Below are 72089 nucleotides of genomic sequence, written 5' to 3'. Positions count from 1 at the left end.
GACTACAACTTCCAGCATCCTATAGGTTGTGCTGGAATAGGACTGGACAGGCACCATGTTGATATCCTCTGAGTTATACGGTCCTTGTGCATCTTCTACTAGCCCACAGCATCTTGGTGTATGAGGGAGAATCGGGGGGGGGGGTGTCAGTCACAACTATATAATATTTCAAAAAGTATGGAGACTGCCATTTGTGCCATCTGAAGGTTTAATGGAATTATTCCAGTTTGTGTCCAGTTAGAAGCACAGATCAATAAATTCACCCTTTTGCAAAGTCTATCATCCACTTTCAGCATAAGTGTCATTTTACTGTATTCACAAGAGCTACTCCCAGGCTAACTGTTAAGCAGGTTTGCAGTTTTAAGACACAGGGCCTAATTGGGAGAGTGCATGAACTTGCTCACCATATGCGCCATTTAGGTATGGATACAGCTGGCCAACGATGCTCTATTAGTTTGTAAGCATCCATGGATCATTAGTGAAAGGGCTTTTCATTCTGTTTCCGTTTGAGTCCTGGGTCTGGCATCTGCAAAGGACAAAAGGCAGTACCGTTGCACTTAAACCAGGGGGGGCTAAGACGATTTAAATGCAAGGTTTATGTGGTATTCAGGTTGTGCTAAGCTAGTTTATTCTGGGTGCAATCCTGCACTTCTAGGAATCAGTGGCAAAATCTGTGGATATTAATGGAGCAGGATTGCAGTCACTGGCTTTTGCATCGAAAGTCATGCATATTCCCTTAATGCAGCTTTTGGGACTCCTTTCTCCTTGCTCCATTATCCTTATTGTTCCAGTACATTTTTTTCCAAGCTTAAAATATGTAAAAAGTACAGTGCAAAGGAAGTCTGATGTACATTAAAATGCAAAGGAATAAATCCACTGGAAAATCTGGAAATAGGCCCACTCTAGTTATCAAGAATAAAAGCAAATGAAAGTAATTCTTATTTAACCAAAGCGGTAGAATCTAGCATTACAGCATTCCCATAGTCCCTTGCTAAAACACATGGAGGGGCCATAGCTAGTGGAAGAGCATCTGTTCTGTGTGCAGAAGGTCCTATTTTCGATCCCTGGCATCTCCAGGTAGGCCAGGGGGAAAAACTCCATCTGAAATTTTGGAGAGGCACTGCCAGTCAGTGCAAACAGTACTGAGGTAGATGGACCAGTGGTCTCACTCTGTATAAGTCAGCTTCCTACGCTTCAGTGTTACAAGAGTCTTGGGCTGCAATCCAATGCAGGCAGAAGGCATTATAACTATTTTGTGGTGTGCCATTAAATATACGGTTTCCAATAAGTGCTAAACATAGACCTCTTGGACAAGGGGAAATGCTTCTGAAAAACTCCTTCAAAGTTGGTCGCAGAAATTCATTCTCTTCTTCTTACGTCGTGCAATGAGACATCACTTTGCTGCAGATTTCAGCTACACACATTTCCTTGTTTGTTACATTCCTGCCTTTCTCTGAGGACTCCAGAGTGGCATACATGGAGCTCCCAGGTGATCTCACGTCCTCCAAATATTGTCCAGATGTGAATCAGGCTACATCCTAGAGAAGGTGTGAAACTTTGAATGTAGTGAGGGGGGGGCAGCGACAGCTTCTCCCATTGGATTCTCCCTCTGATCCCATCATCTGCCTGCTGTACTGCCTAGGGATGGGGGTGGGATTTAGCTAAAAACACGAATCTACCTAATTCAGGCTTCCTGAAATACACAAACCAGAACACAGCTATCCTTTGAAATCCTCACTTTTCTGAATTTTATGATGCCATTCTCCAAGCAAATAAAGTGTTTAAAAAAAGCATACGTATGGGGAAAGTGTACATAAAAATGCATAGATTAGTCAGAACAACATGCAAAAATGCATTATATTATGTTAATGGTGTTGGGAATACTGCCAGGGAGATATAGTCCATCATGACCCCAAGCCGGCTGCCGGACGTCCATCGATCTCCCGTAGTCACGCAGATCCAGCAATTAGCAACACGAAACCTCAGAAATAGACTGCCACATTCCAGGCTCGTGCACACTCTTTATCAGCAGAAAACACAGCCAGAAAGCTCGCACCGCAGAAGAGCATATTTACAGACTTTATTTAGCGTTGAACAGAACAAAGAAAAACATGACCGTTCTGAGTCAGTGTCTCCGACCGACTGCAAAATCGAAAGGAACAGCAAACATAAACATCCTGTGAACAGGACATGCGCAGACTCTGTGACTCACAAAGCCTGCTCCCTTTTAAGGTGGAACGGAAATATCCTAACAAATGGTATAACAAGAAAATTGTGACTGTATAAAGTATGGATGTATTTCAATATGGAAGGGTTAAATAGCATGACTGTGTTCTATTACTGTTATTTATTCATTTATTAAATTTACATTCTGCCTCTGTTCCAAGGAGCTCTAGCTGGTGGACATTGTTCTCCCTCTCCCCATTTTATCCTCACAACAACCCTGTGAGGTAGATTCACCTACCTAAGGTACATAAGGTAACCTAGTGAGCTTCTTGCTTGAGCGGGGATCAGAACACTGATCTCCCAGGTTGTAGTAGATCACTCTGCACCACACTGCTGCACATATGCATATAAACACACACACACACACACACACACACACGTATAAAGACTTCTCTGTGGATTTGGGCAAAGACTACAATCTTGCTCACAGCACCATAGAATTTGGTCAGGTGGTATCCAAATAAATAGTTCCTCTAGCTTTTGATTGTGCAATTGAACTTCACTTCTGCTACTCACCCCGTGCTCACCCCAAAATTTGTTCTGGGGTTTCCTCCAGCCCTCCTGAACAAGGAGGGCACAGGGGCACATGGGGAGAGGAGAGGAAGGGGAAGTTCCCTTGTGCAGGCAGAAATCCCTAGAAGAGGTACTTCATTGGGTACTGTCCGTAAGATTTATCTCTATTTAATTAGAGTGAAAGACCCTGGAAAAGACCCTGATGTTGGGAAAGATGGAGGGCACAAGGAGAAGGAGACGACAGAGGACGAGATGGTTGAATAGTGTTCTCGAAGCTACCAACATGAGTTTGACCAAACTGCGGGAGGCAGTGGAAGACAGGAGGCCTGGCGTGCTCTGGTCCATGGGGTCACGAAGAGTCGGACACGACTAAACGACTAAACAACAACAAATTAGAGTGAGGGCTGCACTCACAAACAATATTTCCATAAGGTATGAACAAATATGTAAGAGCTATTCAGTTGTTGTTTTTTTACTTTAAACATAATGCTGAGTATGTTAAGTATCTTAGCATCCAGGGCTCCAATATAAGCAGCCTGATCTGAGTCTATTACATCTTTCATCTTTCTTTGTCTGCATCCAGATGGCTTACAATGACCTATTAGCATTGTGCCAGTTCTGTTCAGGTCTTTTAAATATCCCCATGGCTTGGAAAATCATCAAATGCCTGCTATGAAATAATAATAATAATAATAATAATAATAAGACGCAAAACATCCGAATGCTCACTGCTGAACATGCTAAATGAGCTAAATAATGGGAAACATATTTACAATGCACTTTAGTAGTAAACCTATCCAATTTGTGATTTAAGAGGTCAAACTATTGGGGTTTTATTTTATTTTCCTTTTTTGCATTCTTCGTAATTTTAGAAGAAGCAGGCTAGGAAATCTGCACTCGCAGGCCTTATAAAACTGCCTCCCTTATTTTGAATAATAGGCATCGATTGTAAAAACAGTGTGTATGGACGCCCTTCCTTCCCCTCCATCCTTCCTTTCATTCACACATTCTGGCTGGAGAGTCTGCCACCCCTGAGGCTTACAGTACAGATGAAACTTTTTCTCTTTTGTTTCTCCCTTTTCTTGGCATCGATCATGGAGAATCCAGCCACCTACTTGCTCCATGAATCAGGGCCAGAAGAGCTGCTAACAACAGATGCAAACATTCCCAAAGATGGGTGCCAGCCTTCATGATCTGAGTTTAACTCAAGAATGTGAAACCAATTATTTCCAATCACCAGGCTGCCCAGTGTTGGGAGTGCAACAGCAGAGATCATTCAGCCTATAACCGATGGATTAATTCTGTTAGGCTCAGTATACCTGAAGGAGCATCTCCAGCCCCATAGCTCAGCCCGGACACTGAGATCCAGCTCCGAGGCCCTTCTGGCATTTCCCTCACTGCGAGATGTGAAGCTACAGGGAACCAGACAGAGGGCCTTCTTGGTAGTGGCACCTGCCCCATGGAACACCCTCCCATCAGATGTCAAGGAAATAAACAACTATATGACTTTCAGAAGACATCTGGAGGCAGCCCTGTTTAGGGAAGCTTTTAATGTTTGATGTTTAATTGTATTTTTTATATTTTGTTGGAAGCTGCCCAGAGTGGCTGGGGAATAAATAAATAAATAAATAAATAAATAAATAAATAAATAAATAAGCCAAGACAGGGGATGGTGAAGGTGGCAACCTGCTATGTTCAAGGCGTGACCTAAGAAAGAACTAGCCTCTTTCTTTCTCCTCAAATTATACACATTTTTCTTTCGGTTGGCTCAGTAAATTTTTGTTTTGTTCTATTGTTTGGTAGATTTACAAAAAGAAAAACATGCAACAATAAATAAATTATACAAGAGGGCAAGAGTAGATGTGGATGCAGGGAAAAAAATCAAATCTTCTTGGGCTCCATTCCTCCTTTCTTCCTGCCCAGGGTGGCCCTGCCCTCTGCCAGCTGGGCCTTAGTGGCAGCAGTCTCTCTTGCTCCTCACTTGCACTCCAGCAGCTGCTACAAGCTGTTCAAGGGAGGAAGCTGACAGTTGTGGCCATGGAGAGGCAAAGGGGTGCTCCCTTGCCACTGCCCAGTGTCGCTGCCACTGCTCATCCTCCTTGGTGGCGGCACAGGGGGTACGCTTGGTACGCTTGGAGGGTATGCTGAAGCATACCACAAAACAGTGCCCTCCTTCCCCAGCAGGGAAGAAGGGGGTGAGTGAAGACTTACCGTATTTTTCGTTCTATAGGACGCACATTTTCCCCTCCAAAAATTAAGGGGAAATGTGTGTGCGTCCTATAGAGCGAATGCAGGCTGCGCCGCTAAGCCCAAAGCCAGAACAGGAAGACGGAGCACTGCGGAGCGCTCCGTCTCGCTGCTCTAGCTTGGGGACGGCTGCCCGCACAGCCTCTGCAGGGCAGTGGGGTGCCTTCACCCCGCTGTCCTGCAGAAGCTAGCAAAGCTGTTCCCAAGCCAGAACAGCGAGGCGGAGGGCTCTGTCTCGCTGCTCTAGCTTGGGGATGGTTGCGTGCAAACCTCTGTAGGGCAGTGGGGTGCCTTCACCCCGCTGTCCTGCAGAAGCTAGCAAGGCTGTTCCCAAGCCAGAACAGCGAGACGGAGGGCTCCGTCTCGCTGCTCTAGCTTGGGAACGGCTGCGCGCAAACCTCTGCAGGGCAGCGGGGCGCTGCGCTCCAAAGGCTTCAGGGATCTTTGAGGCTGGCGGTGGGGGAAAGCAGCGCTTCGCCCCACCGCCAGCCCCACAAGCTCTGGTGAATGTACCTTGGACGCACCTTGTTTTAGAGGGGGAGAACAAGAAAAAAAAATTTCCCTGTTCTCCCCCTCCTATGGTCCTGTGCGTCCTATGGTCCGGTGCGTCCAATGGAGTGAAAAATACGGTACATCATAGCGAGAAGCTGAGCATAAAGATCTACAATGGGATCTGCTGCCTCTGTGGATCCTGCCACCTGAAATGGTTGCCTCATAGTCACTTTATTTGTGTACTGTTTCTCTGTATCCTTAAACCTAAGAGTGTTGCCATGCCTGCAGCTGACTGGCATTTGGTCTCAGAATATTGCTCCAAAGGGAATAATGCACCCCTCAGACTGCAACGTGTTCCCCAGTGACATAAAGTGACATAGCAAGCTTGTGGCTGCTGTGAGATCTGAACCAGGGACCTCTAGGCTCCAACCAAACACACTTAGCCACTGCACACCATTTCTAAATGGCAATTTCTTTGGGGCCCTTAGTCAAATGACTGCAGCGTTTAGAAGGGGTGAATGAAGATAATAAAGTGGAGCTCTGTGGATGTTGCCACCTACTGGCAAGCAAGGAGAGCTTCCTGCCACCCAGGGCCGTCTTAAGCATATCAGGTGCTGTGGTGCAAAGATCCCTCCGCGCCCCCCCCCCCCATTTCCCAGAATTGTCAACCTTTACCCAAGCCTCTGTGGGGATCGCTCTCCTCCTGCCCACGTGTCATATTCCTAATGGGGGGGGAGCCTCTCCCACAACAAAGCGACGGGGGCCCTTTCCTTTCATTTAAATCACACCCGACTCGTTTGAAGCACACGCCTTCAAAGAATCCTGAGAAGTGGTGGTTTGTTAGAGGTCGCTGGGAATTGTAGTTTCCAGAAATCTTGGGTGCGGGGTGTGGAGCCATGTGCTTTCAATGAGGGGGGGGAGGTCCTGATCAGCTGCCGCATGTGTAGATCTGGATTAGAGCCACAAACCCCCCTGGGGAGAAGGGAGCCCAGGCCTTCAAGCTGGGTCATGATCCAGCACCCAGCGCTGCGTCCTCCTCCTGCCGTGTGACTCACCCAGTGCCACAGGCGAAGTCGAGCACCGCACTGCATTGCTGGGCATGCAGCAGTGACACCAGCCAGTTCTTGTACTCGGCAGTGCGGCTTCGCGTGTCGCCGATGTAGAGTTGCCAGACCTGTGCTGCACGGCCATTGGCATACTGGTCCGGCAGCCCCTCGGCTGCCATGCCCAGTGAGCGGGTCCGGTAGATGCTGTCCACCATGGTGAGCGCACAGAGGCTCCTGCAGGCACCAACGGATGGACAGGAGAGCGCGCGCATCCACGAGCGAGCGCCTAGCTGCTGCTCCTGCTCCTGCTGCTGCCAGCCATATAGTTGGCAGGGCACAGCTTCCATCCTAAGCCTCTGCAGGGAACACTCTCCTCCCACAGAGGCTTTGGAGGCAAGCTGCATGCCCGCCAGTCATATGGTTGACGGGGCACAGCTGGTGGGCGTGCAGGGAAAGGGGAGGCCGCCAGCAAAGCCACGCAGCTCCCCCACTTGCTGGGGCGCCCCTAAGAGGCCAGCGCCCTGGCGCAATGTGCCACTAAGCCCAATAGGAAAGACGGCTCTGCTGCCACCACAGTGTTAGGATTAAGTGCAAAATCGGTATGTCGAAACTGAGAAGCTCTGGTTTGCAGTTTTCAATGCACACCTTAATCAGCTTTATACATTTCTGCAGTCTAATTCACATACAGAAGACCCCATTCTGCCTGACGTTTTCTTAGCCCAGTGATGAAATCTTCATGCCAAGCCCTGGCTCTCTCGCACACCCATCTCCTCCCATTCCTACCTCTGAAGCTGCCAAATTTTCATTGCTCTGAAGCCAAAACTAAACAATATTACTGTCTTGCACCTTGAATAGCAGCTGTGACTCTCCCTCCCCCCCCCCCCACTGCATGGTGATTTAGGAATAGTAAAGTTAAGCAACTAGAATATTTTTTTTTTTTAAATCCCACATGAACACACAGGTGTTTTAGCTCTGTAAAATTGAAAAATACCTAACTTTGAAAAAAGTTGTGACATGATTACTTATGCATAGAAAACCCATGCTAGGTGGTTTTGGAGCGATTAGTACATTTGCTTTCTCTCTTATTATATTTAGTGCTTTCAGAGGTCGAAAGCCTCATTGAATTGGTGCCACATGTAAAGAAAGGGCTGTGGTCAGCGGCAGAGCAACTGCTTTCCTTGCAAAGGGTCCTCGGTTCAGTCCCTGGAATGTCCAGGTAAAGCTGCAAATGTCCCTTGTCTGAAACCCTGGACAGCTGCTGCCTGTCAGTGTAGGTGTCATGTGTGGAGAGTCCTGTCCTCCCCCGGTAACTTCATAGGTGAGAATCGCAAGCAGTTTGTATTTTATAGTCGTTTTTATTCAGTCATCTGGTTGCAAAGCAAGAATCCATATCTTTCCGCAAAGAGAGGTCTTGGCTACTCTGAGCCCTTCCCCTTCTGCCCCCAGCAACATCCTGGGCACCAACAGGAAGTTCTGCCTCTCTGCGCTCTCTGTTCCCTAATATGGAGAGACCTACGAGCCTGAGGGGAAGAGGGGGTCTCCCAGGCTCTCTAGGGATGTCTCTGCTGGCTGTTCTCTCCCTCTCCTCTCTCCCTCCACTATCTCATAGCTCGGTAACTCCTGTGGAGGCTATGCAGTATTCTCCTCTCTCTCTCCTACTGAAACTACTGGGGAGAAGGGGGGTGAGTCTCTCCCCCCCCCCCCGCCTTCGGAGAGAAGCTGATCTGATTGTGGATACCCTTCCCAATCCTCCTGTTTGGACCATTCCCTGACAGTAGACAATACTGAACTCTATGGACCAAGGCTGGCCCTACCATTGGGCAGAGTGAGGTGGCTGCCTTGCGTGGCAGATTCTGCTAAGGGTGGTAGCACTAAGGCAATGGACGGCAAAGCTCTGCTCGCTATGCGGCCTGCACTGTGCAGCCTAAATTAGCTTGCTTACCTGAGGTGTGCTGGAGGGTCTTTTCCCATCATCATTGTTGTGGGTTCCTTTAAAGAAACTTATTGCTGATCAGATAATTGTTGACATTCCATGCTGTAGCAGCTCCATAGCAGCTCTTTGGTTCAGAACTTGAACATGAAGGCTTTCGCTTCTCATTGTTTTACATTTAATTCTAATTTAGGAATTCAGGGTTTTAATAGAAGGATATCTGGAGTCTGATGGGTTAGAGGAAGTAGATATTTAAATACAGTGGTACCTCGGGTTAAGTACTTAATTCGTTCCGGAGGTCTGTTCTTAACCTGAAACTGTTCTTAACCTGAAGCACCACTTTAGCTAATGGGGCCTCCTGCTGCTGCTGCGCCGCTGGAGCCCAATTTCTGTTCTTATCCTGAAGCAAAGTTCTTAACCTGAAGCACTATTTCTGGGTTAGTGGAGTGTGTAACCTGAAGCATATGTACCCTGAAGCGTATGTAACCCGAGGTACCACTGTACCACTTTCTCTCTTCATAACAAATGCCTTTCAACCCCCTGATGATGAAATTCCAGATAATTACCTGAAGGGCTTTAATGTTTGTGCTGGTCAACAGGCAAAGAGGTGATATGCCTAGCAACTGGGACTCCCAAGCTGCAGAAGTCTTCACCATATCCATCTGACAAATTAACATTTTGACAATTAACTCATCCAACAGAAATAATTTAGCGGTTTCAATGTGCAGCGTATTTGTTTTCTGATAACAACCATTTAAACATATGTGAGACCACAAAGAGTCAATGCAGAAGGAGTCTCAGCCTTAAATTTCAGTGCCAAAAGGATTGTTAATGGTGTAGAACTAGTTTTGGAATGGCGAGTATTGATGGCTAAAGGCAGGCAAGATCACTCCTCACTAATCCTTGCTTTTGGTTCTTTTTCTCATGGGCTCTCCTATCTAAGAAGGACTCTGTACTGCCAAGACAATGTCATCCACCTTGCAAATCATAGTTGTGTGAGTAAAGAGTTTAGAACTAAGCCAACATGTGCAGTGGGATAAGGGGAAGTGTCATATAATTCAATATAATATCACATAACAGAAAATGTAGCAAGTTTTAATTTCAGTTTTCACTGCACATAAAACACTTTCTAAGTTGAGGTTTCTCATCTTTTTATTAAAATACATGCATGCATACAAACACATTCTCCTACAATTTACTGTTAGTACAGCCATTTTTGGATTGCTCCTTTGATTTGCATTTTTTAAAAATAATAACATTTCGTTTGGGGTATATTTAATTTTTGTTTGTTTCCCTGACAAGCCAAATCAAGCTTTTATGAAGTGACCTCCAGTCTAGGGATGTGTACCAATCACAATATTTGGTTTGGACTGCATTGGTGCTTGGGAAACAGCTCAACTTCATCTGAAGACGTTCAGAGGCTTCTTGGTTAGACTCAGGATCTGGGTCCAAGTCAATTTCAGGAAGAAAGAGGGTTCATTTCCCCTCCTCCCACTCCCTCTTTTCTTTTGACAGGAGTGAATGAAATGTGTGGCATTTACAGAGTGTATGAAACCTGCCAAATTATAGGCAGATCAGTGTGGGGGTTTTCCTGCTAGATAACTTTACATTTTGATATAAAATTTTAAAGAAACTTTTTCATTTTGAGGGCAGGTTTGGATTAAATCTGAAGGTGAGTTCTGACAAATTCCAGGAGGAGGGATGCAGTGATTTCCCCAGAATTTCAATCTTTCGAGTACTGGAGAGGAGACAAAAGTGAATCACTTAATCTCCCCTAGTGTTTTGTAAACAATTGGTCTGAAAATAACAGGCATGAGACAGATGCCACTGGGTAAGAAACCTGCCAAATTTCAGACAAATAGGTTCAGGATTTTTGTGTGTGCTAGAAACCTTTAAAATTGATTTGGGGGAGGATTAAAAGCTGCTATTTTGGTTCTGGAGACCAATTCAATCGCATTAGGCAGGTATCCCTAGATGGTACGCTAGCAATATCTTTTGATTCAGGAAGTAGACTGGAAATTCATCACTGGAAATTTTCATCTCTTGGAGCCAAACGTCCTTCATTCCAAATTCTCCATAGCCATTTTCCTAATTTGAATCTGCTTCAGCTTTTAAGTGGTGGTGGGGCAGAGTTTGAGAGTGTGCAGAGACTTCTTAGCCTTGCTCTGCCTTGCACACCTCTCATCATTTCTGCTTGACTTCCCTGGCTCTTTTCTTCCCCAAGCAAAAGTACTGGTGCCGCCAGCGCAGACATAGGCTGCTGGTGTAGCACTCTGAAAGCTTTCCCCTTATCAACTTCTTCCAGGAATACAGGCAAGGATCCACTCTCAGCTCAAATGGATCCTAGGCTATGCTCAGCCGTTTAGTCCCAATTCTGGTGCAGGATCCAACCTGCTGCTGCTGCATATAATCACTGCCTGCAACAGTAAATGTGTTTTTTGAGCTTGGGGCGAGGTGAACTCAGAAAGCCAGTGCTGCTGCCACATCTGTATTTTCTGCACACACTTGGGCACTCTGGTCTTGGGAGCCCCATGTGTTGTTGTTTTTTGCCAGCAGTGCATATGTGGCTCACAATCAGACAACAATAATGACTCGATAAGGCAGACCATGACCAGCCAACAGAATAAATAAAAATCACCTGGGACAGACTAAGGCAGGGTTTTCCAAACTTGGGTCTCCAGCTGTTTTGGGGCTACAACTCCCACCATCCTTAACTAGCAGGACCAGTCAGGAATGATGGGAAATGTGGTCCAAAAACAGCTGAAGACCCAAGTTTGGGAAACACTGGACTAAGGCATCCATGTGAAAAAGTCAAACACACACACAAAGTGCATGGTGATGATGATATTAACAGCAACACAATAAGACAGCCTATGGTTTGGCAATAAAGTAAATAAAATTACCTGGGACAGACTAAGGTGTCTGCATGACAAAGCCACAAACAGAAAGGAAGAGGAATTTAACTACTGTTACTACTACTACTAAATAAGGCTTGGCAGTAAAATTCATAAAAATCACTTGAGACAGACTAAGGTATGTATTAAAAAGCTATACTCAAAGACTGAGAATTTAATAATATTGTCCCATCCTTTCTTCCTTATCTTTTTATTGTTATTACATTTTATTGTCTTGGCTGGTGGGTTGGCATGTCCATGGTTACAGATGTTCCTTTTATTATTTTTACTTTAATGCATATTATCACCTTCTACAACAAAATGGCACTTTCCTGCAAGTAGACACATTCACTGTCAGGTCTAACCAAGCCCCATCTTATTCCTGCAGCTGTAATGGTGCTACGATTTTATTCAAATTTAAAATACAAAACAACAGCTGCTCTGAGTGTTACTTTTTAAATAAAAAAGACTCAGGATGGACAAGCTGAACTATGTCTCTCTCACACACACATATACACACACACACTAGGAATATGCAGTTGCGATGCAGGGGATGGTGGTTGGGCATCCATTATGTGTGGGTCACCATTATAGTATGTTCACCAGGATGGCTAGGTGAGGGTTAATATGTTTCTAATGCATATGGTTCCTGTCTCCGTTGTGAGATCAGTTATAGGTCTCTGGCCAAAGATAACAGCTAAAATGTAACAGATGCTGGATCCTCCACAGCTGAGGTGAAGTATTTCCTTTCATCCTAACTAGTCATTGATAATGTCCCCACAGTTGGAAACGTCAAGGGCACGAGCAGGTTATTACAAAATTAAATAAATGAACTGCCTAAAGTGAGTTAAGATCAACAGATGAATGCTGTTCATCACTCCTTTTTGAAAGGCATCAAAATTAAAAGTAAAGTAACGGCCCTGCATTTCTACAGGAAGGTATCAGGCTTATTAAAACCAAAGCTAAACATGCCTTGGTTGAGTAGCCCTACTGTGTGGCTGAGGCCAGCCCTACCAATCGGCAGAGTGAGACAACTGCTCAGGCAGCACATGCCAGGGTGCAACAGCACTCGTTCGCTCATTCCTCCCGAATCTCAGCTCTGTATCTCCTGCACTAGACTGCATTTCCTCAGGTGGAGAATGTTGTCCCATCAACAGGACTGAAAGACGTTTTGACTGTCAATCCAATCCTATTCTCTGTGTTGTATCCAGAGTAAAACCCTCTGAACTATGGGCCTAGGTTAGGCCCCACCTGTGTTATACATTTAAGGCGGTACCATTCGACTTTAAATGATCCTGGCTCCCCCCCGAAGAATGCTAGAAACTGAACTTGGATGCTGAGAGTTATTAGGAAACCTGTTATATACTAACCTTGGACCCTAGAACAATAGGCAAGTAGGATCCTAGAATGCAGCAACTGATTGGCTTGCAGGAGAAGACCAATCAGGCTCCAGAAAGAAGTTAATCAGCCTATTAGGCTGGTAGGATTGTAGAATGCAACAACTGAACTGATTGGCCTGCAGGAAAAGACCAATCAGGCTCCAGGAGGGAAGCAGAGTCAGCCAATCAGACAGGACTCATTGTGTAAATAATGTATATAAAAGCCTGAGGTTTTTATTGGGGGGGGCAATTCAATCACAGTTTTACAAGCTGCAATAAAGAGCATGAAATCACTACAGGACTCTAAGTATATTTCAAAACCCCTATTTCCCTCACAGAGCAGCAATTCCCAGACTTCCATGGAAAAAGAGGTCGGCTGTTAAACCATATTGGGAATTATAGTTTGTTAAGGGTTATGAGAGTTGTTAGGAGACCCCCATTCCCCTCATAGACCTGCAGTTCTGAAACTGGCTTAACAGTCAATCCCTCTTCCCAATGAATTCTGGGAATTGCAGCTTTGTGAGGGGACCTAAGGTATCCCAACAATTAACAGACTACAGACCTATTCTCTGAGGGGAGCCGTTGCTGTTTAAAGTGGTGTGATACTGATTATGAACGCATAGAACTGTAGAGTTCAAAAGGACCTTGAGGGTCATCTAGTTCAACCCCTTGCGATGTAGGAATATCAGCTAAAGCAGGCTTCCTCAAACTCGGCTCTCCAGATGTTTTTGGCCTACAACTCCCATGATCCCTAGCTAGCAGGACCACTGGTCAGGGATGATAGGAATTGTAGTCTCAAAACATCTGGAGGGCCGAGTTTGAGGAAGCCTGAACTAAAGCATCCATGACAGATGGCCATCCGATCTCTGCTCGAAGGAAGGAGAGTCCACAACCTCCTGAGGGAGACCGTTCCACCGTCGAACAGAGCAAAGTTCTTTCTGATGTTTCATTGAAATCTCCTTTCTTGTAACTTGAATCCATTGGTAGCGGTCCTACCCGCTAGAGCAGAAGAAAACAAGCTTGCTCCATCTTCCATGCCTTTTAGATATTTGAAGATGGCTGTCATATATCCTCTCCGTCTTCGCTTTCCCAGGCTAAACATGCCCAGCCAACCAAGGCTTGGTTTCCAGACCCTTGATCATCTTGGTCACTTGTTTCTGCACCCATTCTAGCTTATCAATATCCTTCTGCTTAATATGTCCCTTCAAGTATCTGTTAGGTTACAACCAGGGCTCACGTCAGATAGATGAGGATGGGGGTGGATTGTGTACCTCCCTCAAATACACCACCTGCAGGCTCACATGCTTCAACTCACTAGCCAGCAGATTGGCATCTTCTTACCCACTTGCTGCTGCCATACAGGGGGCCTCTGTAAAAGATCCCAATTATTGGGTAGGATTCTGCTGTATTGTATTATCTGAAAAATATTACAAAAGTAAATCTAAATCTAAACATAAATTGCTTTCTGTTCCCCCCATGAACATTATTTTAGCATTCAGGTTACATTAAAACACAATATATTCTACAAGTAGGACCAATAATCTTCTATTTAACATAGTATTTGATCTACTGTGATATATAATTCATTTTTTCATTTACAGTGTTCATTGTTTTTGATAACCTATAATCAAAACAAATGACTCCCTTAATTAGAGCCACATTTCAAGTTTCCTCATTCATCTAACCCTCCTCTAGTTGATCCAATTTTCCCTTTAAAAAGGCCAAACGACTTTTAATGTAGTTGGAACCGATCTACCAGATTCCTGCCTCTTTATAAAATCAATAGATGAATGCCAGCCTGCCAAAAGCTTGTCCAATTTTGTTTGAACTTGAAGTCTGTGAAATAGTCATTCCACAAGAGCTATTCGCTTTATTTAATCCACCAATTTTCCAGATTCATGAATTCCCCCCCCCACCGTTTACTTAGCTATTGTCATTCTTGCTACAAAAAGATGAGTAATCAGTTTCCTTTGCCTTAAGATACTATTTATCATCCTCAGATAAGTTCAGCAAGGCCCCAATTTTTTTCTTGCTTTACTGATCTATTTTATTTTTAAAGCATTTTTACTTCACTTTTCAGCCAAAAAGGCTTCTACGGCAGCTTATAGATATATATGTTTTATTTTAATTTTTAAAAGGCAGATAAAGTGATCCTTCAGGTAAGTCATTGTAGGTCAAAAGCTGCACTTTGAATTGTGCTCAAAAATAAATAGGTAGCCAATGCACACTATGCAAAAGCCTTTGACTGTATCGACCACAGCAAACTATGGAAAGGTCTTAAAGAAATGGGAGTGCCTGATCACCTCATCTGTCTCCTGAGAAATCTCTATGTGGGACAAGAAGTTAGAGTTAGAACTGGATATGGAACAACTGATTGGTTCAAAATTGGGAAAGGCGTACAACAAGGCTGTCTATTGTCTCCCTGCTTATTTAACTTATATGCAGAATTCACCATGCAAAAGACTGGACTGGATGAATTCCAAACTGGAATTAAGATTGCCGGAAGAAATATCAACAACCTCAGATATGCAGATGACACAACCTTGATGGCAGAAAGTGAGGAGGAATTAAATAACTTTTAAATGAGGGTGAAGAGGAAAGTGCAAAATATGGTCTGAAGCTCAACATCAAAAAAACTAAGTTCATGGCCACTGGTCCCATCACCTCCTGGCAAATAGAAAGGGAAGAAATGGAGGCAGTGAGAGATTTTACTTTCTTGGCTACCATGATCACTGCAGATGGTGACAGCAATCACAAAATTAAAAGACGCCTGCTTCTTGGGAGAAAAGCAATGACAAACCTAGAAAGCATCGTAAAAGCAGAGACATCACCTTGCTGACAAAGGTCCATATAGTTAAAGCTATAGATTTCCCAGCAGTGATGTATGGAAGTGAGAGCTGGACCATAAAGAAGGCTGATTGCTGAAGAATTGATGCTTTTGAATGATGGTGCTGGAGGAGACTCTTGAGAGTCCCTTGGACTGCAAGAAGATCAAACCTATCCATTCTGAAGGAAATTAGTCCTGAGTGCTCACTGGAATGACAGATCCTGAAGCTGAGGCTCCGATACTTTGGCCACCTCATGAGAAGAGAAAAGACCCTGGAAAAGACCCTGATGTTGGGAAAGATTGAGGGCACAAGGAGAAGGGGACGATAGATGATGAGATGGCTGGACAGTGTTCTCGAAGCTACCAACATGAGCTTGACCAAACTGCGGGAGGCAGTGGAAGACGAGAGTGCCTGGTGTGCTCTGGTCCATGGGGTCCCAGAGAGTTGGACATGACTAAACAACTAAACAACTAAACAACAACAACAATGCACAGTTGGTACAAAAGTGGGGGCAACCTGAACCCTCCATCTCACCCCTGTGAAAAGCCATTTTCTTAATGGAAACCTACAACATTTATATGGGTAGTGGCTTAGGTTAAAATCTACATGGAAGAATAGATTTCTCTCTCTCTCAACTAACATATGTTAAAGGTATTATTTCATAAAATATATGTTTATTGTGCAGTTATCTCAGCCTGCAGGCTTATAGTTCTCTAGTATGTATAAAACAGTACATAACTATAACCCACAGAGACTGCAGGTTTATTCAAATCCCTTGACTGTAAGGGAAATACCAAAATAGCAGAATGTAAATAGGAGGCTGCGTTATATGTAATGACCTTAAAATATTTCTGTAGCAAACAACAGCACTTTTGTCTAATTTTCAGTTTCATGGGTTATTATCTCTGTTGAGATTCTTGTCGAGTTATTTACATGGAATTCTTCAGCTTTCTACAGCTTCAGCCATACTTTCTGAATAAATCATGCAACTATATAAAGATGTTTAAATCGCCAGATGTATTTTGGTTTCTCAGTAGTGCAGATGATGTACTAAGGCACATCTGTTAAGGAACCTGTCCAGAGAAGAGCAATTTTCCCCCTGTAGTGCACATGCAAGCAGAAGATTCTGCACAGTCTCAAAAGTCCAGCCTCGTTTCCCAAAGCCCAACCCTCACCTGTGGTTGATGACCCTATTTGTCTGGAAATCATATCATCATATTTCCTGCTCCCATAAGCAAGTGTGTCTACAATTCCAGTAACCAACGTATTCTTCAGAATGTGTTCGCCCTCCCCTTTTTAATCTTTTGTTAGTCTGCTAAATCAACACTCCATCGAGGAACCAAAACAGATGTCAAGCTTCTGAATCTCAGGAGGTGTCAGAGAACTTTGTAAAATAGCTAAATAAAATTTCACACCTGACAACTATACACAGTAACTTTCTTTTCCTCCATTGTCCAAGGTGCTGCAGATAGAACTCTAGGAGTCCCAGCTATCTATCACACCAGTTTGACATTTTCTGCACAAATCATTAACATTTTTGTCTGTACTTGGTAGCAGGGAAGTTGCATTACAAATGATGGATCTTGGACCACTGTCTTCAAATCACTTTTTCTGGAGAAATCCCATTGGAATCAATGGAGCTATTCAGGGCTGCATCTGCCATTATATTTCCCTGACTGCGTTTTACAAATACTTGTGGGGAAGTAGCTCAGGATGCATATGCCATAAAAGTCAATGACAAATTTGAGATATATGGATTCAAAAAGAAAGTCTTAGAAGCTTTCTGAAACACGAGTTTTAGGCATAACTCTAAAACCCAATTGACACAGGAGCCCTAAATAGTTACATCCTCCATGTGGCTAGAAGCCTCTGAGTGACTGTAATAGCTCTTAGTTCTGATAAGTGGCTATAGTCACACACAAGCGGCACCCTTCTGGCTCTTTTTCAGTACTGTCTGCTTGTTGGCCCATAAGCTCTGCGCTCTTTAGAAATGTCTGGCTTCAAGAAGTAGCAGCCCAGAACAGGGAAGCAGACTGGAATGGGCTTTTCCCCCCCAGGAAGTGCATGCCATATTAGTTCATACAGTCACTAGAAGCTTTTCACTACATGAATGCTTCATGTGGACTCCTAATGAGCAAGCTTTATACTGAACCAGCATTACAAAGATGCACATCCTCAGGTTTTTGTTTGGGTTTTTTTGCCTGCCTACCTTTTGAAAAACAGATGCAAGAATATTCACTTGAGAAGGCGTTCTACAATAGTGCTTTGTTTGAAAATTGTAGAAAGGCAAGTCGTAAGGCCATCTGAGATAGTTTTCTAAAAATGGCTCTACAAATTAAAGAAGTTCATTACATGCTAAGAAACTTGGTCCAGGACCTTAGCTGGTCTATATCAGGTTTGTTCTGTTGACATCAGTATTAAGGATGCAAATTTCCAACAGCTGAGATGCTGGTCTTCTGCTTTTCTTTTTTCCAGGAGGACTCATCACAATAACTCCCAAGAGCACTTAAAATTGCTAAGGCAGCTGTGTGTTTACCTTAGGAAACAAAAAGGAAATCATTGACATTCGTGTAATAACATTCTCGTAGAAATGTAACAGGATAGTGTGAAAGTGTTTACACGGAGGGAGAAAGGCTTAGCTTCTCTTGACATGTTGTGTTGTGTTTTTCCTGTTACAGCAGCAGAACATAATAATGAGTTGGATGCATATAATGGACATGCAGTCTGGGGCCTTTAAACAGAACGTTTGCCTAAACCTAGTCAAAGTGTGAGGTCATTTTCTTTTCTCTTTTTCTAAACGCATTTAAAGGAATGCCAAGGGTGTGGGGCTTTTTCCCTATGAGGATAGGTGTTTCTTTTGGGGAGTGGGGGTACTTTTGCTGCTGCATTGTCCTCAGACTAAACTGAACAAATATTTGTCCAAAATATCTGTATCATAGAGTTGGTTGGGTCACTAAAATGGTATAACAAAGGCTTTAAAAGTGTTTATAAAGTATCTCAAGATAGTTCCAGCTTGATTGCTGGTCCAAGGGCTATGACCTGAAAACACACAATGCATGAGCTTTGCTGAAGAAAAGCATTTCTGGGTCTTTAGCATGTGCAGCATCAGAAGTGGCTCGCTGAGTGGGGCTAGCTTCCCAGCAGGTGGGTCACTGTTGCTTATCAGGAGGGAGAAGATAGAGGTGGCAGAGAGGTTGTGCAGTGCAAATGCACTGGTGAAGTCAATCTGGAGCTCCTGCTAGAGTGTTTGCATTGCATCAACCTCCCTGTCCCCTCTCCCTCTCCACTTGTCAAATGATAGCACTCAACCACTTCCAAAGATTCTGGTACACGTGGCAGAATAGCGTAGGTCTGCAAACATAATTCTGGATCAAGGACTGGGCTATAAGGCTGATTCACATCTGTTGACATACATCATTTGATATATTATCCCTCAGTGACTCTCAGCTGGTTGTTTCTGTGGTGTTTGCTGAAAAGTATTGGGCTTGAGGTGATACAAGTTGAGGAAGAAGTGCAACATCTAGCCTCAGTGTGGCGACACTAAAGGAGTGCCTGACCTTCGAGTTGCCTCTTCAGAATGTGATGAGGGCGAGGGCACAGCCCCATGTGGTTGTAGATGGGCTTGCTCCTAGGTGAGAGTTTGGAGCAGCCAGAGGTGAGGGAGTTTTGAGTTAATATGGCCTCCAAGAGGCAGGTGAAATGCTGGGGAGATGTGGGTGGGTGGTAATTGCATGAATACAGCTCACAAATATTATTTGTGGATATCTGATGATTGCATTGTTTTATATTGTTTTGATTTTTTTATTGTACTTATATTGTTTCTTTTCTGTTAATATGCTGTTCATGGCTTTGGGAGCCTGTGAGTTCTATGGTGTGGAGTGGAGGTATAAATGCAATAAATAAATTAAAATAGGTTATTCATCTTGTTTTTAATTCTAGACGTCTTTTTATGTAGAAACTCAAAATCAGAATGGCTAACCAGTGGTCCTCCAGATGACTCCAGGTTCCATTAGCTCCAACCAGCATTGTCAATGGTCAGGAATGATATGAGGAAACACTCATAGGGCTGTACTGCTAATGGTGTGTGTGTATATATATATATATATAATATGCATGCAAAGTCATATTGTTTCTGTCAACGCAACTCCACTAAAAATGAAGTTATGGTCAATTAAATTCTACTCAGACACGCTGACATTAACGAACATAAGTTACTGTGTATAATAATTTCAGTATCTCTTTTTTGAGTAGGACGTTGAAAACCTTAAATACTAAGAATATAATAAACCAAAAAGGATAAAAAGTAAGAAGCCAATACAGTCATACCTTGGTTTTTGAACAGAATGCGTTCCGGAAGTCCTGTCAACTTCCGAAACATTCAGAAACCAAGGCGCGGCTTCCGATTGCGCAGGCGTGCTGGAAACAATAGTGGAAACCTCATCGGATGTTCGGCTTAAAAAAAAAAATGTTCTAAAAACTGGGACACTCAATTCCGGGTTTTGATCGTTTGGGAGCCGAAACGTACAAGTACCAAGGCATTCGACAACCAAGGTACAAGTGTATAATAAAAACTAGGTAAGATGAGGGTGTTCAGTTTTGGTTTTTATCGGTTTCTCATTTTTCCAATCTTAATTCCCATTCGGCACGTTACCACATCAGGAATTAGGAACACTGAGGTTGCTGTTTGTTTTAAAGCTCTCATGGGAGTTCATCAACATCTTAATGGATGTTTTAATGGATGCTTTTTAATGCCTGCCTTGCCCCACCCTCCAGCCCTGGGAGTCCTCATAAGGGAGCTGTGCACGGAGGAAGAGCTGTGAGGGGAGAGACTTCATCAGGCAAGGCCTCCTTCCACCTGCCTTCCCCCACCCTCCAGTCTCTGCTGCTCAATTTGTATTGCATTATTTTGTGCACTGCGACTTCCCGTTGTTTTTATTGATTATAGTTTAGAAATTATTTATTATAATTGTTAAGAGCGGATTTCTGTTTAATTTTTATAAGCTGGTATTTAATATTATTCTATACTATTCTAATGGATTGTTTCTTCAGCTTGTAAACCGCCTTGGGTATTGTAAAATAGGAAGAAGGTATACAAATCAAAAGTGAAATGAAATAAAATGTTTTCTCCTCGTACACATTTTGTGTTGGATTTTGCCTAATGTGCACAATTCTGCAAGCAATTTCTCCAAATGTAAAGCAATTCTGATGTTATTTTCACTAATATCATACGCATTTTTGTGTTCCTTTTCTCATAACACATGCATTTTGTATACATTATATGGTTGGTGAACTGCATCACAAAATTCAGAGAAGGGCGGATTTCAAAAGAAACAGTGTTTTCATTAACATATCATTTTGGGAGGTGTGAAATAGGCAGATTCACATAAAAATGTGGACCAAACAAAATTTCACCCTCATCCATAGGTGAACCTAGGAAAAATGTATTCATTGTAACATTCACAAAGGGGTATCCAGGATACCATATATTAATAGCACCTCAAGCATCTACTAATTAAATAGTATAGATGAATAAACCAGACAGGTCCCTGCCCGCAGGCTCATAGTCAAATAAAGCATGGAAAAAAGGTTTAGGGAGCATGTTGCTACACATCATAGTACGTTGGATTTGCAAGGGGCAAGCATTCAAGGATGAAATTTGAATGGAGGCTTGTTCTGCACCACAAACAGCTGTGATGAATCCACACAATGACAATAGGCTTCCAGCTGTAATAAGAGGCCCTCCAACATGGCTGCAAATCCACAGACATAACTTAATTCCCTGTTCTTTTCTGGGCGGCAGAAAAGTGGTGGTTCTAGGCCGGATGAGGTGATGAGTTTTTAAGGAACAATAAAGGCAAATGACTCAGAAAATATAATTACCCTGGTTTTGGAAATTGCATTGGAGGAAACAGGGGTCATTTTTTTTGCCTTTGTTTCTGTGGTTTGCTCTACTGGAAAATATTAAATAGCCATATGACAGTGCAATACGGTGAACGCCTGCTCAGAAGTAAATCCCACTGTGTTCAAAGGGTCTTACTTATTCCCACTGTGATGGGAAGGTAAACGGTGTTTCCGTGTGCTCTGGCTTCCGTCATGGTGTTCCGTTGTGCCAGAAGCGGTTTAGTCATGCTGGCCACATGACCTGGAAAGCTGTCTGTGGACAAACGCCAGCTCCCTTGGCCTGAAAGCGAGATGAGCGCCACAACCCCATAGTCGCCTTTGATTGAACTTAACCGTCCAGGGGTCCTTTACCCTACCTTACTCCCAGATAAGTGTATTTAGGGTTGCAGCCATAGTTTCCTAAGCCACACCTTTTAATTGGGTTTTGTTTTGTTTTGCCATGAAGCCACACATCTCTGCATTGTTCCTCAAACTGAAGAGTCCAGGCATATCTTCCTTCATCTCTTTGGGTGGTAAATTCTTGCAACCCTAAGAAAACACAAAGGACTCCACAGAGGGCCTTGATTTCAACAGGCCGCATAGAGGGAGTCTAACTCTGCTCCATGCCCACAGACGTGAACAAGGTATAATAACCACTGTGGTTGTCAAGGATTACCTTTGGTATTGTGGTTAGCACATATCAGCACTCAGCTTGGCGAGCACTCTGGTAGGTGACTTGATCTACAGTGTGAGACCCCATGGCTTTCTGAGGTTCTTAATTGAACCCAGCCTTGTGGCTGGGCACTTTTCATCAAATGTGTCGGCCACCTGTGCATGCAGCAGGAGAAATCCAAGACACACTAAGATTCATCTCACCCAAACCAGAATTGTTTGTCAGACACCATGCCTGTCTGGGGAGAAAATGAAATTGATGGCACACAGCTAGATCCCACAGTATTCTTTCAACAGAACATCACAGGGAAACAATACCACAAGCATCCATAATGTATAAAACATGAAAAGGAGCAGAAGGAATAAACATGTCTCAAAATGCACTTAATCAAGCCATCCTCTTACTAAAACCAGTAATTATTCTGGATTATGAGAGAGAGAGAAAGCTTGCAGTATTTGGAGTGTACAAAATTGTTAAATTCACAAGAGTTTAAAGAGAAGTTGAGGGACAAGGACATCTTCTCCTTTATTTATCCCATTGTTAACCTACCCTTTCTTGAAGGAGCTCAGGGTGGCTTATGTGGAGCTTATTTTGTTTTCAGCAACCTTGTGGGATAGCGTAGGCTATTTTCCCCATGGTCACCCAGTGGGCTTCATGGCTCAGTGTGGATATGAACCCAAGTCTCCCTGGCAAAAATCTAACACTCCACCCATTACACCACACCGGTTCACTTTGGAATAGCTAATTCAAGGAGATGTGCCCACCTTCATAGTTCTCTGGCCAAACTCTATCAGTAATTCTTCCTAGGCAATTACTCACACAGTAAAGCCTATGATATCTGAAATTATACAGCAAAATAAGCAAAATTATACCGGTTATACTTAATCCCTATGGGCAAGATTCATTTAAGAACTGATAATAGGGATTGTGTGCATTCACCATATGGAACCTTAAAATAATAACTAAAAAGGCTTGAGTTTTCCACATTTTTTAGGGCCAACAGGATTTTCTAGGTCTCTACTTGACATCTCGCTTCTGCCCAATGTTCAGTTTCTTTCCAGAGACTATTTTAGACTGTAGACATTTCGCAGAATCATAGAATCAGTGAGTTGGATGGGATCTTTTTGCCCAACATGGGGCTCAAACCCACAATCTTAAGATGAAGAGTCTTGTGTGCTACCAACTGAGCTATTCGAAAAAGTAAAATGTATATGCACATTCACAGTGAGTTGCTGGGGGTCCCCTCATGACCATACACAAACACTTCCATATATGCTGCCCAGTATGGGGGCCAGCACATGTTCCTAGAACTCAAGAGAAGTACGGTCGTCAACCCAGGAAGAATTTAGCTCAACCATTTCTGTGGAATTTGTGGGTTGGAGGAACTTTATGGAAATACCTCAGGTGCTTAAGCTATCTAGGTGCTGCAAATGTATATTTTAAAGTATTGTATCCCCCCCCCCTGATTTTCTTGCTTTTACCTTTTTGTAAACCACCCTGGGGTTTTTAAAATTATTTTTTTTACAATCACATGGTATATAAATTTAATGAAATAATTAAACAAAATAAATGCATGGATGTATGAACCACACACACAAAAGCAGCCTATATCATTCTACAGATAAAGCTGGAAACATCCCAAAGCTGCTAGCTAATGCAACCTTGTAAAATTCCTTCCTGGATTATAGCTATGTAAATCAACTTAGTCCTGAGTATACAAGCAAGACTGACTCTAGCCACCACCAGGGCATGATGTGTGTGTTTTTTGGTCTGTTGTGAACTAGGGCTGGGCAGCACCTGGTTTTCAACACTGTGATACATAACCAGGTAAACATTGTTACATGCTGGTATAGCACGGTATCTGAAATAAGGATGGAGCTGTGTAGAAGCATTGGCTGGTTTCACCGTTTCCCCCACATCTTGATTTTTTTGCATAGCACACAAAAAACACATCATGATTCATGATATATTGCCGAGTCAAAAATGATGAAACTGCTATCACGAAACGGTTTTGGACGATATATCAATATATCTCCCAGCCCTACTGTGAACCATCCTGGGATGCAGGGCAGTATGTATACAAATTTAATTAATTAATAATACTGAAGTCCGCAGGGCCTGGATCTCCAGTATCAAGGTGAAACATACTTACTGGTTTCTGGAAATGCCCCGGGTCTTTTCTGGAGAAGGTCACCATGAAGAGAACCACAAACATTTTGTTGCATTCGTCTTCATTTTGGACTCTGGTGGTATCTCAGTTCTTAGGCTGAAGTTCTGTTGTCCATTATTCAGTCCACTGAAATAACAATGTGTAATTAGACACAGGGCTGTGGCCTTGGTAAGTATTTAGAAAACTTTCTAGCTATGCATGAAACATCCACTCCTTATGGTTCAGGAATATTATCGAAACTATTTGCCTAAACATTAATGCAAGAAGTATTTCCTATTCATTAGTCTTCTGTTTAAAATATGCCAATCACCCTCCAAAGGACCAGGAACAATAGTGTTGGACAAAACACAAGTAACAAGGAGCAAATGGTTTGAAGTAAACATTTCGCACACGCAAAAAACATTCCGAAACTCAGCTTCACTGGCTATTTGGCTAATAAACATGAATGATGAACACATTCAAAGAAACAGATGATGGTTTCCATAAATATATGAAGTGGAAAATTCATAATGAAGCTTAAGAATGATTGATTGCTTGGCTAATTATATTTTCTGCTATGCTATTTATTTTATCCCTCTGTGTAAATTCACAGAAAGAGCACAAACATATAAATAATACAACATATGCCGGTGTGTGTGTGTGTGTGTGTGTGTCCAGCACTGTGGTCTGCAGACCACCCGTGGTCCATAAGCGGTGTGTTTGTGAAGAACACTTTCAATCTGAATTTTATGGAATTCAAATCGCAATACAATAAAATATAACAGAAGCAATAACAGAAGCAATAAAAACTTCGACTGAAAATCATATAGCATCTAGCACAGGGCATTACAATTGCTACAAGAGGCAGATTTTTTTAAAAAATAAAACTTTAAATGGTCCACTAATACCCAGAACAACTTTCAAGTCATTTTTTGGGGGGGGGGAGGCGAAGTTTGGGAACCAGAGGCATATGCAATTTTATTCCTACGTATAAATTCACAGAAGCAACGGAAACATCTATTGATTAACAGTGCTGGGTGTCTAACGTAGCCAACAGTTTATTCCAAACAAATGGTTGCAAATAGACTAATTTAAATGGTTATCATTTAACCATTTATCATTTATTGTCCATTCTGGGTCTCCCAACCACTGTTAACAATGTCCTTTTTCTTGGCAGATCAAGATGAACAAGTGACAGCAAAAGTTGCAAGGTTTTTAACCGGGGCATATAGAATTAGATCCATTATTTGACTATTGATCCAAACCCCCAAAATGTATTTTATATAATTAACTTTTTACCTTTATCCTCCTGTATACTGCATTTTGTTTTATTGCTATGGCTGGTGGCTGACGCAATTAAAGATTCATTCATTCATTCATGGCTAGGAAGGGGAGAATGGATTTTTAGTTAAAAGTGATCATTTTAATTAACTGGGGATGGTTAGACTCCATAGATAATTCATTAGGCTGAATGATCTGAAGCTTCATAACAGATGGTTTGGTTTCATGTTCCGAGTGATACTGAAAGATTTTTCCAATGTCCCAAAGCTATAGCCCATGTGAAACATAATTTTTTATGTAAATAATTCTCCAGCAACAAAGAGGGAGAATCACTGCAAGGACTGTGTGTAACGAGCTTGATCTCTTACTGACAGCAAGGGCATTTCATGTCTGAAATGCTGCAGAAAGCGAACAGAGCAAGGCTGAGCAGACTCACCCTCCACGTCAGAGACAGAGTACCTGGATAGATTCATGGGGTCTGTTGCGGTGGAAACGCAGAGTATCACTGACCACATAACTGCGGCATGCAGTCCTACGACCGCACGCAGCCAACTGTAAATGAAACCAAAGGAAACATATTGCACTCCTTTCAACCATTTAAACATCCCTTTTCCTTGCCAAGCTGTGAGTAAGATGGGCATTGTCCTTGCTCAGGGGACGGGGTCTGCTGTCGCTCTCTGCAGCTCGCTCATGTCAGCAATCAAGAAATACAATAAGGGATCCCTGTACATTAGCACTTAATTTAAGGTTAACAACTCCAATTTCTGTGAGGTCATCCCAGCCTCTCTCTTTTTGTTTTGCTTAGCCTGACAAAGACAGACTGAGTCCAAAGAAAATGATCAGTAACCAGTGTGGGCTCTGGTCCCACCTGCACTATACATTAAAGCAGTATCGTACTACTACATTGTGCAGTCATGGCTTCCACTAAAGGATCTTGGGAACTGTAGTTTGTGAAGGGTGCTGAAAGTTGTTAGGAGACCCCTGTCCCCATTAGGTAAAGGTAAAGGGACCCCTGACCATTAGGTCCAGTCGCAGACAACTCTGGGGTTCCAGCGCTCATCTCGCTTTATTGGCCGAGGGAGCCGGCGTACAGCTTCCTGGTCATGTGACCAGCATGACTAAACCGCTTCTGGTGAACCAGAGCAGCGCATAGAAACACCATTTACCTTCTCGCCGGAGCAGTACCTATTTATCTACTTGCAGTTTGATGTGCTTTCGAACTGCTAGGTTGGCAGGAGCAGGGACCGAGCAACGGGAGCTCACCCCGTTGTGGGGATTCAAACCACTGACCTTCTGATCAGCAAGCCCTATGCTCTGTGGTTTAGACCACAGCACCACCCACATTTGTGAAGGGTGCTAAGAATTGTTAGGAGACCCCTGTCCCCATTACAGAGCTACAATTCCCAGAGTTCTCTGGGAAGAGGGACTGGTTGTTAAATAATTCTGAGGATTTTAGCTCTGAGAAAGCAATAAGGTTCTCATAACAACTCTCAGCACACTTAACAAACTGCAGTCCCTTTCTTAGCCCTGAGAGACACATTTCCTTCGGGGGGCCACCAGGTGGCGCATTGGAAGATGGCCGACAATAACATCGAGGTAATTAAGGGGCTGCTATGACAATAACATCGAGGTAATTAAGGGGCTGCTATGGGAAGTATGCAGCCTTCCTACTCCCCCTGGATATGGGGGAGCACTGCCCTGCCAGCGGTGTTCACAATGCAGCCCCTGATCCGAGAGATGGGGGTGCCGATCACTTGGCACAAGCCCTCGATGAAGTCAGATCTTCCTGGCGCCGATTCCAATTAGCACGTGCTGGTTGCTTCAGCTCGGAATTATAATTGGAAATATATGATTGGAAACAAAGCTGAAGCACATACATCAAGTAAGGCTCGACAGATAAGACCGCTGATTAATGGATCTCTGCAACCAGGAGTGATGGATGTATAAGTAAATCTTCTGATGAATCACCACAAGGAGACTGTATGTTTGGAATGAAGGGGGGGTGGAGGAAAAAACTCTTTTTTTCTTTGCACGATGTGATATTAATAACCCTTCACCCCAGATAGAAACAAGATCGTCACATTTTTATTAATCATAAGCAGGATTCTAAGACTGTGTGGGATGGATTACAACAGGAGAGAAGACTGGTGAACGGTGAGAAAGAGGAAATTTTTTATGACACAGTTAAAAAATGGCTTCTCGCCAAGACAGGCTTGCCGGAGAAAGGACAGGGGGAGGAGAATCAGGATTGTTAGAATGAGAAGGAATGTTGGAATGCAAGTTTGACCTGACAGAGCCCCCTGATTCATTTGATTTATTTGGTAAGCCTGAGAAAAATAAAGGACAGACCGGAGATTAATTTTGTTTATGGAAGCATTGAACAGAGGCTGTCCCTGATCGATATGATTTTTGGAAGAGTACAAAACCCACACAGAGATACCAGTTTTCAGTCTGCTTGTGAAAATCATCAGAGATAGCAAAGAAAGGAATACACGATAACAACAAGAAGAGAAAGGAAGTAACAAAGGACTATCTGGATCAAACTGGATAGAACTGACTAATTAAAGCAGGAAGATAAGTGATGCCTGTTTTGGACTCGAGCTGAGCTTGATGTATGGGTACCCCCAACAAAATTTAAAATTTGGCTGTATAATTTGGAATTAATGTGATATGGATGATGTGATTGGCTGTTAATAAAAATTATTTTTTTAATAAAAAAAAGAGAAACACATTTCCTTCTGTGTAACCTTTTTGGGGGACACATGCTAGAGGTGGGCAAGGCCAGAGGCAAACAACATATATGATTTTTTACCTTTGCACAGTAGGCTGGTCACTACAGATTTGCACGCTCTTCTTTATCCTTTATTCAAGCAAACAAGATGCTTTATGACAGTTCAAGGGCTTCTAGCAACCCGGAGATCTCCGGACAAAACAAAGTTTTTAACTGAAGCTCTTTTTAACTGCAGCAGTAATTTTTAACTATTTTAGAAAAAGTGGATTTGTTTGGTTCCGTGGGCTCCTTCAAGAGGAACAATGGGGTATAAATTTACTTAATAACAGATAAATGAAATAGTTTCAGACAGGGAGTTGTATGTTTTGAAGTATTTCTCAAGAAGATGAATGAGTACATAGGAGCCGTCCAATTTCTAACAGCAGCAAATGAGAAAACATCTTCTGTGTTTCTGTATTCTTATTTGAATGAAGAAAAGTTCCACTTTCTGTGAGTTATGTGAAATCAGAAAAGGCTTAAATAGAGTAAGTTAAGTTCAGTCCTGAAATATATACCAATAGTGAAGCTGGGAATATTTGCATAAGCACACAGATCTGCTACGTTTCAGTGTTGGTCACCTGGGGGTGGCAGGCTGCCAAGAAATGTCTTTGAAATCCCCTGTGTGGATAGAGGTGAACTTTCTCCAGTGCTGCCGAACCTTTCAACCCCTGAGGTTAAGCATATGATTGCAGCTGCAGCCAAGGAAGGTCTGCTGAAGGGGATTGCATATGTGCCACAGGAGATTTTCATTTCATTTCAAAGTGCTTTGTCAAACTCTTAATATCTGTGTCCATCAAAAGGTGTGGGATGGGGGGAAAGGACCATTTAAATCATAGCATTCTGGGTCTGAAAAAGGACCTGAGGATAATCTGACCTAAACTCCTGTACCGAAGAAGAGTGAACCCACATTAACTTGATTTATAGTATGCCACAAATAGGGAGGACAGAGGGAAGTACACTAAGCCAGATGTGCACATTCAATGCTCAGGTCCCAAGCATGCAAACAAGACACAATCATTATTCCCTTTCCACCCACCCACCCGAAGAAGGAGCGGTTCACTGGGAAGCTCTGTAGCAATATGGTAGTGCACATAGGTAAAGGGACCCCTGACCATTAGGTCCAGTTGTGACCGACTCTGGGGTTGCGGCGCTCATCTCGCTTTATTGGCCGAGGGAGCCGGCGTTTGTCTGCAGGCCATGTGGCCAGCATGACTAAGCCATTTCTGGCGAACCAGAGCAGTGCATGGAAATGTCATTTACCTTCCCGCCGGAGCAGTACATATTTATCTACTTGCACTTTGACGTGCTTTTGAACTGCTAGGTTGGCAGGAGCTGGGACCGAGCAACAAGAGCTCACCCCGTCTCGGGGATTCAAACCACCAACCTTCTGATCAGCAAGTCCTAGGCTCTGTGGTTCAACCCACAGCTCCACACGCATCCCTGGTAGTGCACATACTTAACATGAAAAGGATCCAAGACAGGTCCGATCCCAGCATCTCCAGATATGACAGGGAAAGACTCTCTGCTTAAACCTCTGGGAAGCCACTGTCTGTAAGCATGGAGAAGATTAAGCTAAGAGTACCAAAGGTATAAGGCAGACCTCAAGGGCCACCTCTCTCCATATGAACCTACCTGGACCCTGAGATCAGCTTCTGAGGCCCTTCTTCATGTGCCTCCTCCACGAGAGGTCCAGAGGGTGGCAACATGAGAACAGGCCTTCTCTGCAGTGACTCCGTCTGGAATGTTCTCCCCAGGGAGGTTCACCTGGCACCTTCATGATATACCTATAGGCACCAGGCAAATGCGTTCCTCTTCAATCAGATTGACATCCAATGCCCTTTTAAAATGTGTTGGGGAGGGAGGAATTATTGGGTTGTTCTTGGTGTGCTTTATTGAAACAAGATCAAAATAGTTCTCAATATCTGCAGGAATGCACATTCTTTCAACTCAGGTTGGTTTTTACAGGGCTAAGATTTCAATCAGTGCTTTCAACATACTTGGATATGACCAAGTATGACCAAGTGTCATCAAATTCCAGTGGCTTGCCTGTATTGTATCAGTGGCATTGTCCAACTTAATGGTGTTGCATGCTATGTGTTTGAGTGTGCACTGAATAATGGACAGAGATGGCAATTTTTCTCACATCCTTCTACATTGCATATGCACAGGCCTTTAACTGATATTTCTTGCTTGTTATCAGAGGAACATGCATAGTCTAGCTTTATTTATTTTTTTTAAATGGCCAAAGTTTTTATTTAGGTAGTTGCTAGTTGTTTAGATAGTTCACTGGTCTAACATATGCTTAGTCAACAAACAAACTGCCAGTGTTAGGCAGAGTCACTGCTTTGTATCGGTCTATAGAATGTGACTTGACTGGAGTGGATTAAGCCTTTGGTCCTTTAGTCATATGGGTCATATGACCCATACCTGTTTTCTTGAAAGAAAACATAACATCCTGTTTCATGAGAGAAACTTCTCAAGCAACTTATAATGAAGTCAAGCCTATCCTTTTCTCATTTGTTGGAAAGTTCTCAGTGGCAAGAGTTCTCTATTTGGCTGAGCAAGGAATTGGACAACTTCCAGAAAGTATTGAAACGTCAACTACAGTTATCAAAGGCTGTAATTATACTTTCATCAAATGCTCTGGCTTGTCCAAAGGTAGTCAGAATACATTAAAGGAGGCAAATTTAATTGACTCTAATAAGTCCTGGCATGAGGCTTAATAATATTGTATAGAACCCATTGTCTTTGATTTACTTCATTGAGTTGTAGGCCTAATCAGTCACCACATTTTTGCGGAAAACTAAATAGAGGAATATTGAAGAATTATGTATCTTGGGTCTTATGGAATTTCAGAATCATGTTCTTCTAACCAGGTTCTTAGAATCTAACTACATGTCTCAGAGAAACTTGTATAACCAACCCTTGAAAGCTGGATTCATCCTCCACTTCCTCTTCCTTGAAAAGCCTCTTCAAGAAGGGCCTATCAATCACAAATCCATTTTCCCCTTCTTTCTTCCCTCCCAAAAATGATAAACATGGCAGATATTTGGTAGATGTGCAAAATCCGAACTACATTCTCATCTGTTCACAAGGGAGGTGCAGATAAGGTAATTTAGTATTGGAATCAGAAAAGAACAAGTTCTCTGAGCATCCTAGATAGGAATATTGTAAAACACTGTAATATTTTGTGGCACTGGGGAGGCACTTTTGTTGATTTCCCCCACACATTTCTTTTTTTTATAAATAATTTTTATTAACTGGCCAATCACATCAAATTAAATCATATCACATAAATTCCGAATTACAAAGCCGAATTTTAAATTTTGTTGGGGGGACCCATATTTCAAGATCCGAAGGGGGATTCTGATCATCTTCTTGCTGCTGTGTTAATGTCCCAATCAGTCCAAATCAGTCCAAACAAAGTTCTATCCCATCTTATCTTGCTGTTTCCACATCACATCTTGTTCATATATTTTCTCTTTTTTCTTTATGATCTCTTTTGATAGTCTCCTTAAGCCGATAAACACCAATAGTAATAATAGTCCTGTGTGAATTTTCCGTTCTTCCAATCCTCAAATCGAGATGGTTTCCATATATCTTCTCCTTCATAGATAACATCACTCTTTCCATCATAGTCTCGTAAAACTGTCGCTCTTAAGTCCCACTGAGGAGTTTAACCCACAATATATAAACAGCTCTATTTCTCTCTTTCTCCTCCCAGACTCAAGACCTCCGACAGAACTTCCCAATATGGCGACGGCATTTTTAACTGCGTCATTCCAGAGCTCTTACACATTCCACGCTCTTCTTAAAACATGCTTTGGTTCGAAAGTTTATCTCCACATAGCCTTAAATCCACAGCTTAAGTCCTTAAAACGACATTTCTGACTCGTGAGGGGAGGGTATTCTTGTTTAATCACATAGGGAAAGAAGGGAGAGTTTTTCCCCCCTCCCCCATCAGTCATTTGCCGTACCTTGTCTTGGCGTATCTTCTCATGTTTTATTCTTATCTTGTTTTGTCAGAGATCTCTTCTGTTAGCAGTCTTTACTCCCCCTTCTTTCTTGAAATATGGGCATTTCTTTCATCCAAATTGTTTCCTTTGAAGTTCTGCATCTAGTGGCACAAATCAGGGACGGCATTCAGGAGTGCCGAAATCCCACAGGAGGGCTTTGTGCCTAGTGCCCCCACCCCCACAAATTCGGGGGTGGTATAGGGCACAGCAGGCAAGGGCCGCCCCCCCCCCAATCCTGGGGGGGGGGTTAAGGAGGCTAATTACCCCCATCATAGCCTCCAAATTACCTCGTGTGGGTCGGAGAGATGTTATTGTCAGCCATCTTCCAATGCGCACCCTAGTGGCCCCACTGATTTCCCCCACACATTTCACTTGTCTAATTTCCACTTAGTCACACAACTAACTTTAGCTGGTCTCAGCAGTCTAGGATGAAATTCCCCCAAAACCTCACAGATGATTTTTCCCCATTAATAATCCTGTGCATAAGCCATCAATTTAGATTGTATCCTGCAGCCCATGAGCCAAATCTGGAATTAACACATCAGACATTTTACATCAAATCTATTCAATAACTGAAGCTGCACATCCACTGCATGGCATCCTGATCACAGGGTTCAAATTTTTCATATGTTGATGCAAACAGGGTCTAAAAAGAATCATTTCATGAAAAATGATCTATACTTCCTAACAAAATGTAAATGTTGAACCTTTGGCCCAGGTGCGATCCTATCGTGGCCACTGGGTATTTGGGCTTAGTCATTAGTAAAAGCAGGACCCCTTTGTAATCCAAAATGGGATGTAGATGGAGTCCTTGATGAATATTGCAGAAAGAGTGATTTTATCCAGAGCGGAAGCAATGCTCTGCGAGCCACTTCCAGTTCTTTAATCTGATGTCATGTTGGGTACTGCACGGCTGCCAAAGAAAGGCAAAGAAAGGCAAGATACCATATTATCCAGCTTCAATAAAGACATTAAGTGGCAATTTAAATCCTCCCAGCAGAGATGATTTGTGATTTTGCAGAAATGTATACGGAAAGGAAATGGAATAGCTTAACAGCAGCTGTTTGAACTGCTCTGTCTTCTTCATTTGGAAAAACAAAAGCAGCAAAAAATGAAACCCTTGCTGCTTCCGATATATATTTTTCTTACTGGATTTTTAGGCCTGCTGCAATCTTAATTCTTCATAATGCTGCACTACAATCCCACTTGGCAAATAATTCCATGCAGCTATGAATTAGAGCTGGAACAAATGTGATGGACTATATGCAGAAAAGACTGTTGGACATTGCCCCGTGAAACATCCTATATCCTGCAATGTCTGGGATGTGACAGTCTGGAACATGGCACAGAGTTTTCACAGCAGAGGCCTTCCTCTGAGGGACATAGGCTGCTGCCTTATAGTGAGTCAGACCGTTGGTACATCTTCTGCAGCTTTATGGTGCTGGGTGATCCATGAGCTATCACATATGCATCGGACAGGCACAGAGACTAGTAGGGGATACAGGCAGCAGACAACTCACTGTCTCCCAATATCACATTATCCAATGCTAGGCAAAAGAGTTTGCCAGTGCTGTTTTCCTTCCAAGGCAATTGAGTGAGGACTTTTTAACAGTGCAGGGATATGCATGTTTGCTTGAATGTATCTCTAGTAAATGTATGTTTAGAATTGTGGCTGGAAACTCATAACCCAGCAAGTGAATTCTAGGTATGAGGCCCATTTTAGATTTAATTTTACTTGCTAAAGCTCTAGACACCAGGTTCTCCTTACAAAGTGTTTGGATTTTCAGAAAATTCACTTAGGTTAAGATATTTCAGCTTAATGTAATATGCAGCAAAGTCTTTAGAATGCTGGCTATTTAGTGTGAATGTGCTGGATCATGTCATTCCTATTTCTGTAACCTTATTAGTGCACATTACCCGTCACTCATTAACTCACCCCTCTGCTTATTATGACCCTTTCTTTCAGGCGCCTTCTTCTCTAGGGCTTCTGCCATTTAGATCCTCTATTGCTGGCATCACCTCTTAGCCAGTTTTCCAGTCCTTAGCCTTTCCCACACAGCTCGTGTGTCCATAGGGTCCATGTGAAGGAGACAAACAGAAAGTCTCCCTTTCTACCGGAAGCTGAATTGTCGACATTTCATTGTTGACTGCTTTGTTCTTTGAGCACTTGTACTGCTTGTGAACATTCTGTGGCCTCACGGCAGCTCAGCCAATTGATGCCAGAGGCTTCACTGCTATGAGTCTACAGGGGTTTCACACCAAATGCATTGTAATGGCATGGAAAATCAAGCATACCATTTAAAATGTCAGAAGGAAACAGGTTTCGACATCAAGCTTGCGGAGGCTGATTAGACACAGCAAGAGAGCTTTGGAATGGGAAAGATTTTAAAACATTGTGAAAACTACCTTGATGGTTCTCTTTTAAGTTTGATGAAGTCCTGCAGCATAACATGGAAATATTTATGTACTGAGGAATTAGGCAATGCCCTCTTTTTCCTTTCTCCCCTTGTCCTTTTGAATTCCTAATTGTTTTTGAACTCCTGACACAGTTAATTAGACACTAAAAAACACAAAAAGAATTCTTACTGGCATTTGGCAATCTGTAAATTGTGTGTACATGGGTCATGTTTTGTTAACAATCTACAAAGCCCCCTGTTCTCAATTTTCTCCATTCTTTCATGCAATAATAGGTTTGGTTAAGCCTCCAGATACATGGTAAATTGGATAAAGTTTGAAGCTTTGACTCCTAATGGCTTTTCTTGTAAAGAAAAGAAAAGAAAAAAAAAAGAAAAGAAAAGAAAAGAAGGAAGGAAGGAAGAAAAAAAGAAAGGCCAGCTTATATATAATTAGTTCTTTTGTTCCTTTAGATGGTGCAGATTCAAGATGAACTGAATGAGGTAGAATGTTTGGGGTGACAATGAGGTTGTCTGGACCATCCTTATATGTCGTCACAACTGCACCAGATGCACCATGCACTTTACTGTCATGGCTTCCCCCAATGCATCCTGGGAACTGTGCTTCCTTAAGAGTTGTTAGCAGATCCCTCTTCCCCTCACAGAACCACAATTCCCAAGAGTTCCTTAGAAAGTTGGGTTGATTGTTAAGCCAATGAGAACATTTTTATTTTAAAAAAAACAACCCATTAAAAACAGCAATAATAGTTAAAAACAGCCACATACCCTCACAACTAAAATAAATTCAGGGTTGCTGGGAACAATATATTTCAGACATCAAATCCCTGGGTGAACAGAAATGTTTTAAAAGCCTTCCTCTTGAGTCCCATAGAGGAAGAGTAGGATGGCTATCATGGAACTTTGGAGTGTCAGGCATAGCCCTATTGGCTTTAGCCCAAACGTAGCAGAGTTTTCCTGCACAGCAAAGAAGCTAGTTGCGGCGGTAATGACTAGTCAGCTAGACTCAGAATAACTATTTACAGGATTTATTAAAAAAGGAAAAATAAAACCAGCAGAGTTTCTGCATACAAATAAAAGCAAAATAAATCCTCTCTTTCTCTCTCTCAAAACCATACACAGCACTTCTAACTCCTAACACACCTCACCCCAAACTGTGCTAGCAATCCTAGATAACAGAGTTGAGTGCTGCTCGTTAACCAATCAGAGTGAGTAGTTTCTAGGTCAAGCAGACCTGGGCTTTCTGCCAAGAGTAAATTGACACCAGCTTGAGTTAATTGGTGAAGCTAGAATCTGCAAGTTTCCCACGAGAACCAATTAACAGAAACTGAACACCCCCTCACAGATTCTGCTGAACAATTAACTCCAAATACACCTATGTAGGAGATTATTTTTCCAGCAAACCTAAACCCTTGCACATTCGCTTGTTCTTTATCTTTGCCAATGGTTTAGTTAACACATCTGCTACATTTTCTTCACTTGACACATAAGTACAGGTGATTATATTGTCTTGTACACAGCAACGTACATTTTGGTATTTTACAGAGATATGTTTTGAACGCGATTTGAAACCCTCTGTTTTACTTAAGGTTATACAAGCTTGATTATCAATGTAAACTTGTACTGGTTCTCCACAATTTACATTTAAATCTGCTAACAAATGCTTGAAATAAATCACCTCGTTGCACAATTCACTCAATGCGGCATACTCTGATTCCGTTGATGACACACTTACTACGTCTTGCTTGCGTGACCGCCAGCTGATTAAAGCTCCACCGACCATTATGACTAGTCCTGTGACAGATTTTCTATCTGGCAAATTTCCCCAGTCACTATCACAGTAGCAACTCAACATTTCGTCTTCGGAAGAATTTAATTGTAACATATAGCCAATTGTCTGTTTGAGATACCTCAGAACTTGTTTTACCCCTTTCCAGGCATTTAGTGTGGGTTTTGAGACCAATCTACTTAATATGCCTACTGCATAGCTAATATCAGGTCTGGACCACTGTGCTATATACAATAAACTTCCAATTACAGAGTGATATACATCAGGATGTTCAAATTCAGGACTCTCATCTATATGAAGTGTTTTTATGAAACCTGGATCCATAGGCACCGCTGCCCCTTTGCAATCCTGCATCCTGTATGTAGTCAGTAGTTGTTTAACTTTGTTCTGCTGACTAATTAGGCAGCTGCCATCTTGGGCCCAGCACACTTCCAACCCTAGATATGTCCTAACCGGGCCTAAGTCCTTCACTTTGAACTTACTGGACAATTGCTTGGCAAACCTTTTAGTTTGTTTATCTGTTTTGCAAGCATACAAAACATCATCTACATAAATCAGACAAAACTCTTGATCACTGCCTGTACCACGTACATAAACACAATTGTCAGCTGTACTCTGCTTGAAACCAAATGACACTAAGGCCTCATGGAAACATTTGTTCCAAGATCTTGCAGCCTGTTTGAGACCATATAGAGCTTTGTTTAATTTTAACACTCTATTGGAACCTGTCTCATAACCAGGCGGTTCGGCTAGATACAGGTCTTCTGATATTGATGCATGTAAATATGCAGTCTGGATATCAAAATGGTTTAACAGGAGTTTTCTCTTTGCTCCAAGCGTTAGAATCAGCCTTACACTGTCCCCCTTAGCAGTAGGGGAAAAAGTCTCGTCATAATCTTTTCCAGGCCTCTGAGAGTATCCTTGAGCCACTAAACGAGCTTTGTATTTGTACTCTCCTGTCACCAGAGGTTTAAGTTTGTACACCCACCTGCAGCCTACAATCTTTGCCCCCTCAGGCGCTGCCACTGGTGTAAAAACCTTGTGCTCATTCAGAGAGGACATCTCTTCCTCCATTGCCTGTTTCCAGAGCTCTGCCTCCTCTTTTGGTAACTTTAACACCTCCTGAAAACTCTTGGGCTCTGCAATTACACTAAACACATTTGCAGTATCTGGGGAAAAACGCACCGGAGGCACTCCTTTGTTTTGTCTTTTAGATCTTCTGGGAGAAAATTTTTCTTCTGACCCACTTTCCTCCTCAGAACTACGACCTCTCTTTTGTTGCTTAGCAACTGGTCTCTGGCTAACTCCACTTTCTTGAGAGCTCTTATCTGAACTTTCCTCCCCCTCAGACTCTGATTCTCTGTGTTTACCTTCAGAGTCATGAAGCTCCTGGGAAGGTTCAAACCAAACCTCAGTATTGGCATGTAGTCTCTCCCAGCCACTATGTTCACAAAAACTGGCATTCCTGGAGATCACAATGCCATTTGTCCCTTCAGCAAAGCGGAAACCTTTTCCCAGCTCCTGGTAACCCACAAACACTAACTGTTTGGTCTTAGGATCTCCCTTCTTCCTCATTTGTTTCGGAATTAATACCCAGGCTTTTGATCCAAACACATGCAAATGGTCAATTTTAGGTTTTTTCTGAAACAATTTAAAGTACGGGGTTGTACCTATTGTTTGATGAAAGAGCCTATTTTGGAGATAACACGCAGTGAGCATGCTCTCCCCCCAATAAGACATGGGCAAATCAGCATCATCAAGCATGGCAAACATCATATCTTGTAAAGATCTGTTTTTTCGCTCTGCAACGCCATTCTCCTCTGGGGAAAAAACATTCGTTTTTCTATGCCCAATGCCACGCTTTTGTAACCAATCTTTAAAGGCATTTGACATAAATTCGCCACCTCTGTCTGTCTGAATCCTTTTGAGTTTAATGGACAGAAATCTTTCCACAGATGCCACCCAGCCTTTAAACTTAGTGAACACGTCACCCTTATTCTTCATGGGAAAAACCCAAGAGTAACGCGTGGCGTCATCCACAATTGTTAGTGAAAAGCGCGATCCACCCCTGCTTACAGCAAATGGACCAATTACGTCCATGTGAACCAGCTGTAGCGGTGACTCACTAACTCTGTCACTTCTGGGGTAAGAGACTCTGTGGGTTTTAACCTTTTTACAGACATTACAATCAAGGTACTTGTTACAACTCTTTAAATTACCCCCATCAGCCAATTCAGACATTTTTAGTACACTTTTCCAGCAAGCATGCCCCATTTTCCTATGCAATAAGTGCACACAGTTGTCATGTATAGCTTTGTTATTCACTGCAGGCTGAGATTTACTGACTACTGCTGCAACTTGAGATCCTGCTTTAAGCCAAAACAAGCCTCCCTCTGACTTAGCAGTGCCTAAAATCTCACCAGCCTTCTTAATAATGCAACTGTCTCCTTCAAAATACACTTTAAACCCAGCTTTTAGCAAACAATCTACAGACATCAGATTGCTCCTTAATGACGGCACACAAAGTACATTTTGCAGGCATTCACGAAGACAAGGAACAAAAACTGCACCCCCCGAAATCACTTCGGAAGTACTTCCGTCTGCTAGAGCCACCTGGCTGCGCTGTGCTGAGTTCTTGGAAACAAACAATTCATCTGAATTTACGATGTGGCGAGACGCTCCCGAATCGACCACCCAGACCGCTTGTTTCTCATCAGCACTCTTGACCTCGCCGGTCACCAGCTGAGCCGACTGTTTTCGTTTGAAGAATTTCCTTTTACGCTGCTGCTGCTGCTGCTGATCTCGTCTCTGCTCCTGCACCAGTAACTGAGACTTGACCAACTCCGGACATTGTCGTTTTAGATGCACTGAAGACCCACATCGGAAACAACGCCTAACAGCAAACGCTGACTCCTCACCAGTACGCTGCTTTTGCTTCACCTCTGGCACGGCATGAGAACTTCTTCCAAACCGCCCGCCAGTAGAAGTCTCTGCAGCCAACGACCTTTCTTGCCTCTTCTGCCATTCTTCAATCAAACGCCCAGTAACGTAACTGACTGATAAATCATGCTCCGGTATGCCTTCTAGAGACAAAACTAAATTATCCCAGCTTTCCGGGAGAGAACTCAAAATAATAGCCACCTTCTCCTGCTGGTCTAACGCACAGTCTCTTTCCTGTAGCGCAGAAAACTTTAACTGTAAACTGTGTAGGTGTTCCTGCATTGTAACCCCAGGCTGTAACATTGCCTTGTACAATGCCTTGCGAATGAACAGCTTGGAAACCGCTGTCTCACGCACATGGAGTTCTTTAAGTGCTTGCCACACACCTCTAGCTGTCTTGATTCCCCTCACATACGGCAACTGGGAATCTTCCAGCCCCAAGACAATTGTGGCCCTTGCTCTTTGGTCTTTATCGAGGTCTTCATCATCAGGCTTCGTAGGAAACTTACTCAGCACCTGCCAGAGACGATCCCTCTGCAGCACTGCCTGCATGCGTTCCGACCACAGCAAGTAATTAGAGTCATTCAGACGCTCAAAAGCCATCTGACCTGGTTGTGAGGCCATCTTGAGAGCGATGTCCCTGGAACCCGGAACCAGCTACTCACGACCACCGAGAGAGAAAACAGGAACCACAGCACCCAGCACTCACACGCTGCAGCTGTTGTCCTTGTGTCCACTGCGTCACCAGCTCACCACAGTCAGGAACCAGCCAGTGTCCATCTGCTGCACCGACAGGAACAACAACTTCTGGAACTACTGGAACCAACACCGTTGATGCTGACACCACCGCAACTCAGGCTGGCAGCACAATGCCCATAACCTCATGGAACTTTGGAGTGTCAGGCATAGCCCTATTGGCTTTAGCCCAAACGTAGCAGAGTTTTCCTGCACAGCAAAGAAGCTAGTTGCGGCGGTAATGACTAGTCAGCTAGACTCAGAATAACTATTTACAGGATTTATTAAAAAAGGAAAAATAAAACCAGCAGAGTTTCTGCATACAAATAAAAGCAAAATAAATCCTCTCTTTCTCTCTCTCAAAACCATACACAGCACTTCTAACTCCTAACACACCTCACCCCAAACTGTGCTAGCAATCCTAGATAACAGAGTTGAGTGCTGCTCGTTAACCAATCAGAGTGAGTAGTTTCTAGGTCAAGCAGACCTGGGCTTTCTGCCAAGAGTAAATTGACACCAGCTTGAGTTAATTGGTGAAGCTAGAATCTGCAAGTTTCCCACGAGAACCAATTAACAGAAACTGAACAGGCTAGACTTCACTGAATATGAAACAGAGATGGTATCACAGGGTGCCGGCCAACATGATGGGCCTGCAAGTACTTCCTGTGGTGTCTCTTCTGGTCCTGTCTGCACTGGCTGAGCATCTCCTACATTGAATATGCTTCCTCAGACAGGTCCACCTTTCAGTGGATTCCAGGATTGGACACCCATCCTTACTTGCCACACCTCCCACAGCAGCTATTTTATGAAGGTCACCCATAGCTAGGTTTGGATGAGTCTTCCAATGTTTGTTTCTCTCAGTTGGGGGGGGGGTATTCATTTCAGTTTTCCATATTTTCACATTAGTTAGTTTGTTTGTTTTTTAAAAAAAGAAGTCCTCGTGAAAATTCATCAGCATCTTAGTTCAAATTTCTTCTAATATATCCATGTTTGTATGCAATTTCCCCTGAGGTATACATTTTTGCATAGCAACTTTCCCTGATACAACGCGTTTTTGAATGTTCTTTTCATTTTTACCCAAGAAAATGCATTTTTGCACATGCTCATTGACCGGCATTGCAAAATCTGGAGATCTGTGAATTTTGAAGTATGGATGTGTTCCAGTTTGTGTGTTGTTTTAGGAACTGTGAATTGCATAATTTTACCTTTCAATGTGAGCTCAGTCAAATTCTTCCCACATCCCTATGAACAGCACTGTCTCAAAATTCCAAATGTACCCACTAGATCATAAAGGCTGGTTCAGAGGATGCTCCCTGTTAGTAAGCAATAGATAGACACAGGACTGTTCAGTTACCAGGATCCCATTATTTGTTACCAACTTGTGCCCAACTCAAAAAACTTTCACCATCTGCAAATAATGAAAACATATATATATGTTTGTGATCTGTCAGATCCATAATTATTGCTGCTCTCTCCTACCTTTCACTTAGGATAAAGCAAAGGCCCCCTTGCTGATTGCCATGAGAAGAGTTCACATTCTTCAGCGAATGGTTTGCCCATGAGTAATGCCATTGACTTCAAAGCAAGAATGTTTGTGGGTAAGAGTGTGTGGGACCTTTGCTCATCAAGCTGCGCCTGCCTGTTCAAACTTCTTAAGCATCACTAGAAAAACAATGGTGTGTTGTGCTTAGAGGGATCATGTGATTTTCTCTTCACTTGGATATTAAATGAAGAAGACAGGCACCTTAAAAAAATAAAATAGCCTTATAGGAAGACTGGGAATGTCCACATCAACTGAAGTAATTTAAAACTCTATTCTGCCCCATCCAAGTGGATGTCTTCCAGCACTCCACTGGTTCCCAATTTTTGTCAATGTGCTGCTACAATTGTGGTGCCAGAACAAGCCATATCCCTACTGGTGATAACATAGCCAAAGGCTATGCCTTCTCCAGAACTCTTCCATGCTGTTTGTAATGTTTCTTCTCAACATGTTTTTCCTTGTTGCCTGTTGAGCATTGCATACTGAGCTCTGGTTACAGAGCTTAGATGCATGGGTGCAATTTCTGCATGCATTTCTGCATGTGTGCAAAATTTAGGGTTCCACTAGATTTGATAAGGAACTAACTGAGACCACCTATCTCTTATTCCTTCAGCAAATCCTCCCCTTCCATTCACGAAGCCTGTGTAGCTCTGCACCCTCAGAAAGAATGACTGAACCCAAAGAAATCTAGCCAAGACACAATTCACACAATGTAGTGATTGTCATAATTAGGTAACTGTGTGAATGCCTTTCAAAAGGAAACAGCTGCCATGGGAGGCCCCCTGTCCAGATTGGTACCCTGTTGGTAGGTAAGAGGGCTTTAGCCCTTTATGCAGCTTACAACTTGGCTGAACTACATCCCTTTGAACTCTTTGGATGCAGCAATTATTTTGTTTTGTGTAGGGTTGGCTAGAAGTTCTTAAGCAAAGAGGCAAGCCAACTCTGCCGTATTTAGGAATGGTCCAAGAACTCTGAAGGGAAGCAAAACAGATACCTTCCCAATCACTTCCCCCCAAAACTGGCCTAAAATTTGTTGAAATATCTGTGCTTAATTATTTTTTAAAAATAAATGGCTGCCTATACCTTTAGAAGGTTTACATCAGATCTTCTGAAATGCTGCCCAGAATAGATAATAGGCTCAACAAATATGCTTGCAAGAGCATGAAAGAGCGTTTATATACATGGGCTTTTCTCAGTAATGTTTTAATTTCTTCTCCAGCAGACACCAGCAATAGTCAACTGCCGTGTGCTCATTGTAGAATAATGATGATGATAATTACAACTAGTTCTGTGTTCATTCACTGCACACCAAGATTGATTAAGTATTTTGGGTTGGATCTAAAGATGTACTTTTCACACACAAAAATGTGTCTTCCGTCTGCAGAAGGGCTATTTTACACTTAGCTCTGCAGCACTGCATAAGAAAAACATTTTCTACACGTACTTACACAACCCTCTCTATCCTACGCCAAGCAAGTAAGAGGCATTATCAGAGTACAAAGAGAAATCCCAACCAGGCAAAAACACTCAGGGCGTGGAGCAGGGCCATTGAGAGGTAAGGTTTGAGGAAAGTTTCAAGGGCCATACAAAAAGGCCAAGAGGGCCACCACAATTGTGTTGTTATGGATTTGCAGTGATCAGTTCCTGGGTGCCAGGTCTTTCCATAATCTCTACATTCAGTGAAGGGTCAGAATTTGAGCAAAATCATAAATTCCTGAGTTTAGGAAGAGCTGGGAATACATCGGCTGACTTCCTCATGGTGATGGTGAGACATTGAAGAAACAATGGTGCTGATGGCCACTCATTAGCCCCTCAGTGGACGTCATCTACCAGGCAGAAGGCACTGTCAGGCACAGAAGGACGTTGTCAGGGTAACAGGGGGGCATGGTGTCACCTCAGGGAAAGAGAGTGTCCTTTTACAACAGATTTTGGGAGCAGGGATTTCTGGTGCAGGAAGTAGGCAGAATTCTATGCATGTTGGCTGGGTGAGGTTGCACCAAGAGACCAGAGGTCATGACTGGCTGTTGTTTTTGACCCAAGATTGCTGAAGCTATGAGAGGAACCATGAGAGAGACACCTGGGGTGTGATGTTCTGCACTCTCTCCATGAAAGGCTTCATGGAAGGTGTAAAATAAACTGTATTTCTTAAAGACACCAGTTTCCACTGTGTCTTGATTTTCCAATGGAAACACAAGTCTGGTTAGGTGCCAAGACCCCTGGAATCTCTTGCTGCTACTTCTTAGCTGAGATAGAGGTGACCTGTAACGATATGAATGAATATGTAAACCCTAGTGCAAGCATTTGCAGAATAGTGCCCATGGCTAGTTTCCTTCTACTCATATTCTTTGGATCCAGCCCTCCAAATCTGCCCACACAGATTTATGCTTATCTACTGAAATAGAGAGTAGCGTTCTATAGAAGAGAAAACCATGAACTGTGGAAATAAGCATTGGTTTATTTCCACAGTGAGGTTAGCAGTTTTCTCATGCCATCCAAAAGGAAAAATATAAGACCTAAAATCTAATGAAGCATTAAGGGGGAGGACACAGATTTCTTGAATTCATGTAATATTGTTAGCCGAAACTGATTGTAGATTTCAGAATTTGGAGGGTAATGCTACATGATTAATATTACAAGAGAACCTGTCATATGTCCACATAATTTTAATTCCACCTTTTAAAAGTACCATAGTGTCAGTCCCACTGCAGGGCTTTTAAAAAACATTATGTATCGTAGAGCCTTCCTTTCACGTATTAAAAGCCGGAACCTGGAATGCGTCCAAGTTAGATCAAAGCTATGAAATATTCCCAATAGATGGGGCTAGAGAGTACCAGGAAATATTCTAAACATACTATAGTGTGTTCTGAAACAACACAGGTATTCTGGCATGGAGACCCGACACCCAGCACTAATTATGACTACTAATTAGTAGATTTTTAAAAAATGTGTGGCCAGATTTCTGTAGATAAGCTGGATAACCTTCTGTTTGGGGGATCCTGCAAAGCAGATTTTGGGGTGCATAAAGGGAGGTGGGGAAGAAGTCCAGCTATATCAGAGGAACCGTGCTGGCACAGCACTGAACACAGCCCATAGTTGAGTTGGAAAATAGGGTAGCTAGTTGAAGAGAAGAGAAGCTATGGAGGCAGAGATATGAAGAGTTGAAGAGCTGCAAAAGCAAGAAAGAACTGAAATCTTTAAGAGAGTTGGAACACTGTAAACTGTTAAAGAGCAAAGATGAACCAAGGAAGGAGCTGAGAGAAGGCCAGAAAGGGACCCAGAAGATGAGCTGACAGATGCAAATTGATAAGTTCAGGCTTAGTTAGGGGAAATCGTAGGATAGGTATATCTGGATGCATTTAGCTCTGTACACTTTTTTTTATTTGCCCATGTGGGTAGCTACTCAAGCAGTGAAATTGGGGTTTATTCCTAAAATTATTTTCTCACAAACTATTTAACTTCTTGTCCTACAAAAACCTTATGTAAAAACATACTTTGTTTGGAGGTGGGGGAGAGAAATTGTCAGAAGTCTTGTGATTCACATACAGTGTAAGGACTGGTTTGGGTAGTTAAAGTCCGAAAGGGGTTAGTAGAGGTAGCCAAAGAAACTTACAATTTATTTCCCTTCAATAATCACTAACGATGAAGCTTTGGTGATTTTTTGCTTTGCTCAATCAATTGGTTAGTTAAAAGGAAGCTGATAACCCTTATTTTGGCTTTACATACCATAAATCGCTCAGGGTAAGTGCTTTGCATGTGACCATAAGCATTGAAATGCATTAAATGGCCAAGAATATTAGCCCCTTTGTTCCCAAGAGACAGCTCCTCCCTTGTAAACATTGGATTCCTGCCTTCATAAAGTTAAAGTGCTGAAAGCAGATAATGACGCAGTCTTGATAGCTGGCCAATAACTATGAAATGAAGTTATATTTATCTTAACATCTATGCATTTCTCACATTCAACAATACTTTTTGAAAAGTTGTTTTCAATGCATGGAATATGTTCCACTGGACCAGGACACTTCAATGATATTTTGTGATTTTGGATATATTAGTTGTGTTTAAATTCAGTCCACAGACATATTCAATAGACTCATCTGCCCACCCACTCTCAGAGGCATAACCTTTAGATACGAAGGTTGAGGAAGTAATCTGATTAATGGTAACTCTGAAGATGAGTGCACACACTGCTTTTTCCTCTTTTTAAAAGCAGAATAGGGACTTGACGGGGACTGTGGATTTACCAAGAAAATATAAGAAAATAAGAATTGGTCCTGTTATCTCCCACCCTATTTCAAGAAAACTCAATATGGAAAAGCACTGCCTGAATCTATCTCAAAAAATGATATTGTACAGCTGGAAAAGGTTGACTGGTGTGAGATTCACACAGCTGATATGGCATTTGCTGCCACAAGATGAAGACATGGTCACGAACTTGATTAGCTTTCAAAGGCGATCAGTTAAATTCACAGAAGGTAAAGCTATCAATGGCTACTAGCTATGACAGCTGCATTGTTCTTGGCACCTTTCTGCCCAGAGAGACAATGGAGTCAAATCACTGTGTTAGTGAAGTGATTTCCCCAGGGTGCATGCCTAGGCAATGTGTATGGAGGTCCTGGGCTGGCAAGACAACAAAAGCTCCCTCTTGGCCTCGCTAATATGGTCCAAAGGAAATCAGTGCAATATGATTGACACCAGCTTGGCTGCAGGGATTTCCATCCAACAATCTTAGGGATTCCACTCTGGTTTTGTCTAGGGTTTAATCCTTGGCTTGTTTTTCTCCTGAAGATATCCCACAAGGCAGCAGAATTTTAGGACCATAGTTTTCCTTCTCTAAGATGTACGACCTTCCCAGGTTGACAAGCCCCATCTTGTCTGCTCAGTGTGCCAGAGTCTGTCTTCACATACAGGGGAAGTCCCTAACTCACTGAGGGTCTAAGACCCATCAGATGCCCTCACCTGGTTTAGCAGACCAGTTGAAATCCTTTCCCAGGGTGTGTCTGCTGTCACATCCTGATGGCTTCTGGAAGCCACAGGTGAGAGTGAGTGCAGGGAGGGGACCAGAGGTGGACAAACTACCCCAGAAGGAGCACAACACGTTCCCCACGAGAGGTACTGTCAGGGACTGGCGGGACAACGAGGAGTGGTGGGAAGTGCTATCCAGGGAACCCACAAACCCCAGGGGAGGAAGGCTCAGAGCCAGGGAATTGGTTCTGACTGAGGAGAGGTCGAGCAGATTGGGAGGGAGCAGATTGGGAGGAGCGGCTGGATGCTGAAAGGGCAACAGGGTTTAGTGAGGAGGGAGAGCCAGTGATAGGGATCCGTTCAGACCATGAGGCTGAAGCAGAGGGGGGGGGGGTATGTCAAGAGGCTGCTAAAGAATCCTTGAAGTCTCCCTCTCCTGCTGTCCCTCCTGGTCTCCAAGAACGTGCAGGATAATGACGAGAGGAGGAGGAGGAGGAGAAGAAGAATTTGATATCCCGCTTTATCACTACCCGAAGGAGTCTCAAAGCGGCTAACATTCTCCTTTCCCTTCCTCCCCCACAACAAACACTCTGTGAGGTGAGTGGGGCTGAGAGACTTCAAAGAAGTGTGACTTACCCAAGGTCACCCAGCAGCTGCATGCGGAGGAGCAGAGACGCGAACCCGGTTCACCAGATTATGAGTCTACTGCTATTAACCACTACACAACACTGGCCAGAGACCAGAGTTGTGCAGACGTAGTTTGAGACTGCTTGGGAAACATCCAGGAGCCTGGGAAAGGATGGAAGGCAGGGACCTTCAGTCCTGGTAACAGCTCTATAGGCTCAAGACCGACTGGGAAGTGTTGCTGATTTGTATGCCATTTCCTTGAATAAAGAGTTAACTTCACTGACAACTGCCTCTGCCTCTTCGTGCCAACCTGCACCTGATAGGTACTATCCCTTCCCTAACACCCTATACATCCAGATAGCTGCATAGTGCCTCCAATATCATAGGAGGAATGTCTCCAAACACCAGCTTCCAGGGAACAACAGTGAAAGAGAGCTAGTACACTCATGTCCTGCCAGTTGGATTCCCATGGGCACCTTGATTGGTCACTGTGGGGATATGTTTGTGGTCCAATGCAACAGGATTCTCTTCTTTCGTCCCAAATGATCTTTTCTGAACTGTAGCTATGCTTGAAACTAGGAAAACAGCAGCTATGGTAATGGATTATTCATCTGAGTAGACATTTTGTCCACTCAAACCACAGCAGAAGCTTGTCTTCTCTGCATATTTTGCCTTCATACATTATTACAGTAAGCTGAGTAAAATAATGGAACGAAACAGAAAGGCATTCCCAGCTGGCCAGAACAACAGAAAAGAGAAACTGGATAACGTCTGTGAAAATTACTGTGGTGAAATTAGATGTGTACATTAATAGAATATTATAGGAGAAATAAAGAACTCCGACTATTAAATAGCCAATCACCCACCAGAATTGCATGCAAAAATATATTATATGTAGCATGCCAAAAGGGGGGGGGGCTTTCTAGAACAATTTGTGACACCACATAAGTTAATTTGGGCAATGTAGAGATCTCTCAGAGGGCTACATGCATCCTGCAAAGTTTGAGGTGGGGGCGGGGTTGCTCAAGGGTAATGAAAGAAAGAAACCCCAGAAAATTGTTCCTGACATATATAGCGCACTAAATAATAAAGGCCTTAAAATTTTATGACACTCCCAGGATAAAGGGAAGTCTGTTTTGATAGCAGATTTAATTCTCTGCAGTTATAAAACACCAAGATTTACACAAAATTAGGGAGTGTAGTGAACCGGTGATGTACGCCAGAAATGTCACATCCTAGCGCACCATTAATTAATATATTACGGAACTGTCCCGAGACTCAAGTATTGTGGGCAGAGAAGTATTAATGGTAATAAAAGATCGCCTCAGATGGGATACCTCTGCGACTTCAGAAAGGATGCATTCTAAGCTTCAGAATGAGACTACCACATGCAAACAATAAAAATGAAAAATAAGATGTCACTTTGAATTTGCCTGGCTAGGCAAGTGCGTGCGTTGCTGATATTGGGGTGGTAGGGCTGGGGGGGAGGCGTATTTCCTATTACACTTGTTGCAGAAGGATCAGGGAAGTGACAGAAAGAGGCTTGAGAAAATATACTGTTCTTGGACTCTGCTACGAGGTTGTAAAGTTGTTTCGGATATGAAATCAAAGATGGCATTTGCCTCAGGCTTTCATGGGTCAGACAGCCTGTTCCTGACAAACTTTTCTTGAGGTTCAGGAAGTCTTCTCTTGGTCAGTCTGCCTCTGACAGAAAAGTAGTAACTTTCCAGATTTGAACTGTTCTGGCATTTGCGTTGGGGCGATCTGCATGCCTCTCTACAGCGGGAGCAAATGAGAAGCATCTGCTAGTGCCGCTTAGTCAAAAAAATCGCTTTACTGAATGTGTCAAACAACAGCAGCATAAGATCTTGAGGAAATCACCCTATCGAAAAAAGAAATGTGTCCATAATGCTAAAGGAAAGAGAAGGCCTCTTTGCAGGTGAAACATCAAGCAAAGACAGCACCACTAACTTTCATTAAATGTATACTAAAGCAATAAGGACAAACCTAGACAGCATCTTAAAAAATAGAGACATCACCTTGCCAACAAAGGTCCATATTGTAAAAGCTATGGTTTTCCCAGTAGTGGTGTATGGAAGTGAAAGCTGGACCATAAAGAAGACTGATCGCTGAAGAATTGATGCTTTTGAATTATGGTGCTGGAGGAGACTCTTGAGAGTCCCAGGGACTGCAAGAAGATCAAACCGATCCATTCTGAAGGAAATCAGCCCTGAGTGCTCACTGGAAGGACAGATCCTGAAGCTGAGGCTCTGATACTTTGGCCACCTCATGAGAAGAAAAGACTCCCTGGAAAAGACCCTGATGTTGGGAAAGATTGAGGGCACAAAGAAAGAAACTACAGAGGACAAAATGGTTGGATAGTGTTCTCGAAGCTACCAGCATGAGTTTGACCAAACTGCGGGAGGCAGTGGAAGACAGATGTGCCTGGCGTGCTCTGGTCCATGGGGTCACGAAGAGTTGGACACAACTAAACAACTAAACAACAACAACAACAACAACAACAACAAAGCAATAAGCCTCCATGTGAATTTTCGTTCCCATTGCATAACCTTGCAATACGAAGTGGGATTCAGGAGCAAACCATGTGGAAAAATTCAGTGCAGAGTTCAGAAGACAGCTCCATAAAGTTGGCCAGCTCTGAAGGAGAGGAAAGATGGAGAGAAACACCCAATGGCAGCAGCAAATTGACCTTTCGCTGCCCTTCTTTGTCCAAAGAGCAAGCATCTGCAGCACTCAGATTTGTACAGCTCAGAAGGAGCATGTAAACATTTTCCTGGAGCACACCTAAAATATCCGTCACCTTTCCTTGCACCACTTGAGCCCTTTAAGCTGTTCAACTTTTCACCTGTGCACCTGTTAACACATTTTAAGGAAGTGCTAATGTTACCCAGAATGTATCAAACTAGCAAATACATCACCTAAGTGCATCCTGGCAAGAATAAATTAAGTGAGTTCAGAACAGAATGAGCTGTTGCAGTTCAAGATACTGGAAACTAACCAAATAATTAATAGTTCACTGAAAGATTATCCTCATCTGATATTTCTACACTTGTGAGGAATCCATCCCAGCTGCAAGCGGATGCAGGCATCACATCTGTCAATCCACAATGCTGGCTAACTTTAAACATACAGGCACCCTGTGCTTGTTTTCCGACATCTTCAGAACAAGCAGACAATGTTTCAAAAGCAATAGGGTACTTGTTCCCATTTATTTAAGCTGATTATTTAAACGGTAAAAAACCTAAAAACAGCATTCGCACTGATTTCATAAGTTATATACGCTTATGACCTCATTTTCTTCCCCAAGCAAAACATGGTTTTGCTGAATCTGTTGGTAGTAATCAACTGATCACACAATGGTGTTGACAGAGGCAACATAAATAATCACAAATATATGACATTTCAGTGAACCCCTGCCCTCTATTTCAAAATCTAAACTTTGGATGAGGAATTTTGAATTCAAATTTACAATTTGAATGTGAAATGTGTACCTGAAAAATATGAGTTATTTCAGTTAAGGTTGGGGAATTAAAATGTTTGAAGTGCCTATAGTTGACATTTCTTGTGGCAAATTTCAAATATGTGTGTTTCAAATATGAAAGTTCATAGGTTGTCAAATACAATTTACTACTGTATGCTGTTTGCCTGATGAAGTCTGTTAAAAATTGCTTTCACAGCATGCAGATTTTGCTGAATACCACAACAGAGATGGGAACCTATGACCTCTAGATCAGTGGTTCTCAACCTGTGGGTCCCCAGATGTTGTTGGACTACAACTCCCATCATCCCTGAGCTCTGGCCTTGCTAGCTAGGGGTGATGGGAGTTGTAATTCAACAACATCTGGGGACCCCAGGTTGAGAAAGGTTGCTCTAGATATTGCTGGCCCTCCACCCCTGACCATTGGCCATGCTGTATAGGACTGATGGAGCCCAACAACTTCTGCAAGCTCTGGTACATTGAGTGGCCAAGACCAGCAGCAGGTCCAACAGTCAAGAAGGCAGTTTCTGCATGTCATGTAGAGGGAAGTGATGGGCAGTTGGGGCTCATCAACCTGGGAAGGTAGCCCATCTAGGAGAAGGAAAACACTGATCCTAAACTTCTACTGCTTTGTGGGATATCTTCAAGAGAAGAAAAAGAAGTAAATCCTACACAAATCGGGAGTGGAATCCCTAAGATTGTTGGATGGTGCCTTGTATGCCTCCTTACGGCAATTCCTGCAGCCAACCTGGTGTCAATCGTATTGCTCTGCTTTTCTTTGGACTGCATCAGTGAGGCCGAGAGGAGGGTCTTGTCATCTGGGCAGCCCAGGACTTCCATACACACCAACCAGGCTTGCACCCCAGGGAAGTCACTTTGGTGATGCTAATGCAGCACTTTGACTTCATCCCGAGAGGTGCACTCCATTTTCTCTCAAGACAGATGGATACCAATAAATTCAACTAAGTTTTACTCAGCTCAGACCCTTTGAAATGAATGGACCTAAATTGGTCATGTCCATTAATTTCAATGTGTCTACTGATATTGGACACAACCCCTAGCCTGTAGGATTAAAGAGTTCTTAAATATGGTTTTCCTCAGATAACGTGTGCTGTATGTGGGGTAGAAGTGTAGAAAATCCTTAATGTCAGCAGATATATTTAGGCATTCATGGAACCACAATCCTGGAATGAGGATCTTTTGTTTGTTATTGTTGGATGTCATCCTTCACATGATATAGCTCACATTTTATGGCGCACAAATGCTATGAGTGCTTCATATAATACAAACAGGAATTCTGAAAGTATTTTTCTTATTATAGAAATCACACGCATCAGAAGCATTCCTGAAACCATTTTGTCCAGAGTAGACCTCTGAAGCTGGTGTGTTTACTCCAGGGTCAATGTTTTCAGACTTCTTGTGTGAAATAATTTCATAAGTTCATTACATAAATACCAGCTTCTCATGTCCAGTCCCCGGCCTAGTTCAGCTGGAACTCCTGAATTAGAATTAATCTCATTCATCCTGATTTAAAGCTGCAGACATCATCGAATGCACACACAGAGCACATAGACTTTACATGAGGCCTTCCTCTCTTTGAAGGACTGCCTGGTCCAAGTCCAGCTTAGACAAAGAAACCGTAAGAAGGAAGACTGGGGGCCTTGAAGTTACTCATCAGCTGACATTACCTCAACAACAGACTGAGCAGGCACACTGGTCACCTGAAAACAGTATCCCTTACTATAATGGGATACAGAGGCGCCTAGTTGCCCCCAAGTTTGAGAGGGCCCGGCATGCATTGTGTATGTGTGATGTCGGGTTGTTGTTGTTGTTATATCTTGTAGACAGTGATGCATGTTAAAACACTGTGCCATTTATCACATTAATGTTCAAGAACAATTTATCAGAACTGGCTTCGTTGTATTTTGGTATGCAGCAACAGATGCCCAGGCGATCACACTCTTCTGCCCCAAAACCCAGTGATCCTAAACCAACATATCCCAACTCTTTTAGCAATGGGTCCTTGGCGTATTGAGAACAACTAGAGGAAGGAAATCCTATAGACTAATATTTCAGCTAATGCCTTCTTCGTGAGGCATTCCGCCAAAATGTTAATCTGAAGCATTTCCTTCCTGCCGTTTTATTCAGACTTACCCTTGAGTGTTTGCAGTGATGGATATAGCTTTTAATGGACTCACTCTGACTATGGACAGTCTCAAAGGTAGGCAACGAAAAATCACAATGCGATCAGTCTGTACCTGGAACATCTGTACCACGAATGCTCGTAGATTTCCATCATTGATCTCAGCCAACTGCTTATATTCCAGAACCAAATCCACAAAGCAGTCACCCACCGATAAATCCTTCTTTTCCATTATTTTAAAAGACTTTAGCAGCAGTTGGGATGACAGAATTTCCACTCATTGGGGATTCTTATAGAGATTGCACAATATTTTACCAGATTCAGGACATCTTTCATCGTTTTCGGGTGTTTATTTTGGGAATCGCCTCAGCAAGTGTGCTTTAAACTACATTTACGCTCATGAGATACTATTAAGGTTCTTTATTTTTAAAAATAAAAAATTATCTAATACATTTGAATCTCAATTCTTTCTAAAGCGTTACCTGTTTAACTTCAATTAGCATTGCCATACAGAGGATGAGGCTGGAACCGTATTAGATTTACTCCACTGGGATCTTTCAACTAGGGATGTATGGATCAGTCTATTTCACATACGCCTACTCACAAATTAAGACCACTTCATCCATCCTCATCATCATCATACTGTTTCCAGATTAATCTGAGATTTTAAAAATTGATTGAAATGTATTTATTTTATCACATATTGCATAGTTGAACAAGTATTTCATCTTAATATACATGTATTTTATTTTAATATACACATTTCCAATCACATTTGATCCTAAAAATACATATTAACACATTTTAGGACATTTTTTGAACTCAAAACTATACCGCAAAATTCAGAGTAGCACAAAATATGTATAATTATATTCTGATCCAATGATTTCTGTGGGAGTCCTCCAGCTGCACAGTGAGAATGAAACCATTATAACTTCTCTCAAAGCTCATGTTTCTTTAAAGAAGCGTTCCTATATGCATAGTTAATTTTATTTATTTCATAAAATTTATACGCTGCTTGGATGCATAAAGGGGGGGGACCCTCAAAGCGGTTTACTAAAAGATAAAACCAAAAAAGAGAGAAAAATTCACAGCAGTACAAAACATACAACTTACCTTGACTATTTAAGCATCAGGTTGTCTTGTCTAAACAAGAATGTTTTTCTCACGCACCAAAAAAAAAAAAAAAAAAAAGTACAGTGAAGGCACCTGCTTGATCTCAATAGGCAGAGAGTTTCCAAGTGCTGGTGCTGCCATACTATGCGATTAAGTTCTTACAAATGTGGAACAGGTATTATGTGGCCCCTTTAGCAGGGCCAGTTCTGCTGATCTAAAACTAATAGCTGAGCAGGGCTCTACAAGCAAAGTGGAGGAGGGGGAGAAGGACTGCTAACTGTTCAGAACTACATAAGAAGAGCTTATTGGATCAGAACTGTCAGGTTTGCAGGTGGTTGCCAGGACTCTGACCTGTCTTTTACAGGTTTTATTTCGTGCAAACTATGTACAGTGCAGAAACCCAAAGTTCATGTCTGTCTCAGTCACTTGCAGATTCCGGGAGTGCCCCCTTCCGGTTTTCCCCCCAACATAAGAACTTGGCCACCCCAAATCTCCGCCTCCTCTCCTTCCATTTCACCCCTCTGCGAAAACTGGGCGACAGAAGCGACATGTCTGTTTCCTGACCAGCCTGGCTAAGTGAGGCGCTTGGGATCACAGTAGCATCTGTGAGCCTTTCCCTCGCCTCGCCCCTCCTTTCCCCCTCTGCTTCACTGGAGGCGTGGCTCTCTCCACTGCCTGACGAAGAGCAACTTCTCAGCAACGTTGGAGGCTCCCTGTATTCTTGTGCCCCCCCCTTTTTCGATGGCAGTCCCCTGACAAGGCACATAGCCCACACAGTCCAGCATTCTGGTCTCACAGTGGCCAAAAGTTCATAAGGAACAGCTTTCTCCCCTCCTGTGGTTTCCAGCAACTGGGGTAAACTCCTGTTTTCAAGTTATGATAACTAATCCCTGAATTTCCTGATTTTTAAAAAATTGCATCTGCACCCCAGCTTACGAAAAAACCCAACCCTAACTCTATTGCTTTAGAAGAGTAGTTGAGGATTATATAACCAGCCCTGTTCATTCAGAGAATGAAACACACTTAGGAGATGGTCCAAATTCATTCAAGATATTAGATCCTCCCACAGGCTTGGTGGCCTTTGAATAAACTCCAGGCTGACACAACATATGGGGTGAAGAACAGATCCCTTGTTATTCCAAGGCTGGGGGGGGGGGACTGGGAGGGATGCCTCATTTTGAAAGGTGTGGGTCTGTCCTTCTGCTCTGTGTAAAAGGAAAATTGTGTCACCCAGAAAGACAGCTCACTACTGCAGAGAGCTCCAAAGGAACTTTCCCTCTTTGCATGCATCAACAACAAATAACAAATGCATGGAAATGAAAAATGTGTGAGCCAATTCCAGTTATTACTCTGTGCATAATGCCATTTCCCCCCCCCCCCCATATTTGGAGTCTCTCACATGACTCTGAAGTCATTGTTGTCACCAGATGTGTGGTTTTCTTCCTCCTTCAGAGATGACTTCATGATCAAACTGGGACTTTATTGCATTTTTGATCCTCCTAAAATCCATGGCTGTGCAAATTAATGTTTTGGGTGCTGGAGATAGTGTGCTTCAGAATGCCAGTTGCAAGAAAGTGCAGGGACATGGAGAATGCCCTTCTGGGCTTGTGGACTTCTTCTAGGCATCTGGCTGGCCACTGTGAGAACAGAATACTGGGCTAGGAGAGCTAGCAAACATTATAACTGCAACCATGTTGTGTTTTTCCCCAGCCATGGGAGGTATCAACTTCTCAAACACAAACTGATGCTAGGAAGTCATACTGAGTTATATGTTATTGTTATGCTTCTAAAACCCACCCAAACAATGCGAATCTTGACCCCTGACAGTTGGGTCCAGTCGTGGATGACTCTGGGGTTGCGCCGCTCATCTCACTTTACTGGCTGAGGGAGCCAGCGTTTGTCCACAGACAGCTTATGGGTCATGTGGCCAGCATGACTAAGCCGCTTCTGGCGAAACCAGAGCAGCGCATGGAAATGCCGTTTACCTTCCCGCTGGAGCAGTACGTATTTATCTACTTGCACTTGACGTGCTTTCAAACTGCTAGGTTGGCAGGAGCAGGGACCGAGCAATGGGAGCTCACCCCATCGCGAGAATTCGAACAGCCAACCTTCTGATCAGCAAGCCCTAGGCTCTGTGGTTTAGACCACAGCGCTACCCGCATCCCATGTGGATCTTGATAAAATATAATAAGAAGGTTGAATTCACTCTGGAGGGGCACTTCTGCCTGCACATTTCGTTCACTTACATGAAAAGCAAGGGAAAGACATCCCTGTTTTTAGTTCCAGCATTAGAGTCAATGTGGGTGAAACAGAACTTCAGATTTAACAAATAAGACTTGAACCCAAATAACAAATAAAATTGGAATGGCACTGAGTGGACATGGGACATTTCAGAATGCTTCCAAACTTAGGGTTGCCATATTTCAAGTAAAAATCTGGACATTTTGCTGATTTCCCAAAATTCCCCCCAGATGCTAATTCTTTCATTGGAAAATCTGGACATATGACAAGCCTATCAAACTAGCTTTGATTAGTGAAGATATGCAAATGACAATTTATTGAGTTGCCTTGTTTCTACTCACCATAATTAAGATTAACCGCAGTTAAGGGTTCAGATGACACACTAAACTTCAGTTAATATATATCAGAATGGAAAGCTTTAAATTCCTTTTTCACAGCTGTGCCAGCACAGGATTCACTATGACTTATTCTTCTTGCACTAAATCATGGTTTAGCATTCTGTCTGGATGCAGCAAAAGTTTCCCTGCATGCAAATAGCACCTTATTCATTACAGTGAAGTCAAATCTATGCAAGAATTCCTTTGAATATCCAGATGGGCAAGATACTTTCTCCATTTATCTGAATGATTTAGCTGTGAACAAAAGCTCTGGACTGTGGATCAGGGATGGGGATCAGGTATAGATTTTCAGTTGCCATCAGGATGAGGAGTTAGAAGAACAAGAAACTTTTTGCATATGGATGGGAATTGGAGCTGCGATCTTCTCCCCCTTTCTCTCCACACTTTGCACCTCTTGACGGAAAAGAAACTAACACAAACAGAAAGCCTCTTGACTCCAAGGTATAAATGAAGAGCATCAGGCCAGGATCCAAACAGCCCCATAGCCATGCACAAATGCTTCCACATGTGTACAAAAGCTTCCCTGGAGGCTGTTGTCCAACCGCAGCTCTTTGCACCGTGTTGGACGCTGTTCTTGAAAATCCCTTGTGTTTCAAGACAAGCTTTTCAGGTTTGGGAGCATTGTGGTCAGGGGGCCTCAGCATCCCTATTGCATATATGGGACTCCCCACACAGTCCTTTGAATCCAGGCCCACAACTATTTTCACCATCTGGCCAGGACTTCAAGAACATTTGCTCCACTCCACTGAAGTTGATGGCAAAACTCCTGCCAACTTTAATGGAAGTAACACCAAGCCTGAAATTTAAGTTTCAAGGAATGCTGAACTGTGAAACAATCTACTTTGTTTTTCCTTTTACCCTTACGAAACAATTTGATTCCTCATAAATCATCCATATGCATGTCACTTTCCAGCAGAAAGGGTATTCAAGCAGCAGAAATGTTTATAGATAGAGGCAAAGGCAAACAAATGTTATTAATTTCATCTAACTCTAGAGAAATTAATTTTAACACTTGCCAGAAGGTGGTTTGCTATGCAGTAGGATCTCGCCCAAACATGTTTCTTTGCTCCTCTTCTCCAAAAGGACTTCCAAAGGCAATGGCACCATGTGAAAAACAACAACGGAAACTCTCCGTCAAAATTTATTAGAGATATTGCTAACTGTGCAACCCACAAAATAAACCAAGCCTGGGACACATGCTAAAAAGGAGGCCCATGGATATATTTGTATGGGGTGGGGGAGTATTCTGGGCAAAGGGAACCTCGTAAAAGGATTAATAAACATGGGCAATCATTACCTAAGTGATACAACTTGCAGTTCTCACAAAGCCAAGCTGCACAGTGGTAACACGGAACAGTAACTTAAGGAACACTCACATTTAAGTAATTCATTGAACCTTGGCTCTCTTCTCAGGAGCTATATTTTTCCATTAATGGCTACTACTGATGATGGCTATATTTGTATCACAAAGCCTCTATCAACATCAAAGAATTGCAATGGAAATGGAAATTGGTGCAGAAATTGCCAATGTTCGTTTATTCGTCCCATGTCTGGAACGGAAATCAATCGAGTGCCTATAATCAGCATTCAATGTTGTTGTTGCTTGCAGTCCACAAACAATATGCAGTGGCGTAGCGTGGGGGCTGCAGGGGGGGCCGGCCGCACCGGGCACAACATCTGGGGGTTAAGGTTAGGGGGCGCAAATCCACGGGTTAGGGGGCACAAATCCACGGGTTAGGGGGCGCAAATTACTTGCCTTGCCCCGGGTGCTGACAACCCACGCTACGCCACTGACAATATGCAATTGATTTGCATGGTTTCCCCTATTTGCATTGTGTTTCCTTTGCAATGAAATGCAAATGGGGTGGACAACATAATTTATGTAATTTCAATACAGCAGACAGTGAGAGAAACAATATGGTTTTTGACAGAAGGCAAACTTCAGAGGAAGAGAAACAGCGCTGCATGTGAGGAATACAAGTGTAAATGGGAAATGATGTCCTTTTACACCCCTATCTCTATGCCACTAAACACACATTTTATTTTATTTTTGGCTGGAGAATGGTATCACAAAAATCAGAGAAGTATCTGTGTTGAAGTATAGCTGCCTTTTGGCTTGCATATTGTTTCAAGAAGCATGAATGAAAATGCAAACGAAACCTCAATTCTCCCCCCAAACCTGCTGATGGGATTGTGCTTCCAGGCTAGAGACAAGAGCTACCAAGTGGATTTGAACCTGGCAACCCTCAAGTGCCTATGGAAGATAGGTTAGTGACCAAATCCCCTTGGCTAAGTGTGTTCCCTCCCATTAAGATGACAAAGAAATATTCCAGACAACATTGAGAGTACTGGGACGAAGCCTGTGGCTTTTCGAAAAGAGCTCACTCAGATCTCTGAAATCCCATTGCATTTGTCTCCATCTCTGTTACATTTGCTGCTTTTCAAATCGCCTGAGTTATGTTCACAAAGGCCAAGATAAATACAGCATCACGATACAGCAGGCAACCGCTGCCCCTCCAAGCAGCATTTATCAACTATCTCTCATTGTTTGCTGACAGATGGATTTGTGTGTGGAATCGTAGCTGAATCAATGAAAAGCAAGTCCAATTGAATCCATTTGCGCACATGAAGCCTATTCCCACTTGATACCATCAAAAGCCGTCTTGGTGGCTAGTGATGCTGCAGCTGTGCAGAGAGGGCTGCTTTTTTGGACAGGTGTATCATATAACCACATTTCTTGGCATGGCTTGAATATTGAACGCTTGGAGGAAACCAGTCTTGCCTGGATTTGACACTTCCTGTGTAATAGCTTCCAAACAATACATATATATGTATAACTCTCTCCTGCTCCCTTTGCATCATTATTGATGTCTGAAGAAAGCTGATAGATGCTTCAGTATGTTAGACTTTATCCAGATGGGTACTTTGGGGAGGGAGCATCACAACTGAATTTTCAGAGAAAGATCATTCAGGGTGAGTTGCACCATTCTCAGAATCAACAGACAATACAATGCAAGTCAAATTGGAATTATTTGCAAACCGGGGACCCATGTAGTTGTCTACTGTGCTCTTGCACCTCCTTTTCTTTCTCTCCTTTTGCTGCTATAGCTAGCAAAAAGTTAAAAGAAAATGGCAGGTCTCTGTCCCAAGGAGCTTACAATCAATGTGAGGGTGATTTTTTTGGGGGGGGGTTGAGAGGTGTTAAAACAACTTAATAAGCATAGGCAAATCTTTCAAGGGGGTCTGGCTCAGGCAGGTTATCTACAGAAGTGCTGTGGAATGTGACAATGACATCTTTAGGTTCACCATTCTGGCTCCCACAGAGCCAGCTATGTTAACAGATCCCCACGGGTCAATTTTATATTTTCTCTCTATATAATAAAAATGTAAGAATGTCATCACACAGCCACCATTGAAGTATTTGTAGTGCCATATCACAATCCTTGATTTTCATTGTGTGGGAGGGGAGCAAATGTGAAAACAGCAGTAGCCATGGCATAGGAGCAAGATGGGAAAAGCACTAAGAGGGGGAAAGCAGTGGTTTAAAACAATGGTGGAAATTTGAGTAAATCAGGGATAAAGGGAACTGCGAGGGAGATGGTGGTTTTAACCAACAGCAGAGCTTTGAGTAAAATACTATGGGATATTTGAGGGCTCAACATCCATTATTGCTCTCACATAAGGCAGCTGAGCAATGGAAGAGGGAGACGTTTGAGTATAGTGAGAAGGGAGGAACACTGAAAGGAAAATGAGTGACTGTTTTAAACAATGGCAGAAGTTTGAGTAAAGTGGGGGTGAAGAATCACTGAGAGGAAAACTGTGGTTTTAAACAACAGCAGAGGTAAAGGGTTTCCCCCATGAGGTTTCCCCCATATGCTTTCATCAGGATGATGCCGAAACTAAGAATCTGTTTTGCAACGACATGGTAACACAGCTTTCTGGGAGTGGGTTGCAAATCTAGATTCAATAGAATTCCACATCAAGGTGCTAAGCACTTTCATCTCCCACAAACCTCAGTGAGAACCCAAACACTCAGCACCTCACTGGCAAAGCTCAACACCTTGCAGGATTGGGTTCTTTCGGCACTGTAATTAACTCTATCACTTCAGTTAACATTTGATCTCAGGCAGCACATTTTGCATGGGAGGCGCTACAGACTGTTAGGCCACGTCTTCGCTCTCTGATGTCTGCCTCAAGGAGTCCTTGTGTGCAATGCAAAACAAGGCAGCAAAACCCCAGCCATTTGAGAGAATTATATCTGATGGCATTTACGGAAATTGCAAGACATAAATCAGCTAATTCAGCAAATGGCTTTTTAAAAAAAAGGAAAGGGGGGGGGAGAAAGAAAAGAAGAATTGTTTTTAGCAACAACATGTCTGTAATCTAGACCAGAAACAGAAGGGGTGGGGGTGGAAATTCAGACCCCAGTGATCCAGGTTCTTTTTCTTCCCAAGCTTTATGATTTATAGCCCTGAATTTAAAGAATGCGAATTAAGACACGTGTTTGGTGACTGAAATGCGTACTCCACAGCTCTGCATGTGTGTGTGTGTGTGTGTGTGTGTGTGTGTGTGTGTGTGTGTGTGTGTGTAGGAGTATTGCAGAGTATAACACAGATGTTAAGAACTACAGCAGGAAATGTTGCCTTAGGCCCGCAACATTTGTCATTGTGAACTCCAGTTCCCCAATCCTTCCCGGTTGTTTTCCAGCAACATACTTAGCATGTGACCTTTATGTGGCTGCACAGTTTCTCCCAACTGTTTTCATAGCTCATAAAGCGTTTAGGAAGTGTTTATAAAAATTGCTCGAGGAACCTGTGCCACAGAGATCTTGAGTTGGGGTCTCCATGGCCCAACTTCGATTTAGTTCACAGAGAAGGGATAATTTTTGTGTGTGCGCGCATATTGTAAATGCCCTAGTAACATCTGTACACGAAGCCTCCTGGGGAAACACCGAGACACAGTCAGGTTTAATGTGTGTTATTTGGCCAAGTTTCTCGCACATGTGATGCTTGACTTACTTCCCCCATGAAATAACACATGCGAGTGCTTTCCTTTCCTTCTTTATTGATGGTCACTTTCAGTTATCTGACTGCGGTGGGAAGAGATATTATGTCATAAACACCACAGCAACATCTGCAAAGAATCCTCGTGGAATGCAGCATATTAGCTGTCAAACCCAAAGTTGACACTCGGATCAAAAGTCCACAATGTATGGCACTTGACCCATCATCTTGTGAGTATTCACACAGCTTTTCAAGTGCGCTGTTGCAATTGGCTGCAGCCAGAGATAAGTCACATCCAAAATCTCAGGGTACTGCTCCCTCAGAGAATGCTCTGAAAGAGGCACAGGGAAGCACAGCCATGTCAAACTAAGACGTGTGGGGGCTTGGTATCACAAACAGGTAATTCAGATACCACAAATGGAACATCGGCAATAAGGTTCCCACACTCCACCCCACACCTTATCAGAGGGCCCATCTGAACTCTACATTTAAACCATATCATACCATTTTCAACAGCCATGGCTCCCCGCAAAGACTCCTGGAAATTTGTTAAGGATGCTGAGAGTTCTTTCCCCAAAAGTGTTTCCCCAAAAGTGCTAGAGTTCCTGGGGAAGAGAGATTGATTGTGAAACCAATATGAGAATTGCAGCTTTGTAACGGAGATGTTGTTGTTTAGTCATTTAGTAGTGTCCGACTCTTCGTGACCCCATGGACCAGAGCACGCCAGGCACTCCTGTCTTCCACTGCCTCCCGCAGTTTGGTCAAACTCATGCTGGTAGCTTCGAGAACACTGTCCAACCATCTTGTCTTCTGTCGTCCCCTTCTCCTTGTGCCCTCAATCTTTCTCAATATCAGGGTCTTTTCCAGGGAGTCTTCTCTTCTCATGAGGTGGCCAAAGTATTGGAGCCTCAGCTTCAGGATCTGTCCTTCCAGTGAGCACTCAGGACTGATTTCCTTCAGAATGGATAGGTTTGATCTTCTTGCAGTCCATGGGACTCTCAGGAGGTAAGGGAGATAGTACTTTCCTAGCAACTCTCAGAAGCCTTAGCATACTACAGTTCCCATGATTAATTGGGGGGGGGAGCCATGACTGTTGAAAGTGGTATGATACTGCCCTCATTGAACAACACAGCTTTCCTGCATGAAGGATAAATCCTGATTAAATTCAGGGGAGGGGGCACATGCTGGCATTTCGATGTCAATAGCATCCTGCGGATGCTGCAAAAAGCTTGCAGGCATGAGGAGCACCAATCCCACAATAAACCCCCATTTGGAAGCACCCTGCTTGAAAAGACCACAGCTAGCCAAAGTAATTAATGAAGCTATATTTCTTGCTAATGCAGATGTTGCTTGCTTCCCCCAGGAAATTGAATTTTCGTGAATTTCACATTTCCCCTCATTACCTCAGCCTCAGAAGAGGGAAATGTTAATTTCTATTTTTTCCAGTTTGTGTTCTGTTAAGTATCCTTTGCCAAGGGCAAGTGTTCCAAAGCAGTAGCACACGGAGAGAAGAGGTGTATGGCATTTCAAACTGAATGCTGCAATTGCAGAATACAACAGGTGACTGCAGAACCCTCTACTTCGGAAAAGTGAGTCTTCTACAGGAATCACATGCACTGCTTATAAAATCATTGAGCATTCTAGGCTATCTAGTCCAATTTGCCACTCAGTGCAGGAAATGTGGTGCTAGGGAATCTGGCTATCTGGTCCCTGCAGCCAGAAATGAAGAATCCACCACTCTCTTAGTTAGTAATTGCTTCAATCATTGGGTTGCTCTAACTGCTAGTAAATTTCTCCTGAAGTTCCACCAACATCTACCCTAGTATAACATAAGCCCATTGGATCCAGTCTTTGCCTCTGGGCCTCCGCCTTCTTCTACTGTATGTGACAGCCCCTCTGGTATTCGGAAGCAGTCATCTCCAATAGCAACAAAGGATTGGGCTGTTATTCTCTCAAAAAGGAACTATACCATTGGTTTGAATCTAAAATGGGTCCTATTGGACAGTATCCTTCTACAAGCACAAAGTCTTTTAATTGAGCAGTACAACTTCCTCACCCTCTTCTCTCCCTCTATGGCCCCTAAGTTCTGGGAGAGAAGGAGAAGAGGAAGAGGGGGAGGAAGATGAAGATGAAGATGAAGATGAAGAGGAGGAGGAGGAGGAGGAGGAGGAAGAAGAAGAAGAAGAAGAAGAAGAAGAAGAAGACAGCAGCAGCAGCAAAAAATGGTTGTTGTTGTTGTTGAACTGAGCATTGTCTACACTGACTGGCTAGTGGCTCCCTGGGGCTTCAGGCAGTGTTCTATCCCAGCCCTACCTGAAGACACGGGAGGGTGAACCTGGGACCTTCCACATGCAAGACCCTTCCCATAGCACTATGCAAAGTTCTTCATGCATCATGCTGGAAATTGGTGGGAAAATATGAATATACTGCAATGGATAGACTGACTAATTATGTGTGGGTAAAGGAAGGATGACAGAGAACAAATGTCTTTGAGGCAAAGTGGATGCTCTTTATTGAGTTCTGGAATAACAAAGACGTGGTATAATATATGAACGTAATGTTTTCAAGATGTTTTAATGTGTCAGATTTGAGATGTACATGCTTTTTAATTAAAAAAATGAACGTTGGCTTGCTTCTTCAGCCGTTGGAACCAACCTAGCATCACTTACAGCCGCTTCTCATGAGTTAGTTGAGGTTGTTTTGTTTTTTTACTCAGGTATTCATAGGCGTATACAGTGTTGATTAGACAGAGTACATCCATGAGCACCCCTAGACTGCCAGTCTTTTGCAGGACGAATTCAAGCATGCAGGGAGATTTCAGTTTGCGCAATTAAAATGGATTAAAGCGCTATGTCAGCCTAGTGGAACAAATCCTCCTTTTAAAAAAGAAACTGACCTTTTGCATTGAAAAGCATGGAATGAATGAATGTTTAACACAAAGATGCATAATCACCCATCAAGAAAATTAGGATGAATGTTCATTGCTTTATTACCTCCCTGCAAACAAATCAAGCTGAATGCTCAATAAATGGGTCATCTGGAAGAGTCCCGTGTCTTTCAAACAAGAATTTGGTTAGTAAATATGAATGATGTAGAAGTTGACATTCCTGGTAAAACATGATCTGTGGTGATTGCAAGTGTTCATTTATAACTGTCTTTGAATCATAGTGAGTAGAGGGGGTTGGGGGGGGGGTTAATCCAAGACTGGCTCATCCATTCAAAGCTATCAATTAATTATGGCCAAGAAAGTATTTTTGAAGATGAAATTGGGTGAGGCTGAAAAGGGATGTACCTATTGGGTTGATGTAGCCATTTTTATAGCAATCATGAGTACCTACCTAGAAGTGAATTATAGGTTTCCTAAACTTTTATTATACCTCTATTTTTTAGGAGAAATCCTGCCAGCATCTTGCTCCTCTTGTGAGCCACACAGCTGGCCAGTGTTAGAGGGAGAAATAATGCTAGGCTAAGATAAGCTCTCTCTTTTTTAATCTAACATGTTTGTTCTTTTGAGCAGCTAACTTGAGATGAAAACAAACCATGGTTTAGGAAGGAGGCAGGGAACCTCAGGCCCAAGGGGATGATGCAGCCCTCCACTCCTATCTATTTGGCCCTTGGGACTGTCTCCAGGCTATGTTCCCTCCCACTAGCCACTCTCTCCTTGAGTACTTTTGCCTGGCTGGAATGTGCCCTTGAACTGCCAAAATGGGTGGTATTCAATTTTAGAGGATACTCACTGAAATTAATTAACCTGTCAAGTTAGGTCTGTTGGGAGGGATTCAACTAATGAGCCCCACTGGGGAAACCTATGCAAGGAGGTAATGTGGACATCAAGATGAAGAAGGTTCCCCAGTCCTTGCTTAAGAGGTAATGTGAATAAGCCCTCATTTCAGAACTGGCCTTACCATGAGGCAGAGTGAGGCAGGTGCCTCAGGCAGCAACTATTGAAGGGAATGCTGTGTGTGTGTAAGCCACTGTCCTCAGGGTGCAGTGGAGGATGAAGATTCAATGGTCTGCTGAGCTTTCATACTGGGAATGGAACTGGGAGGAGGCAATTTTTCTGCTTCAGGCAACAAAATGTCTTGAGCCAGCCCTGCCTCAGTTAGAATGGATCATAGCTCAGTGACTGACATGTTTTGCTTGCATCCTTTCAATCCTTCACATTTCCTATTATGACTCGGAAAAACTCCTGAAATCCTGGGATGCCACTGCCATTTAGTGTAGCTAATGCACCACTGGTGTAGATGGACCAGTGGTATACTTGGTATAATGAACTTCCTGTGTTCCTGTGACAATGCTCTGCTAGTGAATTACAGTATGACATGTAGTGAACTATAATATGATTGTGCTGAATGAGCGGAGGTATTTTTTGGCATTTAGTTGGGCATTTTCTTAGGCAGTAAATGTCCATCAAACTTTTCAACTGTAAATCCCAGAGGTAACTAAAGAGAACTTTGTATTTAGATTCAGGTCCTTGTAGAAAAATAGACAAAGCCTGATTAGTAATAATTTTTACTAGGTCTTCAGTCTAATCAAGAAGCAAACAGGCAGGAAGAAAGACATAACTAAATAATAAAATCAAGCTTGATATTTTTCTTAGCTAGCCTAGTGTAAACCTTAATTCCAATGACAGCAGTACAGTCATCCTGGTTGCCTTTGATGTAAAGGAGAGTTTGCTCTAGGGCCTTCTGGATTTTAAGAACATAAGGAGAACCCTAATGATTCAAACTAAAGACCCTTCTAGTCCAACATTCTGTTCTTACAGTGGCCAACAAGATGTCTAAAAGAAGCCTACAGGTTGGAACTGAGCACAACTGCACTCTTCATTGCGTGACCTCATAGAATTAGAGGTAGAAAAACTTCTCTTTGTGTCCACTTCTTCCACAACATGTTATGTGGCAACCTTAGGAATATAGGAAGCTGCTTTATTCCAAGTCAGACCATTGGTCTACCTGGCTCAGGTTTGTCTACACTGAGGGGCTCTCCAGGATTTCAAACAAGGTACCCTCTCAGGCGTACTTGCAGATGCTGGGTGCTTTGCCACTGAGTTGAGTCATGGACCTTTGCAATCATTCCTCATGGCGTTCCTCTGATCACCCAGTTACCTTTTTCAGAAACTTTCCCAGCTCTTAGGCAACCTTAGGAATATAGGAAGCTGCTTTATTCCAAGTCAGACCATTGGTCTACCTGGCTCAGGTTTGTCTACACTGAGGGGCTCTCCAGGATTTCAAACAAGGTACCCTCTCAGGCGTACTTGGAGATGCTGGGTGCTTTGCCACTGAGTTGAGTCATGGACCTTTGCAATCATTCCTCATGGCGTTCCTCTGATCACCCAGTTACCTTTTTCAGAAACTTTCCCAGCTCTACAATATCCATATTAAGACACAGTAACCTGAACTCTATTCCGTGGGGTTACATGGTGATGTTGCCCATTTTATTTATTATTTATTTCATAAAATGTATATACCACATGCACAGAGACAAATGTATCTGTTTGTATAAATACATTTGAAACTCAGAAATGAAATGGAGTATTTATGTCCCTTTTGGCTTGAAAGATCATACTCTAACAACCAAAATGTGTTGAAAAGCAAGTACCTGTACTAATACAAAGCTGAGTTGGACTATTTTTGCAAAATGAAATTGATGCTATCAGATTTGGGCTCATAGAGAGTAGACCAGGAGCTGCTAGCTCATTATAGAAATCCTTGCCTCCTCTTTATGAGGTGATGTACATCAGGCTTCCATAAGCTGGTGCCCTTCAGATGTTATGTACCCCAACTCCACACTTCTACTGATTCCCACCTGCAACAGAAATGTGAAGACTTTTCTTGTTCTTTTCAGTACCAGGAGCAACAGTCATCTGGGGTGCTAAAAACAACAACAGATGACTGGATCTTCAATGACCTCTCACAAACCCTTCCATCAGATTTCCAGTTTGGTGTATATGCGTATATTTGTGTGTGTGTACACAAGTATTTCATTACTCGTGGATTTAGATTTGGGAAGGCAGACACTCTTTACCCATTTGGAAGAGGCAGGGTAGGATAAACGCCCAGACATGGCATCAGCCTGCCACCACTAATTCTGATTGGATGTAGCAGCTATCTGAGCATAGCACAATAGAGAGATTACTTGCTCCAGTGTTTCAGCTCTTTTGAATCCCAATAAGTGTGTGTGTCTAACTGTCACACTGTTTCTACAACTGGATTGTATTGGGCTATCCAAGAGCAAAACAAACATTGAACACAGAACTCTCATATGTATGGTATTAATATACAAAAATATCAAACACAAATTCTGATCAAACCAATTAAGGGGAGCTGTGCAAAACTTGCAAATTCTTACAGGCCCGGAAATGTTCATGGTGGCCCTGGTGATGTAGCTGTGGCTTCCTTCCTGCTTTTTTTTATTTTTAATCTATTTTTTTCTTCCTCTGGTGCCTTCAGGCTTCTTAAACATTGTGAACTTTTGCAAAACATCAGCTTGCTATCAAAACCATCCGTCCTCCGTTCTCCCTTAGTCCAGTCTCTGACAGATAGCCTTTTCTTTTCATTCACAGTGTCTCTCTGTTTCACTGTCCTCACTGGCTATGTTTGGAAAGTTCAAAACCATTTTCCTAATGTTCGTTCATGACAATGAATGCAAACCGTATGTTTTGGCGAAGGCCTCTGAAGGGATGCGCATCTTAAACAATGACAACAACAAAACCAACCCATGTTCAGATCCAACACATTTCTCTAGCTAATGGTTTGCTAAACGGAGCACCGTGTGTGGCATTATTACTTTAAAGGAAAGTTGTGTGTGCAGATATAACCCTTTGTCATTCTTTAAAATAATAATAATAATTAAATACTGTACAGTATGTTGTGTGGGTAGTAAGAGTTATGGTCCAAGCAATGAAACACAAGCCTGCTCATTTGTTCTTAACATAACCCTGACCTGGGAAGATGACCATCTCTGGGGTAGGAGATGATTTAATTTCCATGCACCTAAGAGGTTTGTTTTCCTTTGGCATCAAGGCAGCAGATAAGTGTCAAATTCTGCAAAATCGGGTATTCGAGTTTGGGGATGTAAAAGTCTCCCTAATGGGACCAAACGTAGACCACTGAGATTAATTTGCGTCAAGCTCACAGATGGGCCTAAAACCACCAATTGAAAATAAATAAATGTATATTCTTCGCTGCAAAATGTTTTCCCGCTTTCAGCTTTTATTCTGGCTTTGAAGTATTTTCTGCTCACGACAGCTTATGTAACCAGTGCTTCATAGGAGGGAAGGGCACATTTCAGACATTCAGAGTTTCTCCTTTACAGTCTTTGGACCGAAGGAAATGGTTAAACTCGTTCATCTGGAACATTGAAATTTTATAACTGGAATTAGTTATGAGATGCCCATCTCTTAGCACTTCTGGGGGGAAAAGAGGAAATAAATGAGTTACTTGCTCTCTCTCCACCACCACCTGCCTTTAGCCTCAGTGTACTTCCAAAGCTAGGAGAAGTGATCAGTTGTCTAGTTTGGGTTGAAATTTCTTTTCCCAGGCCCCACTGATTCTATAGGTGTGATACAAGGAATGGGATGTGTTGGCCCATTTTGCAGTCATTTAATTCATGGGTTGTTGCTGTTATGCTTCTAAACTGCCCTTCATTCATGTGAAACATGAAACCAGCAATAAAACATTTTTTAAAAATATTAAAGCAGTTGTGAGGAACCTCCAACATTATTTGATGTCATCTGTCAACCTAGTCACTTTCTGCACTAACTGTGGCTTTCCTAGATTTAAATTTTTGCAGATTTTATGTGAATGTTATGCATCTTAAGTACATTTTGCAGAATTTACATCTAATTCTCCAAAATGAAATGTGAAATAATAATAATAATAATAATAATAATAATAATAATAATAATAATAAATTTTATTTATATCCCGCCCTCCCCAGCCGAAGCCGGGCTCAGGGCGGCTAACAACACTAAAATATTATAAAACATTATAAAACATCATAAGAATTAATTAAAAATCAAAATTGATGGCAACCATAAACTAAAGTATTGTAAAGATTGCCAAAGGAGGGAGTCAGGTTGTGCCCTAACCAAAGGCCTGGTGGAACAGCTCTGTCTTGCAGGCCCTGCGGAAAGATGTCAAGTCCTGCAGGGCCCTTGTCTCTTGTGACAGAGCGTTCCACCAGGTTGGAGCCGCAGCCGAAAAAGCCCTGGCTCTAGTTGAGGCCAGCCTAACCTCTCTGTGGCCTGGGACCTTCAAGATGTTTTTATTTGAGGACCGTAAGTTCCTCTGTGGGGCATACCAGGAGAGGCGGTCCCGTAGATACGAGGGTCCTAGGCCGTATAGGGCTTTGAAGGTTAAAACCAGCACCTTAAACCTGATCCTGTACTCCACCGGGAGCCAGTGCAGCTGGTATAGCACCGGATGAATGTGATCCCGCAGCGAAGACCCCGTAAGGGGTATGTAAAATATATAACATAGTTGAAAATTGGCCACATCCTCTTTTGCTTTTTGCCTCTAGCGGTGCTCCTCATTTGAAAGCAGACCCGAGAAGTTCAGACAGGTTTGAATCCGGTCCTCAGACTGAAAGCACCATCCATGCCATAAAACATTATAAAATTAGATTCATATTAATTTCAATAAAGTAATCAGCTGTGACCAATCTCAAAAACATAAAAACAGATACACCCTGATGTCCCAACTAAAGGCTTGAATGAATAAACGTGTATTTAAAAGATGCCAAAACACAATACTGAGGTTTTCAATTGTATGGTGGTACCTTGAGTTACAGACGCTTCAGGTTACAGACTCCGCTAACCCAGAAAAAGTACCTCAGGTTAAGAACTTTGCTTCAGGATGAGAACAGAAATCACGCGGCAGCAGTGGGAGGCCCCATTAGCTAAAGTGGTACCTCAGGTTAAGAACAGTTTCAGGTTAAGAACAGACCTCCAGAGCGAATTAAGTTCTTAACCCAAGGTACCACTGTATATCCAAAGGGAGGGAGTTCTATAATTGGGGTGCCACTGTAGGGAAGACCATGTCTTATGTCACCATCAACTAAGTAGAGTCCATTGACAGCATCACTAGGAAAACCTTACCAGAGATATATGGAACAAGGTACTCTTACAGGTATTTGGCTTCCAAGCTTTTTAGGGCTTTGAAGATTGAATTGGCTCAGGTGGTTTATAGATTTATTAATTCCCAAAGGCCAGGTGTTAATTAAAGCCCTTTTAGTGGTGCTGAAAAGTGTCATTTGATGCCAAAAATGCAAAGTGAGGTGGGAGACCTCAGGGAAGGTATTGTAGCCTAAAAACATCTGAACAAGAAACATTTAATATCTATGGGCACTCAAAAATATAAACCAGAAGGTATTTCATTCCCAACTAAACAAAAAAAATTTTTCCAGGACAGGCTCAAATATATCTTATAATTAAATTCTCTTTTCCTTTTTATTTGTTGTTAATTAGAATAGGAAGAAACAAAATTTGCTTGTCCAGCCCCCCCTTGGCTGTAGCTGTCAGAGAACTATCAACCACCCAGACACCCAGCTTCAAAGGAAGACATTGCTGCGTTTATTTCTCTGTTTATCTCAAAGCCGGTATGATAGGAAGAATTATCTGTGCCTTCAAGCCAAGATCCTTTCTGCTCATCTAGCCTTCAGCCTAGGCATAGGCCTATATTGATAATCATGGCTTACTGAAACTGAACATTGGTTCATATGGAAGGCAGTTCCATCCCTTCTGTACACACACACCCCAAACTTGGAAAATAAGCCTTAAAAGGACCCCATAAATAGTGAGATACATCCATTGACTCACCCACTTTTCTCTCTGGCACCACCTGTCACTGGGATGCAGCCCCTGGAAGGTTATGCACAACAGAATGAGGACTTGAGGGTGGGAATGGTTCTGCAGAATGCAGAGGGTCTGTCTCAGAGGGGAGGGGTATGTGCACTGAGCCAATGCTCAAATGGAAAATCATTCACACTGCTGGAATTAGTCATTTTTTCTGGTTTCTGGCAGCATGTTGGAGTGTTCAGTTGCTCATTAAGCTGCAGTACTGAGCCAACGTTCCACAGTCAAGGATTTGGTTGTAGGCACCCATCTCTACTAGACAGCCCTGATTATTCTGGGGTAAACTCCAAGTACCAGAGATGATAATTGCATAGATGTCTTATCCAGCCCATCTCTTGGCTTTTCTCAGATCCTTCTTATAATAATGTAGAAGTGGCCACTCATTATGGAACCGCTTCCGTTATGGGCACATGGCCAACTCTTCTGTCTTGCCAGTTCCTAGAACCGCTTCCTAGGTCCGATTTCTGTTTTGTGTTTTTGTGTTTTTATTTAATACTATTGGAGCCTG

The 72089-nt window shown here is 42.8% G+C and overlaps 2 long non-coding RNA genes across 2 annotated transcripts; one reads left to right on the top strand and one right to left on the bottom strand.

Annotated features, from left to right (window-relative positions):
- The first annotated feature begins 18157 nt into the window (after nt 1–18157).
- LOC310686178 lies at nt 18158–43866 on the top strand. Its single transcript, XR_014515744.1, has 3 exons — nt 18158–18322; nt 41690–41797; nt 43780–43866. It is a non-coding gene; the product is annotated as an uncharacterized lncRNA (long non-coding RNA).
- Nucleotides 34075–71664, bottom strand: LOC310686184. Its single transcript, XR_014515751.1, has 3 exons — nt 71546–71664; nt 57742–57810; nt 34075–34884 (listed from the first exon to the last, which is right to left on the bottom strand). It is a non-coding gene; the product is annotated as an uncharacterized lncRNA (long non-coding RNA).
- Nucleotides 71665–72089: the final 425 nt, after the last annotated feature.

This window comes from Podarcis liolepis (genome assembly GCF_965112155.1).
Source record: "Podarcis liolepis genome assembly, chromosome: 9".
NCBI classification, from domain to species: domain Eukaryota; kingdom Metazoa; phylum Chordata; class Lepidosauria; order Squamata; family Lacertidae; genus Podarcis; species Podarcis liolepis.
The sequence above is the reverse complement of the archived record's forward strand: the minus strand, read 5'-3'. Positions and strand labels throughout refer to the sequence as shown.